Below are 71063 nucleotides of genomic sequence, written 5' to 3'. Positions count from 1 at the left end.
TTATCACTCAGGAATTTGCTTAAAGGGCTGAGGAGGCTTGCCAGCTAGCCCATCAAGGTTCATTTGTATTTGCATTTTAGCTGTCTGTGACAAGCTTTTTAGTAAACATGTTATATTTAGTCACTTTTAGGAAATCTATTTCTCTCTTTCCGTCCACCCGTGGTCTTTTGCTAGGGCTCAAACCCAGGCTATCTGCTCCCATGGATTTCATTTTCTTCTTCCTGGTATGAACTTCAGTTCTGAGTGTGAATCTGAATTCTCTCCATGGTTTTGCACTCCCCTTGCCAAAGAGGTATCACCACCATGTGGGCCCAGGAATGGATGTGGTGCCAACCCAGACTGGTATTCATTCCAGTTAACAAATTACAGCCCACAGTTAGGCTTTTAAACTTTCCTTTCTTTTCTCCTTCTACAGGGAGTCAGTTCTCTGTCTCCTTTATACACAAAACTGACCAAAAAAAAAAAAAAGTTAAAGTTTTCAAATGCTTATTGTTAATGTTTGCATCTCTGGATATCATTGGGCTATCAACTACATATATAATTGCTTTAAATAAAATTACTTTGTGTGTGTTTGCTAAACACATTAGATCAGGGCAAGTCAGTCACCAGAACAGATTCTAGAAACCCCCATTGGTAGAGGTCAAATTTTCCTGTTGATTGGCATTCTTTTGTGAAATATATTTGCATCTTCTCAAGAGAAAGTCAATCTAGCTCATACTGGCTCCCTTCCATAAGAAATACAAGCAATAAAAATGAAGCTTTATTTGGTGAAATTCCATGAAACATCTGACTTCATGGTTTTTTCTCTTCAGTGCCTTGTAGCCCTATTGTATTTACCTGTCTGCATGCAGAGTAGCCAGAATTGGTGTCCTATACGAAGAATTAAATGATTTCATGAGACTTCTCTTTTTGTTTTTAGGGAAATAGGACATAAAGAGTTAGAGGTGCAGTATTGCAGTTTGGTGAGTAACCAAACCATTTCCTCGCTCAACTAAATCCTAGAAATGAATTTTGTATCCAAACACCAACATCAATTTTTATCTATAGTTTATAAATTCTAAGTTTCACCAGCATAAAACGGTCTACCATTTAAGGAGTTCCATACTAGGCATGGCATGGTGGCAAACTGACTCACCTCTACCCTATCTCTCTATCTGTTGTGACTGTTGACTTTTCTTTGGATCGCCTGTCCTATGAACTATACTAGAATCTTGTTTCCTATAAATACGGGTATAGATACGCAAATCTTAACATTCTTTTTGTGAACACTCACAAATGTTAACATTCTTCTTCTAGGCCTCTAAACTGTGCATACATTTTATGTTAAATGCAAGATGTATATAGTATGTTCTAGACTATGAGAGTGTGTATTAGTCATCCAGTTGTACCTGACTCTTTGTGACCCCATGGACTGTAGCCTGCCAGGCTCCTCGGTCCATGGAATTCTCCAGGCGAGAATACTGGAGTGGGTAGCCATCTTCCCAATCCAGGGATTGAACCCAGGTCTCCTGCATTGCAGGCAGATTCTTTACCGTCTGAGTCACCCATTCTAGACTATATTGTTAGACAAAAATACTCACACCTGCATTTCAGTTCTGGCACTCATCTTTAATGTTACTGCAAGAAAATCACTTAATTTTTCACGATCTTAGGTTTTCAGCTTCTGAAAAAGGACATGAATAAAATTTAGACTCAAAATAACTTTTCTGAATGCCCATAGGAAAGCAATAATAAACATAAAGCTATCACAGCATGCTTAACCTTTCAGAATTGTAACATCTATTTTTTTCAGTCCCCTTATTCCTGAATGTGTATGTAGGAAAGTTACCTTTTTAAGTAGGCAAGCTAAATGAGAGAAAGTATATTATTTTATTATTTTCAAACAATATCTTTGAGATTGGTTTGCTCTTTTGTCAGTGTCTTCCCCCTGGTATCTTTTAAAGGATTTCAGTGAGTGTCTTAAATAGAGGTTAAACCCGCATCCAGATATTATTCCAGAAAAGTGCATTTCATCATGCTCTTTCCAAAAAGTCAATGGGAGGGTTCTGGCATCAAATGGCTGTTGAATACCTTCCAGTTCTCCTCCAAATTTCCTTGCAGACTGAGCGAGTGTGTGACCTCAATTTCTCCTTTATCTGTATTTTTCACTTAGCTCTTTAAATTCTGACACAGTCAGTAGTTAATCTACATCAAGGCCCAAAATTTTACTGTATGTCGGGACTGTACCTATGTTTACACACAGGCTGGTGACTAACAGCTTCTGTGTGTATACGTGGATGATAGAGAGCTTCTGTGATTTCCTAGACCTTGCACAGAGAGTTTATCTCCTCCATATGCAGAAGTCTCTTTAGTATCTGAATGTTTTCTGCACACAGGGAAGGTAGGCTATAGGGAGGTCAAACAGAGGGAAAGTATTTCTAAAATAGCATATTTGCAATTTGAAAACCAGTAGGATTGTCTCATAAAATGCTATTGCTTAGAAGGAAGGTGCTCATATCTATTACAGAAGGTTCTTTTATGTCATGACTCTCCATAGTATGTGTTGATGTGTCATATAAACAAATATGCTCAAATATGTATTTATAACTTTTTCAAAGTGGAAAGCCTTGAATATCACACATGCTCTTCCAGTCTTAGGAAACTTCTGGCCAAGTACAAGGAGCCTAGGATGATAGCCACAAATATTCAGATGCCATATGGCTGCTTTTTTTTTTTTTTTACCTTCAAATATGCCAGGGTCAGAGTTTAAGAAGCTTTAGTATGGTTGAAACATCATGCTATTAATAGAAGCTGCCCTCTGAAGAATGAAGGCTGTGATTCCATGCGTGGATACAGGGTGACATGAAGGAACTCAGCAGTCCCTAGAAATACCACCTCCTGGACAGCACCCACCCATTCCTGGGGACAGGGGGTCATCGCTCTTCCACAGCTGTGTGTCCTCCAGGCAGAGTTCCATCAGGGTCGTCTGGGGAGAATCATTTCTTTACAATGCCCTGTCACCTGCCAGTACAGGGCTGTGGTGTGTTATCAAGAGCATCTCAACTGGAGTGAGCTCCAGGGTTCAGATTCAGATTTTAGATGTTTAATGCTCATGCAGGGGAAATCTGTGCAGGGGCTGGATTTGTTCTACCCAACTGAGCTACTGCTTAGAACTGCTCTGTTTGGTTTACCTTTCAATCACTTCCCTTATGCCAGTTTTGGAGAGTAGCATACTGAATGGCTATCCTTTTGCTTCTAAACTGCAATTTTCTTTCCTTTTTTTTTTTTTTTTTTAAATGTTAGAAATTAGAGCTGGAAGACTGCTGCTCCATCTTGTCTCAGCAGGAGTGTTCCCCATAGAATATTCCTTAAGTTTTTAATACAAATTGCAGCATTTCAGCATTCTGCTAAAAAGCCAGCTTCAACCCACTGCCCCACCAACAGTTCACCTGGCATCAGCCTGTCTGGCCACATAGGAACAGCCAACCTGGTAACCTTGACTTGGAGTGGCAGAGATGATCAGAGTTCTCTTTTGAGAAGATCTGGAGCCTTTTAAGCAAGAGGGCAGCGTCTACGTGACTAAAACATACCAACTTCCTCTTTCATAAGTCATCACATGATGAACTGCAATTACAATTCCTGCCTTGTCTCTGCGAATTGCAGACGCATTGCCTCACCCTAGAAACCCTGCTCCTGTGTGTGGAGGAGGCGGCTCTAACTGCTGCAGCAGCCGCTTTGGAAGGGTTCCAACTCCAGTCTGTGCCGGGAGGGAGGGCGGTGGGTGGAAGACGAAAACAAAGCTCTGTTTACTTAGCATACATCGATAAAGCTGCTTCGGAGAGACATGAAAGGCCAGGCAGCATGAAAGACTTTAGATACAATATAAGGAATTGCTGCTCTGGACCCACGGCCAGCCTTAACCCCCTTGATTCCGGATCCTTTTATGGCAAGAGAAACCAGAACTAAAACAAACCTTTCCATCTTCCAGTGGGCATTTCGTTAGGGAAGTTACAACAACTTGAAGTTTCAACACTAAACTGGTAGTGTAAAATAAAAAGGAAATGCTCTTCATTTGGAGAAGAAAAGCTCTGTTCCATAAAAACCCTGACTTAGTACCCCTCAAGGCAGAATTTGGAGCTCAGTGTTTCTATTTTGGGATAGAGCGACAGGCTGTCCCACGAGGATATTACAGTGCCTGCCTGCTTGCAGGTAAATGAGTAAAATTAGGCCGTGGCTGTAACCCCGAGTTGTTTCCTTTTAATATTTCCACCCCAACCTACTGAGGCCACTTCTTGGGGGTATTGAGATGGCTCATCTCTCTACAGCACAGAGCCTGGGTCTTATTCCCTTTGGTTAGTGCCCTAGTGGCTTAAGTTACATGCTAGGAGAGGCTCTGGGTCTCCTAGGAGAGTGACAGGTCCTGAAAACGGTGCATGATAGCAGGGACCAGGTGTGGCCAAATCCACCAGTTGCTGGGGATCGGGGTCCTATCCTCCCAGTTAGAAAAGGGTGAGGCAGGATTGTAATTGCAGGGCAAGATCCGGGAGCAGTTGGGGAGACCTTTATGGAGGCGCACCTTCTCTGGAAATCCCCACAAGACATTCAGGCTTTGCCTGCAAAAACATTTAGCTCTGGCATTACATTTTCTGTGCCATTTTCGAACAGATTTTCTCATGTGCTTTAAGCAGCTCCCTCCACTGTTTCTCTAAGGGTGTTTTTCCTCTTCCCTGTGGTTAATTCTTTGAGGCAACCTGGCATTTTCAATAGCAACAACTAGAGAGAAACGTCAGCAGGATTTTTTTCTCTCTCCACCTACCAATCCAGTTGTAGGGAAGATAATATAATTAGTACCCTGTTCTTCCCACACTTAACCAGCTCATTCCAGTCTCAGGGAGAGAGGTGGGCCTGTTTTCCAACAAAGGAAGCTCGGGAGGCCGCCCTTCCAGAGCTGAAGTGTAAAGGTCCCAACTGAGAGTGACTAAGCCCGCGTCTATTAGTCAGAAAGACTAACGACCAGCCAAAAGTGATTTACCATAACACACGCCAGCTCCTCCTCCCGATAAAAGTGTGAAACTCAAGTGCTCAATTCAGTCTGGGCACAGCCTGTGGCTGCCAACGGTGGCAGAACGCGGCGAGACTGGCTGGCTCTGCACCCACATGTCGCCTTCGCGCCAGGCGGGTTTGCACCCACCTAACCCCATCCTGGGCGGTGTGGTGGGCTCGAGGTCGGCCCTGCCCACCCAGCGGGGCCGGGAATGGCTGAGATCTGCCGGGTCCGCGTGACCCGCAGGCCAGCCTGCCGCTCACCCCCAAGCGCGCGCGGACCCCACCGCCGCTCGTGCCCATGCCCCGCGCCACCTGGAGTCCAAGTTTGGCCCCGTGAACGGGGCCTGGAGGCCTAGAGTCGCCGGCGGGGGGGCGGAGCCTGCGCGGTGACGCGGCCTCTTTGGCCGCTGACCCCGGATCCCTGGAATGTGCATTCGTTCAATGGAGCCGCCAGTGCCAGCGGCGCCGAGTCACGTCTGCGCGGAGCGTGCGCACTCGGCGGCGGCGGCGCACGCGGCCCGCGGCCCCGCGCCCACGTCACGCGGCTGCCGCGCGAACCTGCGCCAGGTGGCCGGGACCCCCGCGCTGTAGCGAGGGCCGGCCGGGAGGGAGCGCGGGGTGCATTGCGCGGTGCTGCCGCTCCCTCCCGGAAGGGCTCCGAGAAGCGGCGGGTGGACTCGATCCTAGGCCTGAGAGCACGCCCTCTTTTAGTAAAACTTCAGGGGACCGGCGGCGCCTGTGTCCTCCCCAAGACCATGCGAGTGTAAAAGCGCTTGCCGAAGAGTTCAAATAAAGCTCCTTAAAAGATGTTTAAAAACGGACAGAACCAAGTTACAAAGTGGCCTTGCTTTTCAAAACACGAGTTTTACACGGTTTGCTCTAAACGGATCTGGAGGAGAGGGAACTCGGCTCGAGTGGTCGAGGCAGCGGAGCGGGTGCAGGGAAACAAGCTGCGCCAGCCACGCGTTCACGTCGGGGACACAGGGCGCGGCGCGGACGGGAGGGCGGGCACAGAGGAGCCGGCTCTCCCAGCAGCGCCCGTTCTGCGGCGGGGGGAGGGGGCGGGGGGGGGGGGGCGCGCGCGCGAGGGGAGGGGGCCCGCGCAGGCGCCTTGCGAGGCTGTCGAAGAATCAAGTCTGTAGAAGTGGAGCGGCCGCGGCGGCAGCAGCAGCAGCGACGGCGGCGGCGGAGCTGAGGCGGGCTGGGCGCTGACGCGGGCGCTGGAGAGCGGCGACGCCAGGAGCTGTGAGAGAGCAGCGGAGCGACCCGGGGTCCGCGCCGCGTCCGAGCTCCGCGCCGCCCGGCCGCCGCCGCCGCCGCCGCCGCCGCCCCGGCGCGGCATGCCCCGCCGCTCGGGCTGAGCCTGCCCCGGCGGCCGCCCCCCGCCCCCCGCCCCCCCAACCTCCCCGCCCCCCGCCCCGCACTCCGCGCCAGCTGCCGCCGCGACCTGCTGCGCTCCCCCGCGTCCGCGCGGCCCGTCTTCGCCCCGGTCTGGAGGCCAGCCGCGGCTCCAGCCGAGCCCCCGCCGCCGCCGCCGCGCCCGCCGCGCCGCGCCGCCCCGCCGCCCGCCCGAGCCCGCGCCGGCCGGGGGGACGTGCTGCCGCGGCTGCAGCCCCTCGCCCCGCGCCCGCCGCCCCTCGTGCATCGGGGGCGCTGCGCGGGCGCCGAGCCTTCGCGGGCTTTGCCGCCGCCGCCGCCGCCTCTGCGGCCGCCGCCGCCGCTGGTGGGGGAGACGCGGGGTTGGGGGGGGAGGAGGGCGCGCGTGGTGCCGGCGGGTAGCGGCGGCGCCCCCTCCTCCTCCGCCTCCTCCTCCTCCTCCTCCGGCGCCGCGGGCTCCTCGGACATGGCCGCGGCTGTGGCGGTGGCCGCCGCGTCTCGGCGGCAGTCGTGCTACCTGTGTGACCTGCCCCGCATGCCCTGGGCCATGATCTGGGACTTCACCGAGCCCGTGTGCCGCGGCTGCGTCAACTACGAGGGCGCCGACCGCGTCGAGTTCGTCATCGAGACGGCGCGGCAGCTCAAGCGGGCGCACGGCTGCTTCCCGGAGGGCCGCTCCCCGCCCGGCGCCGCGGCCCCGGCCGCCGCTAAGCCGCCGCCGCTCTCGGCCAAGGACCTTCTCCTGCAGCAGCAGCAGCAGCTCGGCCACGGCGGCCCTGAGGCCGCCCCGCGCGCTCCTCAGGCCTTGGAGCGCTACCCTCTGGCGGCCGCCGCAGCCGAGCGGCCCCCGCGCCTGGGCTCCGACTTCGGCGGCAGCCGCCCGGCCGCCGCCCTGGCCCAGCCGCCGACGCCGCAGCCGCCGCCTGTGAACGGCATCCTGGTGCCCAACGGTTTCTCCAAGCTGGAGGAGCCGCCGGAGCTGAACCGCCAGAGCCCGAACCCGCGGCGCGGCCACGCCGTGCCGCCCACCCTGGTGCCGCTCATGAACGGCTCGGCCACACCACTGCCCGCCGCGCTTGGCCTGGGCGGCCGTGCCGCCGCCTCGCTGGCCGCCGTGTCCGGGGCCGCGGCCGCCGGCCTGGGCTCGGCGCAGCCCGCCGAGATGGGCGCCCACAAGCGGCCGGCGTCCGTGTCGAGCAGCGCGGCCGCGGAGCACGAGCAGCGCGAGGCGGCGGCCAAGGAGAAGCAGCCGCCGGCGGCCTCGCACCGCGGCCCGGCCGACAGCTTGTCCACCGCGGCCGGGGCGGCCGAGCTGGGCAGCGAGGGCGCAGGCAAAGGCCGCGGGCCGGGCGAGCAGGACTGGGTCAACCGGCCCAAGACCGTGCGAGACACGCTGCTGGCGCTGCACCAGCACGGCCACTCGGCGCCCTTCGAGAGCAAGTTTAAGAAGGAGCCGGCCCTGACTGCAGGCAGGTTGTTGGGTTTCGAGGCCAACGGGGCCAACGGGTCTAAAGCAGGTAGGGGCGGCTGTGGAGTGAGGGGGTTTAGGGGCGAAGCGGGGCTTGAGAGCCGAGGAGGGGGTGCTCTTCCTATTGGCCGTTCTCCCCCGGCCCAGAAATAGCAAACATCCAACTTCCTGATCTGCTCGAGGCGGAACCAGTGCTTAGTGGCAACGTGTTCCTCTGCTGAAGCAGCATAACAGAGATGAGTCAGATGGACCGATAGGCAGCGACACAGGGCTTTCCTTTCCCAGCACATTCCTGGATGCGAGCATGAGGGCACCAGTCACCTTTTAACCTGAGGGTGGGTGGGGGGGGGGGGGGATTGGGGGGCGTTAACTCTCATGTGCACAGGGCAGCCTGGGTACTTGCAGGCCTGTGGAAGAACAGGCAGTGCTTTCCGTGCCTTTTTTTTTTTTTTTTTTTAACTGCTAGACTGCCTCAGAGCCTTCTCAGTCTAAGTGGTTTAAGTTGCACGTGCTCTTGAAACTTGGTTTTTCTGTACCAACTTTGGAGAATAGAAATTCTTCAGAGGGTTGTGTTGTGTGTTAGTGAAAGAAAGATCCTTTTTAGTGCACGTTCATTTATTCTTTTCCCCTTTTCTATCTTTGTTCTTCCAGTTGCAAGAACAGCAAGGAAAAGGAAGCCTTCTCCTGAGCCAGAAGGTGAAGTCGGGCCCCCTAAGATCAATGGAGAGGCCCAGCCGTGGCTGTCTACATCCACAGAAGGGCTCAAGATCCCCATCACTCCTGCATCCTCTTTTGTGTCGCCACCACCACCCACTGCCTCACCTCATTCCAACCGGACCACACCGCCTGAAGCGGCCCAGAACGGCCAGTCCCCCATGGCAGCCCTGATCTTGGTAGCAGACAATGCAGGGGGCAGTCATGCCTCGAAAGATGCCAACCAGGTGCACTCCACCACCAGACGGAACAGCAGCAGTCCACCCTCTCCGTCCTCTATGAACCAAAGAAGGCTGGGCCCCCGAGAGGTGGGGGGCCCAGGGGCAGGCGGCGCCGGAGGACTGGAGCCAGTGCACCCCGCCAGCCTCCCAGACTCCTCCCTGGCCGCCAGCGCCCCGCTGTGCTGCACCCTCTGCCATGAGCGGCTGGAGGACACCCACTTTGTGCAGTGCCCTTCTGTTCCTTCGCACAAGTTCTGCTTCCCCTGCTCCAGACAAAGCATCAAACAGCAGGGAGCTAGTGGAGAGGTCTATTGTCCCAGTGGGGAAAAATGCCCTCTTGTGGGCTCCAATGTCCCCTGGGCCTTCATGCAAGGGGAGATTGCAACCATCCTTGCTGGAGATGTGAAAGTGAAAAAGGAGAGAGACTCGTGACTTTCCGGTTTCAGAAAAACCCAATGATTAATCTTAACTAAAACTGCTTGAATTGTATATATATCTCCACATATATATATATCCAAGACAAGGGAAATGTAGACTTCATAAACATGGCTGTATAATTTTGATTTTTTTGAATACATGTGTTTCTATTTTTTTTTTTGACGACAAAAGGTATGTACTTATAAAAGCATTTTCTTCTTTTGTTAATGTTATTAGCATATCTCTGTGCTTTATTATCCTGGTGACAGTTACCGTTCAATGTAGGCTGTGACTTGCGCTGCTTTTTTAGAGCACTTGGCAAAGCAGAAACGCTTCTAGCTGTATTTGTATGCACTTATTTTAAAAAGAAAAAAAAAAGCCAAATACATTTTCTGACATTGTAAGATTGCCTTACTGTCTGTTGTTATTTACTGCTGGCCCGTTTCTCAGGCTGGAGGCCAATTGGTGGAGAAGGAAAGGAAATGAGGAAAGGGGCAGTGTTGTGAAGTGGGCATGCCACTGAGAAATGTCACCAAGTTCCCCCCAAACATTGCCCTTTCAGAGTAACAGGAAATCGATTGTGAATCTTTCTCGATTTTGTTCTTAAAGTTCAGTTGTTAGGTTATTGATGACTGCCTGAGAGTTGCTGCTGAGAGATTTTCAGGACTGTGGGGGGGGGTTTATTTGGGGGGGGGTGATTTTTTTTTTTTTTTTAAGGCAGAGTTGACCACTGTTCACTGCCCATGTGATCAGTTGTAAGATGACAATGCTGCATGCTAGTTGGTTACGTAATACACAATCCAGTGACTCAAGACAGTGATAACGGTTGTCGGTGGGGACAAGATGGCACTGCCATCTTTGCATGGAGCCTGCCTCTGCAGCGCCACTTTGAAACCCCCTGGAGCTCTGTCTGTCGTTGCTGTGGTCGTTTCCTTTGAAAAGAATTGAAAAGAAGTTACAGTCCAGGTGAACTGGAGATTGTGGGATTGGTTTCGTTTCCGTTTTGTGTTTTGTCGTCTTATCATTTACCTGTAGCGCTATTGCTGTCGGTGTGATCACCTGCACCCTGTTCCTAGTGAGTGCTAAATACAGTATGGTACAATGACAGTATCAGCGTAGGGTGCTGCCAGGACTGCCCGTGGGCATATCGGTGACAGCCCAGATGGGGGTGGAGGAAACCTGTAATTTCTTTCTCACATGTGTTTGAAATACCAAGTGAATAATACTGTTCTTCTGGACAAAAAATGATAAACTAGCGAAAATTAAAGAGTTTTACATGATAGACAGGCCCCACCTCTCAAACTATTTTTAGAAGCCTTTTGTAAACTAATTTCTTTCGATCACTATTTTGCATCAGTAAAATGATTTTTTTTAAACCAATAAATCATCAGTTATTAGAAATAGTTGTCTCACAGTGATACTGGTTTTTCTTTTGTGCTGTTATGATTTAACATTGACAGGAACACTACTTTAAATCCTTTTATGTTCAGGTGTTTGTAACTTGGCCCTATCATTAGGCTGAATCATGGCTTCGAGGTCTACAACTTCTGTGTATGGTTCACAACCCAGCTTTTAATTTGAAAATACAGATTGTTACCCACTTTGGATTAACTTTTTCAGTTGTGTTTTTGTCTTTCTTTTTTTAAATTGCTCAAATATTTTTTAATGGTCGAGTTATTAACACTTGAAAATCAGATACTGCACCAAATACAGTATTTTTTTCATGGTGTTTTTTTTTTTTTTTTTTTTTTTTTTTTGAAAGAATCACTGTTATAATAACTTTAATTTATCTTGCATTTTACAGAAGTCTATGAACGATTTTAAAAAAGCACCGCCTTACCCCATCATGTTTCTCTGACAGTTGTTAAAGTAGGCAATGAGTATGTCAACAGCTTCAGCAACGGCATCTTGCAAGAATTTCAGACCAACCAGCCACACGCCAAAGAACTTGGCAGCTTTTCTATCTTGTTTTTAATACAGTGGTTTATCCACTCTGATGGTAAACCTGTCCAGCCAAATCTCCACAACACTCTTTGCAAAATCAGTGGTGATTAGCAAATTAGTTAGCTTTGGCACGGAGCTGTGCTCGCTTGCCCGTGACAGCCTGGAAGCCAGTTTTGATGCTGGCAACAGAGCATCGAGAATGACAAGTTTCGCACTGTAAGAAATAGAGTCGGGTGTCCTTTTGCAGGATTGTGTCTGGTGATCGGCACGTGTGACAGGTGACGTATTCCTTGATATATCTTCTCAAAACATTTTCTATCTGTTTCTGTTGGAATCTTCCTTTAATTACAAGTTGATTATTACCATCTATAGAACCACTTGTACCCAATTCAGCCAATAAAAATGCAAGGAGATGTTTAGGCTGACGATGTAATAGTTTACAGATATCTGTAAAGTTGACAAAAGAAGTTTTCTTGGTTCCTACTCGGACGACCTGTGGTGGTTTCATGACAAATTTCCTTTTCTCTCCAGCTACCATATCTGGATTCTTTTCCCTCATGATGTTGAACACTCGATTCAGTAGCTCTTCATATGTGTAGTCTCTTTCTGAGCCTGCCCAAGCAGGGCCTGTCTGGTTACTGAATGAGATACCATCATCTTTTTTGCTGTCTTCATCTTCTAAAGCTTCATCTTTCTCTAGTATTTCATCCTCATCAGGGAACTTGACAACCTTCTTTTTCTTCTTTTTATTGCCAAGCATAATGTCAAGATCTTCCTCTGGTTCAGCTGGTTCCTGAACATCACTTTCAATCTTAAGGTCCTTTATACCTTCTTCAGCTTCATCAATATCAAATATCTTTTTTGATTTTTTCTTCTTTTTCTTCTGATTAAAGAAATTCAAATCATCTAGATCATCAGAAGCATCTTTTTTCCTACTGTCTTCTTCATCAGCTTCTACATCTTTGTCCTCAGTTGGCTCTGGCTCCACTTCTTTTGTTTCTGAGGGCTGGGTTTCTTCTGTCTGGGCATCCCCTTCCTCATCTAACATAAAAGGCTTCTTCTTCTTCTTTTTCTTCTTGCTCATAGTAGGATCAAAAATCATCTCGTCCCCGGACATGGCTGCGGCTCGAGTGGGCTCGGCACGGACGGAAAGTCTGACGGGTCAGCCCCAGGCCCCGGCTTCAGCGCTGCTCCTGCCGACACTTCTCCCACCACCGCACTCTCATGGTGTTTTTAATAAGTGCACCTATTATTAATGCTGTGCAAATTCATGTTACCGGTCATTGTTATATTACAAACAGACTTGCATGATTAACCAGTTTGTTGTTACACTTTTTTTAAAAAATTGGAATATCTATGACTCAGATCTGACTGGTTTCTCTTATGTAAATGCACACATGCAGAAACACAGTCGCTTTTACATGCCCATAAAGACATTTGTAAAGAATTCAGTTTATTATGGTCTGTTGTATAAATGTGTATCTAGGCACTTTACTATAAACTGGAGTTTGACCTCATAGACGTTACAAGTTGATCAGTCATTTGACCTAATTTGTGGTAGCTATCTGTATGTTTTTCGATCTTTATACAGATAAGCTTTCCAAAAGATTAATAAAGAACCATCCTGCTGTTTTGAATAAGTCTCTCCAGCTGTGGAAAAGACAACCTATGGTTTCTCTGCGCTGGTGTTCAAGAGGGAGAATTTAAACAGCTTTAAAGGGCTGCATGTTGAGTTTACTCCTATTAAAAAATAAGAGTCTGACTGGCCCTTGGGTGGCCTTATAGAAGGCTTGCAGCTGGGAAAGTGTTGGTCTGGGTTATTTCTCTGGCATTCTCTGAAGTTAAAAAGTTAGCACTGGGACATGGGTTTGATTCTTTGTTGTACTGATGACAGTGCAGAGATTCTCCACAGCTGGATAAAGATGTCAGAAAGCTACTTACTGTACGTGGGCAGTATCAGATTTCAAATCCTAATATTTCAGCTGTGCTTTTAATACTCAAAATATTAGGGGATGGGGTGTTGAAGCTTTCCCCTTTTTTGCTTTAACAATTTATAGAATTTAACATGTACTGTCTTTCATGTGGCCTCACATTAAAAGTTATAAGAACGTACACATGGTTTACAACTTTATTACTAGATACCTTTCCTTGGCCACCAAGTATTTTAAAAGTGTGCCACCTTTTAACCTTTACTTTTTTTTTAAGTTGAAGGTGATACTTTTTCTATATATGATGAAACTCATGTCAACTAAAGTGAGTGTAATCTCAGATATCAACATTATTTTAAAATCACGCTATGGAAATATCACCTGCATTCTGTCATTTGTCAGATTTACAGTACTTTTTTTTTTCTTTAACTTTTAGCATTAAATAAAAATAAAATTGGGAGCACTGAACATTTTCTGAGGCCTTTTTTAATTGTTTAAAGTAAGCTTAGAGTGGCTCTTGTTTTAATCACCAGTGGCAACGTGACCAGAGGATGTGTGGGTTTGGCGTTGGGGTTTGACTGAACCAGCAGGAGAAAGGGAGGAGATAAAAGACATGGAACAAAAAGGCAACTGATGGAAGGCGGAAGAAAGCGCTAGGGACTGGGGAAAGGGCAACTGGATAGGGGAAGCAGATAAAGAGAAGAGCTGAACAAAGTACAGCCAGAGAAGCACTTGTTTACTTTGCAGCTTGCAGTTCAGCCAGCCATTCTTCAGTAGTAGATTGGGAAGAGAAGATAGTGATGACATTGAAGAGATTGTCAAGACATGGAGTTGCTCGCTGGGAAGCAGTGGAAGAAAACAGCGATGTTGGGCCAGAGAAACTTCACTGCAGACGAAAGAAAAAAGCCTACCTTTTGGAAAGCTTTAGAATAAAGTCTCGAGCCCAAGCCATGTGTGAGCTTTGTTGATGCTCTGAAACCTAAATTTATAAATGGAGATAAAAGGTGGAAAGCACCGAGATAAAGATATTTTTAACAAACTCCTGTCTACTATCACATAGTAAGAAATTTCCTAGATGTTTGCAGCTTTTACTCTTCTTATTGATTAATGGCTTGGCAGACTTCTCTACAAAGGGAACTTGTGAAACTTACTACAGTGTTTAAGATCAGGTACACGTAGACTTACTATATGTTTTAAATTAAACAGCAACAGTTAATGCATAGTTAGAGGTGGCCCAGTAACTTCGGGAGTCCATGACTATATATGCATTTTAATGAATTTTTAATTAGCCTATTTAAGGGCATTTTTAAGAAACAGTATCCTTAATAAGTTATTTCTAGATTATAATACACAATGTGATATTCCATTTAATAAGCTTAAAAGAACTGCTAAACTATGAAGTCTTCTTAAAGGTGCTAAATTTTATTTTCAGTGAAACTGAAAATAGTGCCGCTTGCAGAAGTCATTTTTATAATCTGAAAAGCGCCTCCCAAAGTAAACGGTGATGATTGCATTGTTTCCAGTGTTTTTAAAAAAAACACCAATCTGACCCCTTGATGTGGCAGATATCTTTGTTTATTCCCCAAAGCTGGGAAAAAATTGAAGGGAAAACATGGAGCTCCTTTTAATTCCTAGGCTTTTTAAGTCCCCCCATTACTCAAAGTTGTTTTACATATGATTTATAGATGGTTTTATTTGGTTAGCGAAGAGTAGAATGTTTCTCTTCCTGATTCCAAAGTGTATACGTGGAATCATTCAGAAAAATGTTCAGTCGTGTGTAGCCACTGGAAGTACTGAGTCACCCTTATTTGCTTGCCTTTTCTTCCTAGGGAACAGTGAGAGGACACGCCTTTCCTCTGTCACAGACCAAGGGCAGAGGCACCAATGAATGGAATACAGATTTACCTACTTCATCATCTGGGGTTCTAGCAATGGGGGTGGGGGGGTGGTGAGGTGGGAGTGGGGATGTTGTTTAACTCCTTCAGTGCCACTGCTTAGGCCTCTGACAGCAATAGTATTGATTACAATACAACTGGTTACAATTCAATAAAAATTATGGGTGTAACTTCTCAGATTGTCAACTATCTAGATCTTTTGCTGCAGTTTCTGTTAATAGCCTGCATTTTCCTCAAATGTTAGGAACCCCACACAGGCATTTAAAATGCACAAAAATACACAAAAAATCAATTGGTAAATTACTTCAGGAGTTGAAGATAGACAATGACTGGATTTATGGATTATATGTGGCTTTCTCTTATTAATCCTCAGATAAGACCATAATTAGGGATAGCCACACTATCCCAGTTTACCATTAACAAAATCATTTATACTCAATTTAATGGTGAAGTTTAATTCATCAGTGTTACTTGTTCCTTCCCAATGGCAATACAACTTAAAGTGCTTGATTTAATTTGAGGTATAACTTTTTAAAAAAAATTATAGAATACAAAATCTACAGATGTAGATTTCACTGGTCTTTATCACAGGATATTGCGCACTTCTCTGAGGGGCTGAGCAGCACCAATCCATGCAAGTTACAATAAAGGTACTTTAGGGCAAAAGTATACTGTAGGCAAATCATCTGGACATTGGGTCTAAAAGCTGTTCTTTTAATCTGAAAATGGGAGTAAATTCTCCTCAATAGAACAATCCTATTAGAATGGCATGAACAGTTTCTACTATAATAAAAACTTAAACACTGCTTTAAAAAGAAAATGTAGAATAGCCCTTTAAAACTCAAAACCATAGTATAGGAACTCTTCAGTGCACGTAAAATTTATCACGAAAGTCATCCTTGAAAATCCTTTTAGGAGATGATTTTTCTCCTAGGTCAGACAAGGTCTGGAGACTAGACTACAGGATTCCTAGTTTCAATTGCAAGCATCAATGTACTGGTTGATCTCATCCTTTGAATAGACTTTAGAAGCAGGATCGCATAATCTAAAGAGTCTTCTCCAGCAATTAGACAGAAGCTCTTGATACTGAGATAATACATCCTGAATAGAGTAATATGTCACATTTCAATGTTTCTAAATATAGTTTATATTTGGGGGGAAATGAACTGTGTTATATAATCTGTAGATCTCACTACTTATCACTTTTACTTACCAATTGCTATTTCATTCTTTGTATCATTACCATCTGGTAAAGTTGAGATGCCCATGAAGGGACTGCGGCATCTTGTGCAACACAAGTCACATTTTGCTGTGTACTCAGGTAGCAACTTTAGCAGACAAATATTTGGGTCGTATATTTCTCTGCCATTTAGAAAAGTTTTCCTGTGACAGTGCAAGCAGAATATTTTGCACTGTAAATGTGGCGATCTCGCCAAGAAAAACAAAAATCCTGAAACATTTCCCCGGAGCGAAGGGCCTAAATTTATTTTAATGTATGGAAAGAGTTTTTGTAACTCAAATTACTTTTATTTTTAACTCAAATTATTTTTAAGCTCAAAAATCACTGAGCTTTATTTTCCTTTATCGTAGGATTTTAAAATATTAAACCGTACCAGTGAGAGTTGTGCAGAGAAGTGAAACGTAGGAGTAAGGATTGTCTAGGACTTGAATAAATCAGCATTTCTTTATACACAGCCTTGGCCTTGGGCCCTTCATGTTCTCTACAGCGTGAGAGAGCTGCAAAGTAGAAAGAGGCTGCTGCATGCCTTAACCCAAGTTGTTACTCCAGCCTCCAAACAGCAATTTGATTAGCTTTTTTTCAGTGATAAAAGATAAAGATTTATTGTAACTCACATACAATTGAAATCAGAATTTCACAGGAGGGTCACAGTCATTAGGGAAGTTTTGGAATACTATTGTCTTAACAAGCACCATATGGGCTGTCGCTGTTATTATTTAACACCTATTAAGGAGGCACATCACTCTAGGCTTTGAACAGCTGAGAGGCCATAGCCCCCACCGTCCTTGGAGCTTCGAGTCGATGCAGCAGGTAGGGTGCGTGTTTTCTGGATGAAGGGCACGTACCGACAAGACTTAACGGTGAGTTGGTTTCTTTCCAGGAGTTGGAAAGTATAGTCAGAGCTAAATTCTTCTATAGAGAACCGACTCTCTTCCGGAGCTTACATCCGGAACTTCGGTGGAATTCTGACATAGGAACACAAGCCTATATTCAAGGCGCTTTAATTAGGTCCAACGGGCAGCCATCACGCACGAAAGGGGCCACGGGACACCATTTTCTTCATATAAATCAAGAGGCCGGTTGAAAATATGGGAGCTAGGTCGTAACTGTCAAACTGTAGATCTTTTTTCACTTTTTATGGTTGCTCAGAATGGCGTTTTTTAAAAGGAAGAAAACAACCGCCGGTTCAGCCAAGCCCTGTTTACTCGAGGGGAAGGAAAGGGGCGGAGGCTCCCGGACTCTCCAGCCGCCTGCGTAAAGGCCTTCGCCCACGAGGAGACCTTGCTGTGGTTTCCAGTGCTGCACCCTGACTCACGCCGCGCCCGTATTTATTTATTCTAGAACTTTTTCCCGGGCAGCACAAACGGGCACAGCGCCTGCTCCCCGCGCCGCTATCTGCGCACGTGGATCCGCGCGACCCCGCGGCGGGACCCGGCGGCGGGCGGGGCCGGGGGCGGGGCCAGAGGGCCGGGGGCGGGCCCATGGCTGGGCGGGGCCGGGCCCGGACCCGGAAGCAGCGGCGGCGCACCCGCCCCGCAAGGCCTCCCTGGCCCATCCCGCACTGAGCGCCAGGCCCAAGGGCGAGCCAGCTGCAGCGGCTATAATTAGAGGGGAGCTGCGGCCCTGCTGAGCCTGAGCCCTCGCGCCCCCCGCCGGCGTTCCTAGGAGGAATGTGCGGGCGCGAGGCCGTACGTTGCCGCCAGCGCGCTCCCTGGACGGTCACCTCGTGGTGGACCAAATAAAGTAAAAGGTCTGGCTCCTGCTGAGCGAGGCCGAACAAGCGACCCGGGAGCCAGCCCAGGGGTGTGGCGAGCCCTCGGCTGCCCAGAAAAGATCAAACGCTCGTCGGCAACAGCCGTGCCTGCCGCCTGCGAGGGTCCTTACGCGGGCCAACCAGTACAGGGTGGATTTGTCTTAAGTTGGAGATGGCGCATGACAAGAGCGGCCCCAAATGTCACTCCCGTTTTGGAAATCATGATGCTGCCTTTTTTTTTTTTAAAGACTGCGGCTATAATAAGGCAAATGATCCATGCTGGTGGAGTAAGCACTCATGCCTAAGGGGCGACTGTATTAGCAAAAAACACTGATGCACGGTACACGTTAATACAAATGTATTTATTAAGTAAATCTCAGGGTGTGCTCCTGTGGGTACTACCAAGCCAGATTAAGTCTGTAACAACTGACTGCTAAAAGAGAGTCGTCTTTTTAGGGAAAAACTTATACCTTAGAAAAAATTTCTACTAGCGGGCCCTTGAGGTGCCACCAATTAATTAACTTCTAGTTTTTGTTAATTATTGAATTTAATACTCTGTAGCAGTATCTTCCAAAATAATAATAAGCATGAGCCCATCCTTTTAACAAAATGACTGTTCATTACTAGCCTTGGGGCAGGGGCCTGGGAACTTCACTGTGATCTAAGAGCTGTATAACATTTTCGGTCATTGTTTAAAAAAGAATTGCAGAAGATAGACAGGAATCTAAAAAAAAAATTAAATCTTTGCTCCAGGCTTAAGAATACCTAGACACAACCCTACTAAAAGACTTCCTTCATCAACATATTTTTCTTTCTAGATAGCAGGCACAAAAACGAGTTTAGAAGCTTGAGATGGAAATCATACAAAACAGTCCACTCCTTATATATTTTATCGAGGAACCTGGAAGCCTTTTCGGTGGAAATTTGATTCCTAGGAAGTTATTCTGGCTGGAGCCTGTTTTTATTGACACAGTAGCGCTGTACTCACAGCCTGCTCTGCTCCTTCACAAAGCTCTTTGAGGGGAAACTACGTTGAGAGATACAAATTCAAGTTTTTGTGAAAACTCACCTCAGCATTGTCCAGTTCTATTCCAGATACACAAAAACAGTGAATAAAGGTCAAAGAGTCTCCAGATACCTTGGGCTTTGTGTGGTCATTTCAAGTAATTCAGTTAATGTAGTGTTTCTATTTTGCAATTTTTAAAATGACCGTGTACTTACCTCAAAAGGGGTTAAGGAATTAAACTGGACAATCCTTATGATAGCATTTTTCATGTCAGCCAGATATGAGAAAGCACTGGGCATGTGTGGTAGGCATTAGGTGCTTGGGTGCAGTGAGTATGTACCACTAAAAATGGAACTCCCCTGGTGTCCAGTGGTTAAGATTTCCTTTTCCAAAGCAAGGGGTGCAAGTTTGATCCCTGGTTGGGGAGCTAAGAGTCCACAGGCCCCGAAGCCAAAAAACCAAAACATGAAACAAAAAATATCATAACGAATTCAATAAAGACTTTAAAAATGGTCCACACACACAAAAAATTTTTTTTTCAAAACTGTCGACTTCTGGTTATATCATGAAAGGGGGTCACAGCAAACAGTTTTGAAACACTGGTAATAGGAGGCTCCCCCTGCTGTCACATAGAAGATACATCTCTCCTAGGCCAATATCCCAGGAGTCCTGTACTTGGGACAGCCACTGGGTGTAAAGCTTAGCATCAGGCGGTTTGTGAAGTTATCAACACCATGGGGGATATATCATTCTATTGAAAATGAAATAAAATTATAGACCACAAATAAAGGGAATGAATATTTTCTTTAAAAGTTTCTCTGCTCAGATTTATTTACTGAAGGGTCAGCCTACCTAAAACCCACCAGAACGGTCTCCCTCCGTCGGTGTATGGCTTTGAAAGCAAAGACGATATTTGTGTGGCTGGTGGCAGGTGGGTGAGGGGAGACCTGAGGGAGTAAAGATGTGATGGAACCTATTGTATTCTTTTAAGATAATCAGTAAAATTGATGTATGATGGAAAATAAAAGAACACCTACCCTGAAATTTGACTTCAGTAAAATTGTTGGATTTATTTTTTAAAAATCATTTTATGTCCATGTATTATGAATTACACTTTTCTGCACAGGGACCTTTAGGTCCATAAGTAAGCCTTCAGTAACCATGAACTTTTTGTAGTCCCGAAAGGAACTCATTCAGGGTCTCTGGAACCAACAGTGCCTCAGTTGAGTGTCAGCCGGTACCAGACTGCACTGATGGTCTGCATGTTTGCTGAGGGTTTGAAGACTTCAGTGGAATTAGGCGGACAACTTGAATTGCAGTCAGTAAAGGGAAAGAGACGGTGAGTGCAAGAATGAGAGCTTGGAGAGGAAGAATCACAGGAGAAACATTAGTCAGAGTTATTCATTCATTCACTCGGTTCCCTTATTCCTTCTCTCCAGGAATCTATTGCGTGGAAAAGTATGTGGGCTCTGGAATCAGACTGCTTAAGCTAAAATTCCAGCTCCAACTGTTTTTAACCTTTAGGATTTAACCCTCCAATCTCCATTTAATTATCTGTGAAATGGGTTAAGGATATTACTTCCCTTGTGGAGTTTTGAGGGGATGAATTGACAGGAGTACATAAGGTGCATACTGTGATGTCTGGCACATAATAAATGTGTCATAGTGATGAGTGGCATATTGAACTCTCAGTAAATAGTTGTTAAAGGAATCCATTTAGTCTCTAATCTTAATGAGGAAAGTGTGGTGAAAAATAAGAAAAGAACCATAAAAATGTGTTTATAAGATACAGTGAAAACAGGGTTAGCCTACATGAGGAGAAATTACCCAGGAAGTTTGTACTGAGGAGGAAACTGAGCGGAGCCATTCACAGAGCTGGGGCCCCCAGCAGGCACTGGGGCAAAGGGCAAGCACGGGATCCTATAGACACTGTTGAGCCCAGTTAGGACTCTGCGCTTTCAATACAGAGGCTGCAGGTTCGATCCCTGGTCTGGAAACTAAGGTCCCATGTGCTGCAGGGTGAGGCCAAAAGATTGAAAAAAGGCAAAAGTGGGGGCTGGCTGCACTCACTCCAGCTTTCCACCTCCTCCTGACAGGAGAAGAGAGAGGAAGACAGACAGCCTGACTCACCTAACAGCTCCCAGGTGATCTTAGAAGCTGGTTAGCGGCAGTTGTAACAGCAATACTTTTGCTGAGAAGTGGTTAACGGGTCGAAGTGGTTAAAGACGTAACTGTCTTCATTCCAACCCTGGCTCCACCCCAGCTTGGTTATGTCCTCAGACAAGTTTCCAGATGTCACTAAACCTCAGCCTCCTCATCTGTAGAATGGCAAGAAAAGGGGTACCCATTTCATAAGTCTCTTGTGAGGGCTAAGGGATTTATAAAGTTTCCTTGGGATAGTCACATAATAATCATAGTGTCTAATTATTCCAAAACAGGGAGGATCAGAGGGTGGGGAGAGTGATCACTTCATCCCCTCATCCTTTGGCCAACACCTGAGACCTCACCCCTCAGGTCTTTCCCATGAGTCCTCTATGTCTGGAATCCCTCTGGTTGTCCTTAATTTTGGCTGTGCTGGCTTTTTGTTGCCGAGCGCGGGGGCTACTCTCTAGTTGTGCTGTGCGGGTCTCTCTCGTTGTGGCGCGTGGGCTCCAGGTGCGCGGGCTTCCGTAGTTGCAGCTTGGAGGCTCAGTAGCTGAGGCTCACGGGCCCCAGGGCGTGCAGGCTTTGGTAGTCGTGCCACGCTGGCTTAGTTGCTTCTCGGCGTGTGGACTCTTCACTGACTGGGGATGGAACGCAGGTTCCCTGCATTGGCAGGTGAATTTTTATCCACTGGGCCACCAGGGAAGTCCCTGGTAGTCCTTCTTTAAATGGCTATTGAAACCTTCCCAAACTCCCGAGTGTTCTATCCAAGCCCCTACTCCATGGACCCCTCCCCTGTCACTCTCAATGGGAATATGGATTTCCAACCTTTTGTCCATTCTTGTGCCTGCAAACTCTGCCCAGCAGGCTTCTGCTGCAAGTCTTCAGGGCCCTCCTCTGCCTGGCTTCTACTGGTCCCATGCATCTTTGGCCCTGAGGGAGAAAAGAAAGGAAGCCCACTGTATTCTAGCGGCCAGAGACAGGATGGCTTGGCGACATCTATAGATGCTTCAGTTCTGATTCTGCTTCTCCCTAGCAGCAAGGGTTAAGGCCAGTTTTATCCTAAATTAACTAACATAGAATTATGTACACAAGCATGTGCTGTAAGCTCCAAAATAGCATAAAAATGCTGACTTTTACCTAACTTGGGATCCCTCTACTCATAGAAGATTTACCTGAGTCATGAATTCAGGGACTTACTTCCCCTTATGTTTAATTTATAAAAATATCAAGACTGAGACTAGTTTCTGGACAGCATCACTGATTAACTTTTTTCTGACTGTCTGTGAAGTGTTTATCCAAGACTTTCCCCTAAATCTCACGCTCATCCTTGGGATGCAGCCTTGTCTAGAAACAGGTTCTCCTGGCTTTGGTGCAGTTACAAGTCACTGGGTCACATTTCTACCCTGCCTTGAAGAACTGCCACGGTCAGGTGTGTGCCTTGGGCTCCATGATCAGGGCCAAGAAGTCAAAGGTCCCAGGAGAAATGCAGAGTCCTTCCTGCAGGGCTGATAGGAGAGGGGGGGCTTGTGGGTGAGCCTCCCTTCCCTCTGGTTCCCATTGGAAGGCCACAGGAGTCAGAGAAGTCAGAGTTTATATGCCTAAGGGGGCTGACTACTTTGGGCAGATCTGACAAGACTGGAAGTACCCTTGGTACTACAACATGGAAGGTGCAGTGAAGGAGGCCTGTACACTGTCTTATTTCAGTGTGGACTAAAAATTCCACGTAGGATGATTCATATGGGAGCTGCTGCCTGGCTGCTTTTTCCTGAGCTATAATAAACGTATTTATAAGTCACCATGATGGCTGAGCCCTGCAGGCTGAAACTCAGGCAGAGTATCTTTGTTGTTGTCTTAGAATTCCTTCTTGGGGAAACCCCAGTCTTGGCTTTTAAAGCCTTCCCCTGATTGGACGAGGCCCACCCACATTATGGAGAGCAATCTGCTTTACCCATAGTCTACTGATTTCACTGCTAATCATATCCAAAAAGTACCTTCACAGCAACATCAGGACTGCCCTTCACTCGGCCAAATAACTGGGTGCCATGGTCTAGTCAAGTTGACATGTAAAATAATTATTACGGCCACTTTCCGAGTTTTCTTCACCTCCGCTGGCTGCCCCAGGTTGTGATGCTTCTATCAGTGATGATGCTTTCAAATGCAAAGTCACAAAAACAATCTATTCAAACAGGATTCAACTCTAAGGGGAACTTATTGGCTCTTATAACTGAAGAATCCATAGCAGACCAGCTTGAGGTCTGACTCACTTCAGGTTTGTACCTCATCTCTCCCTGGTTCTCTTGACTCCACCTTCCCTGTGTTGATTTTATCTTCAGGCAGGCTTCCCCCAAGATTATAAGATGATTGACATGCTTTCTTATTCACACCCAAGAGGAAAGAGAGCAGGCGCATCTCTCCCAGAACAGAGCAGAAGGAGCACCAAGCTTGTCTCTGCTTAGCTTGATCCTGACCTCATGTGGCCAAGGGAATAGCCCGCTCTGTTTGGCTTAGGTCTGCCCACACCCTGACCAATCCCAGAGCAAGAGGATGAGATTTCCCTGACTGGCATCTAGTTAGAGGTCTTCCCTGGAGCCAGGCCCAGCCAAACAAGTAGCTGCTACACAGTGGCCAAGGGGTGGTCTGGATGTGGACGATAACCTTAGATCTCTGCATCAGTCTCTGAAGCCTGGAGCTGCAGTGCCCCAGCCTAGGGCACATGTAGTGCTCCAGCCTACGGGACTTGTGCCCACTGGGGCTGAGTGGGCTCAGCCTGTGGGGTCATAAGCAACAGAGAGGATGTCTGCACAGAAAGAGAGGTGTGTTCCCTTGGATGTCAGGGCAGAGTGAGTCCAGCGTGGAGGGGTCGGTGGTGGCCAGCAGGCGGGCAGCTGTGTGCTCACTTTCAGCTTCCTTGTTTCTAAACTGCCTCCCTGCCACTAAGGGAGTGATCTCAGGACTGAACTCCTAGCAGCCAACTTTACCACTGTCAGCGTTCGAGCAGGGCTGTGACGCCGCCAAGAGGAGTGAGTCACGCTGTTCTGGTTGGGATGGTTTGGTGGGGACAGACAAAGAATGCAGGAAGAAGGTGACTGGAAAGCTTGTGGGGGCAGTCCCTGGGAGGGGGTTGTCTCTGAGATTCCCATCTGGAATTTAGTATTATTAAAAAAAAATTTTGGCAAAAAGAGGAAAAATAATAAAAATTCTGCAGGAATATATATATGTGTACACACACACACACACACACACACACACATAATGTATGTATACTAATTCACTTCAGTCATGCCTGACTCTTTGCAACCCCATGGACTGTAGACCACTAGGCTTCTCTGTCCATGGGATTCTCCAGGCAAGAATACTGGAGTGGGTTGCCACGCCCTCCTCCAGGGGATCTTCCAGACCCAGGGGTCGAACCCATGTCTCTTATGTCTCCCTGCATTGGCAGATGGGTCCTTTACCACTAGCGCCACCTGGAAAGCCCATATATAAATATTACGTGTGCATGTGTGCATGCTAAGTTGCTTCAGTCGTGTCCAGCTCTGTGCAACGCAGTGGACTGCAGCCTGACAGGCTCCTCTGTCCATGGGATTCTCCAGGCAAAAATACTGGAGTGGGTTGCCATGCCCTCCTCCACAGGATCTTCCTGACCCAAGACTCAACCATATATATACTGTATACATATATAAAACTGATGCACTTTGCTGTATACCTGACACTAACACATTGTAAACAACTATATGCCAATAAATTTTTTTTAAAGATTCTACTTTGGGCAAAAATAGAAATCATAAAGAAAGATTCTGATTTTGATGAAAAAAAGAAAGAACGAAAAAGAGGGGGGAAAAAAGTAAGTGAAGTATCAGGACTTACATCTTAACAAGCTGTAAACGTCTCTTCTGCCCCCCCTCTGTCTGTGCTGCTGCTTCAGCGACTTGCACTGGCCTGTCACCCAGGATGTCACAGGTGGGGAATGCTTCCCTTTGTTGAAAAGCTCGGGTTCTTTGCACAGAGCTGTCTCCATTCTGGGGTCGGGGAGTGCACTCAGGTCAGCTCAGCTCGACCATGGATCCTCAGCCTCCCTATCAACCACTGAACAGTGAGGATCTTCCACTGTCTGAGCCAACACGAATCAACATTGTGTTGAAGAGACCATCACGACGGACCTGGGATTACAGGACGAAAATCAGCAGAGTTTTTCTATTGCCTGAATACAGTTAGACAGAGAGGCACTTGGGGCCAAACACCGCTGGATTTAAACAAGGATGCTGTCATGTAAACAGGCACATTGTTCTAAATTGAGCAAGAAAAAAAAAATTATTCTGCTGAATACCAATACAATACCTCCTGACTGACAAAGGCTTTGGCTTCTCTCTTGTCACTAACTTCTCATAACAGCCCAGAAAACAAAAGCATCGGAAACCCTCAGAACAGAAAACTGAGGCAGAGAAGTCTAGAAATTGCTTCAAGTTACAGTAAGTCCTCCTGCACGGTGTAGTGGCTCAATCATGTCCGACTCCACAAACTCATGGGATTCTCCAGGCAAGAGTACCAGCGTGGGCTGCCATTTCTTTCTCCAGGGGATCTTTCTGACCTAGGGATCAAACTCAAGTCTCCTGCATTGCAGGTGGTCCTGAGCCACCAGGACCTTCAAGTTGCAAAATTCCAAAGATGCTAATGTGAGTGCCAGCCTCTGTATGCCAGCTGCTGTACTGTACTACCATACTTTTCTAGGTACTGTACTGTCAGATGAAAAATGTTTTCCTTACTTTGTGCATTGGGTTTTTTTAATATATTATTTGTGTGAAAAGTATTATAAACCTATTACAGTACAGTACTATACTAATTGTGTTAGTTGGGTACCTAGGCTAACTTTGTTGACTGACAAACAAGTTGGATTTATGAACACACTCTCAGAACGGAATTCATTCATATGTAGGGGACTTACGTATATAGTTACTAAGAGAAGCCTCTACTTAACTTTAGATCAGCTAACTCTAAATCCCCACCACTTTTTTTCCCAATATTTAAGAGTAACACTTTGGCAGTTGGGGGGCAGCTGTCAATATAGCAAATATTCAGTAAGGTGTGTGCCACAGAATGGATCATACAAGTCTCACTAGCCCCCTTTCACCCACTGGTTTCTTCTCATGCTTCACGGCTTAGCTTGCTAATGCAGGAGTCACATGTTTCTGTCGTCTTTATTCTCCTGGTTTAATCAGGAAAACGAGCCAGAAGAACTGCAATGATTAGCCTGGGATCATTAGAAGAGGAAAGAATTTATATTCACAGTGACTGTATTTCTAGTCCATTGATTAGGCAGTTTTGCTTTTATAAATCAATTGGGGTGATTGCTATGCTAAATAAAATGTAGCATTGCTATCACAAGGAAAACATAAATTATTAGCTTTAAAATACAGACTGTCTCTGCCTGCAGTTAGGTTTCCTATGGAATATTTCCTATTTTCTCATCCTGATTCCTGTCTTGGTTTTCTCAAGAGGTACCGTTAGAGGTTCCTTAGCTCTGCTGTGGATGTACCAGTGTAATCCAACAACATGGGGTATCCTGATGTGCGCGTATGCCTGCGCGTGTGTTCAGGCACTTCAGTCATGTCCAACTCTTTGTGACCCTATGGACTGTAGCCCGCCAAGCTTCTCTGTCCGTGGGACTCTCCAGGCAAGAATACTGGAGTGGATCGCCATGCCTTCCTCCAGGGGATCTTCCTTACCCAGGAATCGTACCCACGTCTCCTCCATCTTCTGCATCGCAAGCGGATTCTTTATGGCTGAGCCACTGGGGAAGCGCTAGGTATCCTGATATGTGACATTATTACTTAAGGTCCCTTGACAGCTCCGTGGTGGATGCAGGGTGGGGTTCAAAGTCAACACAAGGGACTTAAAGACAATACCACTGCCACACATACCTTCACTCTGCCGCTCCAATCCAGAAGGCATGATGATTTTTTTTGGAAAATATACACAATCACCTTTGGAGGTTCTAGTCATAACTACACCAACAACCTCATCTCTTATAAATGAGTTACATTTTTTTCTTAGGGTATACAGAGGTCATTTCATAAATTGCACATTTCACACTGATTAATCTCAGTGGATTGCCTCTTGCTACAGCAAATATGATAATGTCCAACAATTGTAATGAATAATCATGGAACTTTATGCCATAAGAGGATGCTTTAAAAGCTAAATAATCATTTTTAAGAGGACACTAGAAGATTGAAGAGGGCAGAATGGAGATGGAAGAAAGAGGAGAAAACAGAAAAACAGCAATGAAGGAAGTGCTCAGGGGATTAAAACGTTGAAAAGCCGGAGTTTAGGCTTTCAGAGCAAAGAAGGAGGCAATTGGCTTCAATAAGATGGGATCTTATGGATTCTAGAGACCAAAAGTTTTACGAATAAATTTATTCAGCAAATATTCATTGTATGCATCCTATATGTTAAGACTGTGAGGATTTTAGATTGTTATCATGTTTTTAAGATCTGGTAGCCTTGTAGCCTACAGAAAAAGGACTGGAGCACAATAGACATTTAATGAATAAAAAGAGAAAGGAGAAAGAAAAAGGAAGAAAAAGCAGAAATGGGGACTTTCCTGGTACTCCAGTGGTTTAAGACTCTGAGCTTCCAGTGCAGGTGGTGTGGATTGTATCCCTGGTCAGGGAACTAACCACATGCCACCTGGTTTTGCCAAGTGGCCAAATGATATGGCCAAAAACTTTAAAAAAAATTTTAATAAATAGAAAAAAAAGCAGAAATGGAAGAAAGTAGCAACAGCAATCAATGCAAACAAAACCCCCTTGCAAGCCCTGATTTTTCCCAGAAAAAATAGGTATAACGTTTTGTAAATGCTTTCCCAGTTTTCCTCAGCAAATTCAGGCAATCCTCAGTTCAGTTCAGTTCAGTTGCTCAGTTGTGTCCGGCTCTTTGAGACCCCATGAATCGCAGCACGCCAGGCCTCCCTGTCCATCACCAACTCCCGGAGTTTACCCAAACTCATGTCTGTCGAGTCGTTGATGCCATCCAACCATCTCATCCTCTGTCGTCCCCTTCTCCTCCCACCTTCAATCTTTCGCAGCATCAGGGTCTTTTCCAATGAGTCAACTCTTCACATGAGGTGGCCAAAGTACTGGAGTTTCAGCTTCAGCATCAGTCCTTCCAATGAACACCCAGGTCTGATCTCCTTCAGAATGGACTGGTTGGATCTCCTTGCAGTCCAAGGGACTCTCAAGAGTCTTCTCCAACACCACAGTTCAAAAGCATCAATTCTTCAGTGCTCAGCTTTCTTCACAGTCCAACTCTCACATCCATACATGACCACTGGAAAAACCATAGTCTTAACTAGGTGGACCTTTGTTGGCAAAGTAATGTCTCTGCTTTTCAATATGCTATCTAGGTTGGTCATAACTTTCCTTCTAAGCAGTAAGCGTCTTTTAATTTCATGGCTGCAGTCACCATCTGCAGTGATTTTGGAGCCCCTCAAAATAAAGTCTGAAACTGTTTCCACTGTTTCCCCATCTATTTCCCATGAAGTGATGGGACCAGATGCCATGATCTTTGTTTTCTGAATGTTGAGGTTTAAGCCCACTTTTTCACTCTCTTCTTTCACTTTCATTAAGAGGCTTTTGAGTTCCTCTTCACTTTCTGCCTTAAGGGTGGTGTCATCTCCATATCTGAGGTTATTGATATTTTTCCTGGCAATCTTGATTCCAGTTTGTGCTTCTCATGATGTACTCTGCATGGAAGTTAAATAAGCAGGGTGACAGGATACAGCCTTGACGTACTCCTTTTCCTATTTGGAACCAGTCTGTTTTTCCATGTCCAGTTCTAACTGTTGCTTCCTGAGCTGCATATAGGTTTCTCAAGAGGCAGGTCAGGTGGTCTGGTATTCCCATCTCTTTCAGAATTTTCCACAATTTATTGTGATCCACACAGTCAAAGGCTTTGTCATAGTCAATAAAGCAGAAATAGACGTTTTTCTGGAACTCTCTTGCTTTTTCGATGATCCAGCGGATGTTGGCAATTTGATCTCTGGTTCCCCTGCCTTTTCTAAAGCCTAGGCACAAGCATATGACACGGTTTTTGTAAGTCCTTCCCGGCAGCAGATGCTGATTATGAGGAACAAGACTCAGATCCTATTCTCAAAGAACTTAGAATCTACTTGAAAATTTTGAGCTAACATACATTAAATTATGGATCCCACTAAAATGACGTTCAAGCAAGTCAAGGGAGGCCTGATGCATACTTTGGCTGCAAGGTTCAAAGAAGGGAGCAAGTCAAGCTGGTGACAGAAGGGAAAGTAAGATTCATGGAAAGGATGGGTTCCAGGAGGTACCCTGGAGGTGGAGGGACCACTACATCAGATGGAGCAAAAATAAGTGTCTCATATTTGGGGACCAAGCAGAATCTGTGACTCCTAACGGAAAGATAATTACTGGGGAGTAATAGGACATGAAGTCAGGTGGAATTTCCAAAGGCCCTGAAACTCACATATGAGAAGACATCAGGGGTCCAAGGGTGTCTGTCCTGACAGCAGTGCTGTGGGAAGTCACCGGGGCAGAGGTTTTCACGAAGGATGAAACTGCAGCTCGGGCGTGTGGAGTTAAGGCCACTGACAGGCCACCAGATTCTGAGGAATCGGACCAGCGTGGCAACACAGAGCAGCTAGTAGATGAGCCGTTTCAACAAAGGAGTAGATCAGACGTGGAGACCAGTCTGATTTAGGGCATGGATGCGAAGAGGGCGTGGAAGATGCAAGTATTGTCCATTTCTGTGAAGGGGAGCAAGATTCACCTTGGGAGAAATGCCCAGATAAGTGAGTAAAAATGAACTGATGTTAAGCTGGGGGCACACTTCAGAACGAAAAGAACACACCCTCCCTCCCCAGCCCCCAGGTTTAGGCAAGGATGGTAATAGGCGATGCAAAGCACATCCAGCAGGAAATGGGCCAGGCTGCCTGGCAAGGGGCCAGGTGTGGTGGAACGGAATTGAACCGGGATGTTCTGGGCACTCAGGAGGTGTTTTCCGTCCTCTACCCCGAGAATCGTTGGTGGTATGTATGCTGCATGAGCATCAGTGTTCATTCCTGCCTCCACTGACTTGCTTATTCCATGTGTACTCTGTATGTACACAAGGCTCCGCACTGGGTGCCACAGCAGAAAGGGGTAAGATAGGGTTGGGCGTCTTCAGGAAGCTCTCAGTCTATGGGGAAGACACAGATAAACGTGTGTGTGTGTGTGTGTGTGCTAAGTCGCTTCAGTCATGTGATCCCATGGACTGTAGCCCACAGGCTCCTCTGTTCATGGGATTCTCCAGGCAAGAATACTGGAGTGGGTTGCCATGCCCTCCTCTAGGGGATCTTCCCAACTCAGGGAACGAACCTCCATCTCTTACGTCCCCTGCATTGGCAGGTGGGTTCTTTACCACTATTGTCACCTGGGAAGCCCACAGATAAGCACAGAATGGAGCAGTAAGCCTGAGGAAAGCATTTGAAATAGCCATTACAGGGAACTCATGGATACTATGTTGAATTAGGATTAAAGAGGGTAAAACTTCAGAGTTCCTTCGAAGATTTCAGGATTCTTTTTTTTTTTTTTTTTTTTTTTTTGCAGGAGCAGAGAGTGGCATGAGTCAGGGTTAGAAGTTTGTGTCTCAGGAATTCACTGGTAGTCCAGTGGTTAGGGCTCTGAGCTTTCACTCCCAAAGACGTGGGTATGCTGTCAGCCCCTTGGTGCGCCCAAAACTTTTTTAAAAAAGAAATAAGCAAAAAAAATGTGTGTCTCAAAGTTCAACATGTAAGAGGCAAGGGCTGTAGTCCTTCCAGAGTCCTAGAGAAGTTAAGCAGTGTAGCTCCCGGGAGGCTAAGATGCAGAGAATGTGCTTTTTTACATCAGAGGACCAAACTGAGCCTAAGAACACAGGCTCTTTTTTTTTTTTTTAATCTTTACCTATTAGGATATTTTTCAGTGCTATTTTCTGGGCGCATACAAAGTCGTGAAGTGCAGGTTTTCTTTTCATCAGTGTATGGCATCGGTAGGAAGTAAGCTCAGATCTTCCCTCCAAAGTCACAGCTATGGGCCAGGCAGCGTTCTTCTGTGCCCTGTGCGTGGAGGAGAGGCAGGCTGTGGTGGACACTTGGGCTCAGATCTGCCATTCAGATGTTCCTGATTTAGGTCCAGCAGGGCTGCCAGACACTCTCAGCAGGGAGAGGAGTCGGGAGCCGGGAGCCCTGGCCTCTGGGGCCGGTTCTCAGTCTGTAACACTGCGACCTTTCATCCCTGAACATCTCAGACATTCCCACCCCCACCCCTGCCTGGCCCTGGGAGAGCACTGATGCATTTGCACGAGGCTTAGGGTGTGTGTGTGTGTGTGTGTGTGTGTGTGTGTGTGTTAGTCAGTCAGTCATGTTGGACTCTTTGCAACCCCATGGACTGTAGTCCGCCAGGCTCCTCTGGGCATGGGATTCTCCAGGCAAGAGTACTGGAGTGGGTTGCCGTTCCCTTCTCAAAGGGATCTTTCTGATCCAGGGATTGAACCTGGGTCTACAGCTATGCAAAAAGGAAGTTTAGCTAAGTCAGTAGCTGCCTAGGTTTGGACATCCAATAGTCTGGGTTCAAATTCAGCCTCGCTATGAAGTCTGGACAAGTTATTTTCCAGGGCTCTATTTTCTCATGCAGACCGGGCATAAGGAAAGCCCTGGTCTCAGACGACATTTGTGGATATTGAATGAAATGATCTATTTAAAATGCTTCCTGCTGTAGCTCTACCTAGTACGTGCTCAACGTGTGATCCTCGGTATCTGAATATGCCTGTACCCGGGTTCCAGGCCAATGCTAGGGGTAAACAAGGCTGCCTGTACCCTTCTTTGCATCTCTCTCCTAGCAACCCAACTCAAATATCAGCTGCTGAAACTCTAAACCTCATTAACAGGCAGCTTCATCTCCGAGACACTTTCACCGTGTGGTATGGACCCCACTTTGACCCCCTACTGTTTTGTTTTCCTGCTAATTTTCTGGTTAGTCCAAGGACTTGATCAACAGTGTTACCCCTGACCCCACCCCCAACCTCCCACCCCCTACCCCCAACCCCCACCAGAAGATGAACAGCAGGCAATTGGGGAACTGGGGTCATGGCAGCCCAGAGGCAAATCCTGCCCAAGAAGCCCTGTAGGAGAGCCCACAAAAGAAAGAGACTCTTTGCCAGAGGAGATTTTATTTTGCAGTTTCCAAAAGGTAAGGGAACCCTTCCAACATTTTTTTTTTTTTTTTTTTTTTTTTTTGCTTACAGACTCAGAATTTAAACATAGGACACTGAATGGGCAGAACTTTGGCCCACCCCTGAGTGCCCGGGGCATGTTGCCAGCACCAAGAGTTCGAGTTTCTGCCCACTAGGCTTGTAACCTGAACTTTCTATTTCTAAAATCCCAGTTCTTAGTAGCCAGCACACATTTTGAGCCACAAAATTCTGAGAATTATTGCACTTGTCAGCTGCTAAGTCACATGCCCTTCAGCCTGGTCCCTTTCATTGGTATAATCATACTTCTGTTAGAGACTATGAATTTCACTGTCACATAAAAATTGGCATCTCTTTTAATACCACCCAGGGCTTGCCATAATCAGCCAGAAATATACCATTGGGCTTGTCATAATTCATCAATTTTCAGGATCCCTCAGGAACTCCAAATACAATGACTGATAGCAAATTAATGGATCCTCCCATTTAACTTCATTAAAGGACTGACCCCAAGATGAAAATTTAGTTTAATTAGGATAATATCTCATATTTAAAGTGCCTCAAAGCCAGGAAGCCCACAGATCTTCTCTCTTAATTTTTAGAACAACACTATGTGTCACCTAGAGCCAAGCTTAGTGAACAAATATGTTTGTTCCCATTTCATGGATGAGAAGAAGTTGCCTCATGTTTACAAGTAAAATAACAATTACAGAGTTAGGAGCCAGGGATGCGAGCCCAGACTCAGGATTTGCAGTTAAGATTGACTTTATCTTCGTGTATGTCTGTGAACTATTCAGCAGAACAAAAATACATACAGAATCTTTTTTTGGTTTTAATCCATGTTTAATGAATAGGGGATCCTGTGTACATGGCCAAGCTGTAAATAGATGGCAGTAGTGGAATGCAGGCATGGACAAATATAGAATGAAGCTTGTGCTCAGAAATGCTGCCCCCCTCTCTCGGCCCCAGTCCCCAGGCTGGTATGTTAACTGGTCTGTTTGGAAGCTTTTTCTTCTTCTTCTTCTTCTTCTTTTTTTTTAAGGTTCAGTTGCATGCTAGTACAAAGAGCCTTGTGTTACGACTCAACACTGCTATTTATACCCTGTGACCCATTAAGCACTGATTCCTTGGTTGGGGTTCTCCCAACATCTTGAGAAGAAGGAAAAAAAAAAGAGGAAAAAAATAGCCTGACTGGAAAAAAAAAATAGGAGTTCTCGTTTAACAATTCTCGAGTCAAGAATTTGGAAACATGACCCCAGCCAAAGCTTTCAGAGGCCTGGTATCAAATGTTGTTATTTTTGGTGGCTGGAAAATCAGGCTGCTTGAGGAAAGGACAAGGTGCCCAGTGGCTGCAGCAGGAAGCAGAGCAGGGTTGGGGCGGGGTGGGGGGCGGTGAGGCTGATCTCACAGGAGGAATCTGCAGGCAACTTGGGCAGAAGAGAACCTCACTGTCCTTCGGTCCACCTCCCCCCCCATCAGAGGGAGGCACAACGTGCACGTTCCCCTTTCCGGGTTTCCCAACGACAGCTCGGCACTCTTCCTTCCCGATACCCTGGGAACCAAACCTCAGTGATGGCTAAACCCCACCTCAGCCCCGCCAGGAGATTTATTTTTCCTTAAATGCAGTATTTCCCATGAAAGTGAAGGGCCTCCCCCTTTTGGGAAAGCTACCCGCTGAAGATATTTTTATGCTCTGTCTGCAGTGGGTGAAAGGGAATCCTGGCTTAAGATAGAGCCAGTAATGCCCTCCAGCCCAGTAGGGCTGGGCCAACGTCAGAGCGGAGGTGCCACCCATGTTTGGGAATACAACTCACTCTGTCTGTTCCCCGGGTCTCTCTTCCAGCTCAGTCTGTCTCAGCACATAGACGCACACAAGCATGAGAACACGTGCAAGCACACATTCGGTCATATGTGCACACACACACATGCGTGTGCATTCACACAGGCACACACATGCACACACGTCACCACACATATACCCATGCCCGCACGCATGCACACACAGACAAACATGTACAGTCAGCCTAGGTGCCTGCTGGCTATCGCTGCGTCATGGACATTTAGTTCAATTCAAAAATTGTTTTGAGAGAGTGTTAGGGAGCCATGTGTCATACTCCTCTGTGAAAACAGCTAAGAAAGACATCAGACGAACTTTCCTGAGCTTACACTGGAGTGAGGTGGAAAGGAGATCAAACCAGTCCATCCTAAAGGATATCAGTTCTGAATATTCATTGCAAGGACTGATGCTGAAGCTGAAACTCCAATACTTTGGCCACCTGATGCTTTTGAACTGTGGTGTTGAAGACTCTTGAGAGTCCCTTGGACTGCAAGGAGATCCAACCAGTCCATTCTGAAGATCAGCCCTGGGATTTCTTTGGAAGGAATAATGCTGAAGCTGAAACTCCAGTACTTTGGCCACCTCATGTGAAGAGTTGACTCATTGGAAAAGACCCTGATGCTGGTAAAGATTGAAGGTGGGAGAAGGGGATGAGAGAGGATGAGATGGTTGGATGGCATCACCGACTCGATGGACATGAGTTTGAGCAAGCTCCGGGAGTTGGTGATGGACAAGGAAGCCTGGCGTGCTGTGATTCATGGGGTCGCAGAGTCGGACGTGACTGAGCGACTGAACTGAACTGAGGTGGAAAGTCTAAACCCTATTCTTGGCATTATTCACATGCCCTCAAAGCTACCTTCCATGAAAAGGTCTTTAAAATACTTATACTCGATTCTTCTTTATAAGAAAATGAATGTTTAACTGCCTGTGTGTGTGCTAAGTCACTTCAGTCGTCCAACTCTTTGTGACCCCGTGGACTGTATCCTTCGAGGCCCTTCTGTCCATGGGATTTTCCAGACAAGAATACTGGAGTGGGTTGCCATGCCCTCCTCCAGGGGATCTTCCCAACCCAGCGATTGAACCAGCATCTCTTATGTCTCCTGCATTGGCAGATGGTTCTTTACCGCTAGTGCCACACGGGAAGCCCAAAGATTGATTGATACCGTATAAATCGTTTCTTCATATATTATAGGGGGAAAACTTACTATTTTTAACACCCATCTAGAATAAATGTACTTGAATGCTTTCTGCACATGCCAAAACAAAATATAAAGCATGTGAGATGCTCCACCCTCCGTGTCTGCGGGTTCCTCATCCGAGGATTCAACCAGAGGCAGATGGTGAGCAATCACTGGTTGAACCCTCGCCTATGGAGGACTGGCCACGGGACTGGAACATCCGCAGAAGCTGGAATCTGCCTCAGATGCTGGAACCAATCTCCCGGGAATAGCGAGTTATGGCTGTGACCTACAGAATAGGCTGTCGGTATCTGTGATTTCCTCCGAAGGGAAGACATAAATCTTCATCCAAGCCTCTCCCACCTGCTGATGTCGAATGCTAAGAGATGGTTTCCAGCCAATGCAACAGAAAGTCAGAGGGCTCAAAGGTAGGAAAGATTACAGGTACCCTCTATAACACCTGTGTTATGAGGAGATATGCTCAGGGCTGTGCCTTGGAGATACTATAGACTCAAGTGAGACTATATACCTTAAACTCTAACTCTCAGTTTAGACACTCCTGCTACTTCTTGATGCCGGCAGGATGTGAAGCCACATTCAAGAAGCATATAGCCTTGGTCAGAAATCCCAAATCCTTTTTATTCCTGAAGTATCCTTTCTGAAACAGGTGTATTGCCTCAAATTTACTTTGGTAGAGAGAAGGCCGATCCAAGCAAAAACAAAACTTCCCTCTCAAAACACAGCAACAACGATCATAACAACCCACCTCCCTGTAATCTCCAAGAATCCTTCCTTACAGGGAGTGGTGGAGGGCCTGGATTTCCAGTCCCTGGCGCCCCCTGGCTTATTCCTGCACCCTTGAATGCCTTCCTCTGCTGAGTGGCTGTGTGAGATACTTGCAGATTCAGGAGACAAAACACGGAAGATATTTGGTTTTCTGAGCCTCCGTGTGTGTGTGTGTGTGTGTGTGTGTGTGTGTGTGTGTGTGTGCGCGCGCGCGTGCTCAGTCATGTCTCACTCTTTGTGACTCCATGGACTATAGCCCACCATGCTCCTCTGTCCCTGGGATTCTCCAGGCAAGAATACTGGAGTGGGTTGCCACTTTCTCCTCCAGGGGATTTTCCCAACCTAGGGATCCAAACTCTAGTCTCCTGGATTGGTAGGTGGATGCTTTAACACTAAACCACCTGGGAAGCCCCTTTTCTGAGTCTGAGTAGAGGGTATATCCCATTCAGATGCTTCCTCCAGGAAGGCAGCCCTTCCAGACTTGTTTGCTTAGTCCCGGGATGTCCACTGTTACAGGGGACATTCCCACACCCCTCATCTCCTGACTGCTCCTTGGCAGAAGCCCACATCCACTTCCTCCCTTGTCCTCTCTCCTTCCCTTCTGCTCACTCCACAAAGCCTCCCAGAGGGGACTTTCCACTCCCACGGGCAATCACTGTCTCGTGACAGAGGCTCCTGCCAGTCATATATACTTCCAGTTGATACTGGTAAAATAAGATAAAATAGTTTGTGAAAGCTACGTAACAATACTCAATCCTCAGTCCTTTTTTTTTTTTTTTAAATTGTAGTTGTTTACAATGTCTGTTAGTTTCAGGTGTATAGCACAGAGATATATATTAAATATACATATATATATATATATATATACATATCTTTATCAGAGTCTTTTCCATTATAGGTTATTGCAAAATACTGAGTAGAATTGTCTGTGCTATACAGTAGGTCCTTGTTGGTTCCCTATTTTTTATATAGTAGTGTATATGTGTTAATCCCCAAATCCTGATTTATCCCTCTCCTACCTTTATATCCCCTTTGATAACCATGAGTTTCTTTTTATAATATGTCTTTGGGTCTGTTTCTATTTCTTAAATAAGCTCATTTTAACTGTTTTTTTTTTTAGTAGATTCCACATGTAAGTGATATCATATGATATTGGTCTTTCTCTGGCTTACTTCATTTATTATGATAATCTCTATGTACACCCATATTGCTGCAAATGGCATTATTTCATTCCTTTTCATGACTGAGTGATATTCCATTGTGTATATATGTACCACATCTGCTTTATCCATTCATCTGTTGATGGACATTTAGGTTGCTTCCATGTCTTGGCTGTTGTAAATAGTGCTTCTATGATCACTGGGATGCATATGTCTTTTCAAACTATGGTTTTCTCTGGATATATGCCCAGAAGAAGAACTGCCGAAGCATATAGGAATTATATTTTTAGTTTTTTCAGGAACCTCCATACTGTTCTCCATAGTGACTGTAACTCCTTAATCGTATTAAAACAACACTCCTAAAAAACTGGGCTTACCCTCCTAGAGGTTGCCTTCTCAACCTGCGGTGCCTGTGAATCACCCCGGGAACCTGCCAAAATCAACATTCTGAGTCAGTGGGTTTTCCTTGGGACCCAAGAGTCTGAATTTCAAACAGGATTCTAGGCAGTCCAACGGCCACCCTTTCAGTGGGAAGGGGTAGACCTCAAGCTCCTTGAAGGCCCATTCCTGTCTGATGTGACTGTGTCCTCACTGTGTAGCGGCGTAGCCAGCGCATGGTGGGTCTTCAGTTGGAAAGGAGGAAGAGGGGTGAGAAGAGAGACAGGAGGTTAGGAGTTTTCCACTGGGTAAGTCTTTCCTGTTTTTGACAACACTGGGCAAGTTTCGTGTCCTTGATATTAAACACCAAGACAGGCTCAGGTGAGGCAGATATGAACGAAGGCTGATGAGTCTTTCCACTCTTTTTTTTTTTTTTTATTAATGTATTTTTAGTTGGAGGCTAATTACCTTACAGTGTTGAGTTAGTTTCTGTTGCGCAATGTGAATCAGCTATATGTACACATATACCCCCTCCCTCCCCTCCCTGCCCCGCCACCACCATTCTATCCCTCTAGGTCGTCACAGGGCGCTGGGCTGAGTTCCCTGTGCTATAACGCAGCTTCCTGCTAGCCGTCCATTTCACACATGATCGTGTGTATGCATCAGCTCTCCAATTAATCTCAGACCTCATCCCATCCTCTCCCGAGAGTTCCCTTCTAGCTATTCACAGATGGTCTCCAGGTCCTCAAGGCTCCCCACCAGTTTGCCACATTACCAAGAGAATGCTGGAGTCCTCTCAAAGGCTTGGGAGCTGGGATGGTATGATGCGATGAGGCGTGGTCAGTGCAGAAAGGAAGCATTCTCATCATATGCGGCTTATATCTAGAGCTCACGGACCAAGGTGTGGGGCTCCATGACCCTGGGGAGCATTTGATGGACAGCATTTCCCTTAGAAAGTGATAGAACTTTTCTGTTTGCAGTTTGTATCAAAGCCTCAAAGTCTGTGATTTATTTCATCTCTTCTCCTCCTCATTTATCAGACAAAGCCTAAACTGCTTGATCTCTAAAATGCATCTTGCCAACAGCAAGCAGACTCATGGAGAGCCTCTGCAGCTGTGGCAGCTTTCATCTTAAAGAGGGTACAGTGCCAGGGAGACAGGCATGCTCTGCTGGTAATGAGGTGGCGGCCTTGTTCACCAATTCATTATTGTTTTTAGACAAAACGCATTCTAAGTCAGCATTTTAAAATATGAAATTAACCTAATCCTTCAATAAGTGGGAGGTTGGAGTTAAATGCAAGCATATACATAGAATGGATAAAAAACAAGGTCCTACTGTATAGTATGGGGAACTATACTCAATATCCTACAATAAACCATAATGGGAAAGAATACTAAAGAAAGAATGTGTATATACATATATATTACAATAATAATAATATAATAATATATTATATATACATATAATTATATATGTATATAACTAAATCACTTTGCTGTACAGCAAAAATTAACATTGTAATTCAACTATACTACAATAAAAATAAAATTAAAAATATAAAAAGCAAACAAAACATAGAAAAAAGAAAAAGAAAGATCACTCTAATACATTAATATTATGTATTATATCAATAACCTCAGATATGCAGATGACACCACCCTTATGGCAGAAAGTGAAGAAGAGCTAAAAAAGTCTATTGATGAAAGTGAAAGAGGAGAGTGAAAAAGTTGGCTTAAAGCTCCACATTCAGAAAACGAAGATCATGGCATCTGGTCCCATCACTCCATGGCAAATAGATGGGGAAACAGTGGAAAGAGTCGAGGACTTTATTTTGGGGGGCTCCAAAATCACTGCAGATGGTGATTGCAGCCATGAAATTAAAAGACGCTTACTCCTTGGAAGAAAAGTTATGACCAAGCTAGACAGCGTATTAAAAAGCAGAGACATTACTTTGCCAACAAAGGCCCATCTAGTCAAGGCTATGGTTTTCCAGTGGTCATGTATGGATGTGAGAGTTGGACTATAAAGAAAGCTGAGCACAGAAGAATTGATGGTTTTAAACTGCGGTGTTGGAGAAGACTCTTGAGAGTCCCTTGGACTGCAAGGAGATCCAACCAGTCCATCCTAAAGGAGATCAGTCCTGGGTGTTCATTTGGAAGGACTGATGTTGAAGCTGAAACTCCAATACTTTGGCCATCTGGTGTGAAGAGCTGACTCATTTGAGAAGACCCTGATGCTGGGAAAGATTGAAGGCGGGAGGAGAAGGGAATGGCAGATGATGAGATGGTTGGATGGAATCACCAACTCAATGGGCATGAATTTGGGTAAACTCCAGGAGTTGGTGATGGACAGGGAGGCCTGGTGTGCTGCAGTCCATAGGGTCGCAAAGAGTCAGACACGACTGAGCAACTGAACTGAACTGAACTGAATACATTAATGTTATCTAATACTAATAATATCTAATACTCTAATAAATTAATATTCACTATGTTAAACTATTATTAGCATTTAGTTGTGTTTTCTATTTTTTTCCTGTGAATGTGTCTGTTTTCATAACTATGGTAATTTTTATATTATTCTGACATATATGTAATTTTATATGCAACTTTTAAAATGTAACATTGCATGTAAATATTTCCCATGTTATTGTAGCTTTCATCACCACCTGCATGACATTTCCTTGAATGGCTATAACTGATGATATGTATAGTCTTCATATACTTATGCGCACTTGGTCATATCTGACTTTTTTCTACCCCATGGACTGTAGCCCACTAGGCTTCTCTGTCCATGGAATTTTCCAGGCAAGAATATTGGAGTGGGTTGCCATTTCCTTCTCCAGAGGATTTTCCCAACTCAGGGATCAAATCTGTGTCTCTTTTATCTCTTGCATTGTTAGGCAGATTCTTTACCAGTCAGTCAGTCAGTTACTAGTGCAATTAAATGTACTAGGCATTTCCGTTGTTTTGAAGGTTTTATAAATATAATTGGACTGCAAATACATGAATAGTTTAGCAAGTGTCTATTGGCACCTGGCATATATTGTATCTAGATTATCTAGTGAGCTTGAAATCCTTTATAGATGTATCGATCCAGGATTTTTAAAGAGGTATATAATGGGAGTGAGGGGTGCGACCACAATAAAATCATCCAACAAAGAGGCTTGGCCTGTCAGCCTCTACCATGGAAGAGCTTCTGGGGAAGCAACGGAGCTGGTCACAGAGGGAGCTGGAGCCCTGCCAGAATGAGAGGCCCCTCCCCTGGTCGTGGTCCTGTGACCACCAGTGTGTGCCTTGCATCCCTGCCTCCTCATCTAAATCTGGGAATGGTGGGTCTTCCCTGGTGGGCTAGTGGTTAAGAACCTGCCTTGTGATGCAGGGGACACAGGTCTGATACCTGGTCAGGAAACTAAAATCCCACATGCTGCAGAGTAACTAAGCCCATGCACCTCACCTACTGAGCCCACGCAGCTCACCTACTGAGCCCATGCGCCACAACTAGAGAGCCGTTGTGCCACAACTAAGACCCAACATAGCCAAATAAATATTTAAAAAATAAATGAATCTGAAATGATGTCTATCTCGGAAAGCTATGGTGAGGGATGAATGAAATACACAAAAGCACTTAGTAGGGTGCTTGTCTCAGTGTGAGCATGCAATAAAATTTAGAAAAGACTATGGTATCAGCAATCAGAGAGGTTGGGGAGCTGCCCACTCCTATCGCTTGCTAGGCCTGGGGCTCATTTGCCATGGTCTAAGTATTTGAAGCTATAAATCAAGTTAACAGATTGTCAAGGAAAAGTTTTATCCTTACATCTTAATAACCTTCACTCACAAAAATAGAGAAATATATGTAAAACTAGGGTATTTCTATGACTAAAAGTGAGTAAAGTATTAAAGACAGGGGAGGGACTTCCCTAGTGGTTTAGTGGTTAAGAATCTGCCTTTCAATATACAAGACAAGAGTTCCATCCCTGGTTGGGAAACTAAAATCCCACATGCCTCAGAGCTACTAAGTCTGCATGCCTCAGTGAAGACCCAGCGAAGCCAAAATATTTTAAAAATAAAATAAAAGGGAATCTGATCATGTGTAAGGCTGTCTGGGATGTTATTTGGATGAGTAGTAAGAATAAAAACATATAAATTCATAAACTATGATATATTTATTTAATAGCACTCATTTTCTTGCCTTTATTTCAGCACTATCATTAATTATATTTTCATAATCAAGATTTTCCAAAGTCTGTGTTTCATTAATAGCAGTAATCTAACAGATTAAAAATAAATGTAATTGTATTAAAATATACAAAATCTGAATATATTTTAATCAATATGTAAATTAATGTCAATATAGGAAGATAACAATTTAATTATTTTAGATGTTTCCAGAAAAGTTATTTTTCTTCCAAAATATTCAAAATTACCTATTTTAACAAAAATGCAAAAATATATTTTAATTAATAAATATCAAAATTTTAAATTATTTAAATCTGGAGATGTTTATAATTTTTAAAGATTTAATTACATTTTATGCATTTTTGTATAAAAATAAAACTACATGCAACTCTAGAAAAATCCATTTTTATTTTATATGTCACATATATTATATCTCAGTTCAGTTCAGTTCAGTCATTCAGTCATGTCCGACTCTTTGCAACCCCATGAATCACAGCACACCAGGCCTCCCTGTCCATCACCAACTCCCAGAGTTCACTCAGACTCAGGTCCATCGAGTCAGTGATGCCATCCAGCCATCTCATCCTCTGTCATCCCCTTCTCCTCCTGCCCCCAATCCCTCCCAGCATCAAAGTCTTTTCCAATGAGTCAACTCTTCACATGAGGTGGCCAAAGTACTGGAGTTTCAGTTTCAGCATCATTCCCTCCAAAGAAATCCCAGGGCTGATCTCCTTCAGAATGGACTGGTTGGATCTCCTTGCAGTCCAAGGGACTCTCAAGAGTCTTCTCCAACACCACAGTTTAAAATCATCAATTCTTCAGCACTCAGCTTTCTTCACAGTCCAACTCTCACATCCATACATGACCACTGGAAAAACCATAACCTTGACTAGATGGGCCTTTGTTGGCAAAGTAATGTCTCTGCTTTTTAATACGCTGTCTAGCTTGGTCATAACTTTTCTTCCAAGGAGTAAGCATCTTTTAATTTCATGGCTGCAATCACCATCTGCAGTGATTTTGGAGCCCCCCAAAATAAAGTCCTCGACTCTTTCCACTGTTTCCCCATCTATTTCTCATGAAGTGATGGGACCAGATGCCATGATCTTTGTTTTCTGAATGTTGAGCTTTAAGCCAACTTTTTCACTCTCCTCTTCCACTTTCATTAAGAGGCTTTTTAGTTCCTCTTCACTTTCTGCCATAAGGGTAATGTCATCTGCATATTTGAGGTGACTGATATTTCTCCCGGAAATCTTGATTCCAGCTTGTACTTCTTCCAGCCCAGCATTTCTCATGATGTACTCTGCATATAAGTTAAATAAGCAAGGTAACAATATACAGCCTTGATGTACTCCTTTTCCTATTTGGAACCAGTCTGTTGTTCCATGTCCAGTTCTAACTGTTGCTTCCTGACCTGCATATAGGTTTCTCAAGAGGCAGGTCAGGTGGTCTGGTATTTCTATCTCTTTCAGAATTTTCCACGGTTTATTGTGATCCACACAGTCAAAGGCTTTGGCATAGTCAATAAAGCAGAAATAGATGTTTTCTGGAACTCTCTAGCTTTTTCGACGATCCAGCGGATGAACTATGCTATTGTTGTTTAGCTTCTAGGTCATGTCCAGCTTTTTGGGACCCCATGACTGCAGCATGCCAGGCCTCCCTGTCCCTCACTGTCTCCTGGCATTTGAACTAGAACTATATTTATATACAAAAGTAAGGAAAATAGAAGTTATGTAATATTGCAAAATGTTGGCCAATATATATGCACAACTGTTGCACACATTGTATGTGGTTGTTTTAGTGCCACCCAGAACCCTGAGCTGGAATGTGAAAGGAAACAAGAAAATGGACTCCTGGCACTACTGGGAAATGATTCTTCATTATGCAAGAATTTATTACATCCTTGCTCTATGAGAGGAAGAACTTAACAAGGTAATGAATTTGTCTTTTCTCTTATCTCAGCACTTCTGCCGCTTGAATCCTGTCTACACTCCAAATAATGGTCATTTTTGAAGTCAGCAGTGGTGCACACACATCTTCTGGGGACTCAGATTCAGTACCTTTTATTTACCAGAGATATAAAACTGAGGACTGAGCAGTCCTGGTCACCAGAGTGGATGTTTAGGATTACAGGTTGTTCTGCCTGCCCTGAGCACTGACTTCAAGGGATTGGTTACCATGTGTATTTCAGTGTGTGTGTGTGTGTGTCTGTATCTGAGGAGCCCTTGAAACTGTGGGGCTGAGTCAGAGCCTCTCTTGACCATCTCTAAAGGCAAGCCAGCAATTTAAAAAAGAGCAATGTTACAGCCAAACATTTATTGGGATAAATTTTCTGCAGTATGCAAATCCTTCTTGCAAATACCATTATCCACATCACTTCCCGTGTTGGCGTTGAATCTATTCTAAAGCATCTCTCAATGCCTTACCCACCCTGGATGTCTTGATTTTCAAAGATTGGATTGTGTCCATTGGGACATCAGCTTGTTAGAGAAAGCAGATGAGAGAAGGCCCCTTGTTTCCCACCACCAGGACCAATTCCAGAATTGGACAACCTGAAACATAGCTGCCCATCTGGAGAGAAGGCCCCAGGACACAAAGAGGGGCCAAAGCTGATCCAGATGCCACTCAGAGTCACTGCTGTGTTCATTAAGAAACTCTTTGAATCTTACCCCTTTTTTCATTATCTCTGAAACTCAGTTGAGCTTTACTTTCTACCAGAAGCTTCCAGCCATTTGTTGGGGGAACATGACTTTAAGGAAATAAGACAGAAATGTGTTTGAATGTGAAGCAGTTATTTTTGCAGCTCAGCTGTGATATGATAATATCACTGTTTGCAGAGCTGGGACTCTGGGCTCTCAGGGGGCTAGTATAGAAAGCTGAACTGGCCAGTAAAGGTGGGCAAAACCACAGAGCTAGGAACTGAGCCCAACCCACCCCCCAGGAGAAGGGGCCAGCTGTCCATTGTCTAGGAAAGAGCAAAAGCTAACACACTCGGCTCTGAAATCTTTCCATAAAATATTTACCGTTTTCTTTAGAAGTAGTTTATACACTTACCACCTGCTTACCTTTGATTTCTAATGAGCCTACACTAGATTTTTAGAAGGCCCCTCTCTACCCTGGGTTTAGTCCATTGTTTAAATATAATACCATCATTTCAGGGATTTCCCTGGTTGTCCAGTGGTTAAGAATCTGCCTGCTAATACAGGGGACATGGGTTCGATCCCTGGTCTGGGAAGATTCCACATGCTGTGGGGCAGCAAAGCCCACGTGCCATAGCTACTGAGCCCACGCACTCTAGAGCCCTTGCTCTGCAACAAAAGAAGCCACCATAATAAGAAGCCCTTGCACCACAGCTAGAGAGCAGCCCCTGCTTGTGCAACTAGAGAAAAGCCCATAAATGCTGTGCAGCTCCCCAAAAACATCATTTCAAAATGATCACTTTTCTTGTTAAATTAAAGCAGTGACCTTATTTTCCTTCCATTCTACCTTAGGTTTTAAATCATCCTTCTTCTGAGATGTGTTTAGGGTAGTGTTTATGTTTATATTTATTTCAGGAATATTGAGGGTGGGGTCAAGGAGAACTGGAGGAGAATAAATCTATGGTCATGCTGGGAGACAGCAAATCACTTCCACAAATCTCTCCTGAGAGGCCATCTTGTGTCTCATACTGCTCTGGTGGCCCATAGTCTCCTGAGCTGGTTGTCATCTAGGAAGAAAGAGGAACCCAGTATATGAATGATTGTAAATCACAGGAGCCCCAGGTGAAGTTATAAGAGAAGAACAGGGTAAACTGTCTTCAGTTCTTCATATGGATCAGGAAGAGTTTCTTGCTGAGTGTTTTAAAACAAAAGAAAGAAAGGTTTCACCAAGGCCTGGAAAGGCTGGCTGCTTGGGACAGGATGAATGGGGCACTCTGATCTCAGCCTTGTTGGGTGGTTTGGATGAGACACATGGGCATCAGGGAACGTGAGGGTTTTAAGTAGGGAGGGTCCGCTGATTAAGATTCCCACTTAGTTTGATTTTGTTTTGAGTTTTGTTTTGGCCATACCACACAGTATGTGGGACCCTAGTTCCCCAACCAGCGATCAGACCCATGCCCCCTGCTTTGGAAGTTGGAAGCACAGAGTCTTAACCACTAGACCACCAGGGAAGTCATGAGAGCTTCATTTAGGAAGTAAATCAGACAACAGAGTGTCCAGCAGACTAAAGTTGAAAAGGTAGGTGATAAAGAAGCCTGCTGAATTATGATGGCATCTTGGCTTGGAAGGAGTAAGGATCTGAGCTTAGAGAAATAGTAGGACACTAGCCAAGGAGTTCTGGGTCTACTTGTAGGTATCTGCATTGCCTTCAAGACCCAAGGATCCTCTACTCCTGCCCACATGTTTTATTTTGTGTTCGATGCACATAAATTGCAAGCGCGTCTGTCACCCAAAGGTGTGGACTGAGTGGACGTGATCAGCAGAACAAACTTGGGTCCCAGGTTGGGACATTCAACATCATCAAGGGTTGGAGAGGTCGCAGAAAGAGCACAGCTCTGATGTGGGCTGGAGGCATTAGGTGAGACTCATAAACAAAGGAATGAACACCAGAAAATTCTAGCTGAGAGAAGAAAAGTCAGCATGCACGTGGCCGTGCCAAAGACTGGGTGACAGGACAACAGAAACACCAGACAGTTTTGCGAGCTCAGCTCGCGTGAGACTTTGCACTGGCACTTGGGGGCTGAGGCCCTGGGCAGAGATGTTTGGTCAGTCTGTTGCATTTCCTGGGCATCCAAGTCTGAGGCTGCAGTGTGTGTGCGTGCAGGATGATTATTGAAGAATGCTCTTGGGAAAAAAGAAGGAAATAGCAACTCACTTCAGTATTCTTGCCTGGGAAATCCCACGGACAGAGGAGTCTAGCAGGCTATAGTCCTTGCGGTTGCAAAGAGCTGGACATGACGTAGCGACTAAATACACACCGCACACAACTTGGGAACACCTTCTGTTGGGGAGTAAAGGAAGCAGAACTGGGGAAAGGAGTTGAACTGGGAAGCAGATGCAGCAGAGGCCTCATCCAACCTCATGGGAGCTCTGGAGCTGGGATGGCCCTTTGGACTTGGCTCCAGTGAGTCTAGACGCCTGGGTCTTTGTGTCCCACGTGTACAATCACTGGATGTGGTTGGGGGTGCTGGTTGTTCAATGACTCCCATAAGGCAGGGCAGTTCCTTGGGAGTCTCAGCCAACCTTTCCTGCAGCCAGGGGAATGAGAATGGGGTACCATGGTATCTACTGCTGGGGGTTAACCTTGTCTATTTGGAGATTCCTGGGGGAGACGCTGGCAGCTATCACTTAGAGCTGCGAGCTCATCAAAGCTGAGAGGTGGTGCAAAGCCAGCAGCTGAGGGGCCACCGGATGACAAGGTCAGTGAACCCGAGAGACAGTGGTCCAACCTGACTACTGTGAAGTAGTTGAAGGCAGTGGTAAGGGTGAGGGGTCTGGAGTCGGACAGGTTGGTCTTTCATCTGCCACTTACCAACAGTTTGACCTTGAATACATTACTTCATCTCTTTGCCCCTCATTGTGTTTGTCAATTAGGGACCAAAATAGTACTTACCTCATAGAGTCGTTGGGAGGCTAAATGAGATAATGCGTGCAGAGCACTTGGTGCTGGCCCATAATAAGCAGGACTCTTTAGCGAGTGACTGCTTGTGTCACTGTTGATGTTAACAATTTCACCAAACTAAGAGAAAGGCCTTAGACAAATATTGCTGGCCAAAGTCCCAGTGCAAGAGGTCGAAGAGTGAGGAAAATCAGATCAAACATGGAAGTGAGAAGGATGCATTCGTGAAGGATGGGAAGTCTCAACAAATACCCAAGAGAGGGTCCCTTGCCTTTTTGTGAGGAGAGATTGGTGTTAGTGATTTTATTAATTAATTTTTTGGAATATAGTTACTTTACAGTATTGTGTCAGTTTCTGCTGCCCAGCAAAGTGAATCAGCTATCTGTATACATATATCCCCTCTTTTCTGGACTTCCTTCCCATTTAGGTCACCAAAGAGCACTGAGTAGAGTTCCCTTTGCTACACAGTAGGTTCTCACTAGTCGGCTATTTTGTGCATGGTATATATGTCTGTCCCAATCTCCCAGTTCATACCATCCCCCCAGTTCATCCCACCTCACCTTTCTCTCCTTGGCATCCATGCGTTTGCTCTCTACGTCTGCATCTCTATTCCTGCCCTGCAAATAGGTTTATCTGTATCATTTTTCTGTATTTCACATATATGCCTTAATATGTGATATTTGTTTTTCTCTTTCTGACGTGCTTCACTCTGTATGACGGCCCCTTGTCTCTATGTGTTCTCAATTATAAGATGTATGGCCAAACCAACCCTATTAAAAAGCCAAGAGTAAAATTAAACACATTTCTGGGGAGAAAGTTGATATCATCTTCATTTCACACTATTCCTTTCAGTTCAGTTCAGTCGCTCAGGCGTGTCCGACTCTTTGCAACCGCATGGATCGCAGCACGCCAGGCCTCCCTGTCCATCACCAACTCCCGGAGTTCACTCAGACTCACGTCCATCAAGTTGGTGATGCCATCCAGCCATCTCATCCTCTATCGGCCCCTTCTCCTCCTGCCCCCAATCCCTCCCAGCATCAGAGTCTTTTCCAATGAGTCAACTCTTCGCATGAGGTGGCCAAAGTACTGGAGTTTCAGCTTCAGCATCATTCCCTCCAAAGAAATCCCAGGGCTGATCTCCTTCAGAATGGACTAGTTGGATCTCCTTGCAGTCCAAGGGGTTCTCAAGAGTCTTCTCCAGCACCACAGTTCAAAAGCATCAATTCTTTGGCACTCAGCCTTCTTCACAGTCCAACTCTCACATCCAGACATGACCACTGGAAACTAAGGCTTCCCACTGTGTTTCCTTTACCTGGAATCTCAAGTCCTGGCTTTGCCACCTCCTGCCTGTGTAGCCTTGCAAAACTCACACAACCTCTCTAACCTTCAGTTTCTTCATCTATGATATAAGATGAATAGTATCTGATTTTACTTGTTGTTGTGAGATTCAGGTGAGATATTATATTTGGTGTCATTTGCAAACTGTAAAACACAGTCTGCCTGTGTGTGTGCCAAGTTGCTTCAATCGTGTCCAACTGTTTGTGACCCTATGGACTGCAGCCCGCCAGGCTCCTCTGTCCATGGGATTCTCCAGGCAAGAATACGAGTGGGTTGCCATGCCCTCCTCCAGGGGATCGTCCCAATCCAGGGATCAAACCCACGTCTCTTACATCTCCTGCATTGGCAGGCAGATTCCACTAGTGCCACTCGGGAAGCGCAAAACACAATATTGCTGTCACTACTGGGGGAATTTATTTGTTCTGTGGACAACCTTTTTTTGTTGTTGTTTTGGGGGTTGATTTGTGTGTGGATTTTTTGGTTTGTTTGATATGATAGTTATAGGCCATAGAGGCTGGAGAGGACAGCCCCTGGTTGATGAATATGAAAGAGTGAGGAATCTCTGGTGAAAAGAGTGATCTAAGTAATAGCTTTCCTATCTGAGTGAGGATGATACTGTTTTCCACACCTCCATGTATTAGGAGCCTTTGTGTTTGTGCCAGTGTCCAGGTCTTTCGATCTAGGAAGATATAAGATCTGCTGCATTCCTTCAAGGTGTTCATGACATCTGTTTGGTCATGTGTATTACATTCTTTTTCCATTGGTAACAAAGGATTTGCACACTCCTCCCACACTCCATCCTCCAGTCCCTAAATCATCTAGATAAAGCCCTCATGGGAACATGAAGGTCCTGCCAGGTGGATGTCTTCCTGAATTACTGTCATGTTGGGTGAGGCAGCAAACTTTGGCTGAACACCCCATTCCTGGGGTGGTGATACCCAAGTGTGACACACACCAACATATGTTTAACATCTTAATTCAAACAGAGTTGGGGAATAGGGTCTTCTGATAAACGCGAATTTGAACATTTAATGAATTAATTTATCAATCTAGTTTCTAGTATACAGCAAGATGATTCAGTTATACATATGTATTTTCTTTATCATAGTCTTTTCCATTGTGGTTTATTACAGGAGATTGAATGTAGTTCCCAGTGATATACACTAGGACCTTGTTGTTTATCTATTTTATATATAATGGTGTGTATCTGCTAATCCCAAATTCCTAATTTAGCCCTTCCCCACCCCCTTTCTTTCTTGTTTTCTGTGTTTCTGAGTCTGTTTTGTAGAAAAGTGCATATTGTATTTGGATCATAATTAATATTCCACATGTGAGTGATATTGTATACTATATGTCTTTCTTTTTCTGACATGTATCAGTTAGTATGATAATTTCTAGGTCCACCCATGTTGCTGCAAATGGCATTATTTCCTGCTTCTGACGGCTGAGGACTATCCTATTGGATGTATGTACTGCATCTCCCTTATCCATTCATCTGTCAGTGGACACTTGCATGTTCCTTCCATGTCTTGGCTGTTGTGAATAGTGCGGCTATGAAGATTGAGGTGTATGTATCTTTTCAACTTAGAGTTTTCTGGTCTAATTTTTTAAAATCTTTCCCTGCTCTATGGTCAGAAATTTTGAAAAGTTTTCTTTTGACACTAAATCTGAACTGTAACTAGAGTTAATTTCTATGCATTGTGTGGCTTAAGGATCTAATGTCTTTTATCTTCATATACCTACTTTTTTTTCTAAAGCAGCGGACATTTTCAAGATAATGGGAAATGTGAATGTTAAGAAAAAGGAAAAAAACAAGCAAACAGGACTGGATTCCAGGAGGATAAGAAACAACTTGTCCTCAGAGTTTATTATGAAGCCCTTCAGTCCAAGTGGTAGTCATGGGCATTGACTGTGCTCCCCTGTCCCTTTGAAACGTATCACTTTTGGTTTAATTCAGCCTCTATACTTGAGAAAGGCTTGGGACCTGGGACCCTTTGCTGTAATGCTGCAAAGCTTGCAACCAGACACACCTCTCCTAGAGCAACAAAATACAAAGAAACTATATAGGACTAAAAATAACTGCATGCTAGCTCAGTAAGGGAGAATTTTAGACCTAAAAGATACAAAGAGACTAAAAACCCATCTGCCACTTTTGAGAAGCCTGGAGCAAAAACAGGGTATTGGGAGCAAAGCAGGGTACTGCACATGCCCCCTGCACAGAGCACCGCCTGAGGCGCGGGCAAACCACCTAAGCCTCCCCTTCTGCCTGATCACTGGACACACCCCCAGCTTCACCTCATATAAGGAACAGGTGTGTCCCTCCTCGGGGAGTGAGCAAGCACAGGCTTCTGTTGCTTGTTCTTGCTCCCCTCTTGCTGCAGCAGGGACCCCAGGAAAGCCTTGCCTGAATTTCTTGTCTAGCCTGTAGTCAATTTCTGTTGATTGGGGAAGGCCACGAACCCTGGTGGATAACATACTGCCTGGGTGAGTCCCTGAGCTCAGTTGGGTCATGGTGATAAGGAAGAGCACTTATATAAAAGCTATACTATTAATTTGTTCACTTACCTTAAAAATACCTTAAAATACCTTAAAAATACCTATTGATATACAAAAATGAAGAAGTATATTTCTCATCCTCAAGGAGCTCATCTGGATGAAAACCCAGTGCGGTCTTCAGTGTGGTTTCATGAATGAACGTGAATGCCTTACACTCATTAAACCTTAACAGTTAACAAAGCACAGTCGTCCTTTGGTATCCATGAAAGAATGGCTTCAGGACCTCTTGTGGGTACCCACATCAAGGGGGCTCAAGCTCCATTGTGGATCCGCCTGTAAGGACAGATCCCACATTTGCAGATACAGAGAATCAACTGTACTCTATACGTGCAGGTAGTAGTCCATGAGTATTTATGACTCCCTTTTATACATGTAATTGAGATTCACAGAGGCTCAGGGACTTGGAGAGAATATAGCTAGTTAGCCCAGGGCCTGAAGTAGAATCTAAAATTTTCTGTTAATCTGGTGTATTTCTTCTATCCATCTCTTAACCTCAATTTCCTAATGCCATTTATTACACATCTGCCAATCTGCTGATGATCTGGATAGGCAGAGTGGATGATGGGAAGAGTATTGGGGAAGATCTGAGGCTACCTGCCTTCAGCCAGTTCCCAAGCTCTTTTCCAGCCAATTGCCTAACATCAAGCAAGTTACTTCATCTATTTGCAATGCAGTTTCTACAACTGTAAAATGAGGGGTTTGGACTAAATGCTTTTTCAAGTGTGTCTTGATTCTAATATGATATCCTACTAACTTGATTTTCAAAGTATTGTCTCATTTACTAGTTTTATTTACTAAGAGGTAATTGACTTCACATGTGTGCAAGTTCTTTTGGGGCAAATTCCTCACTAAGCCTCAACCTTTCCTGAGACCTAAGTGGTCCAAGAAATGGGAATAATAAAACTAATTTTTCAGGACTGTTGTGATAATTAAATGGGCTACATGTGGACATCAGTGAGGAAATGTTTGAAATTTATTTTATTAAGTATAGCTGATATAGAATGTTGTGTTAATTTCTGCTCTATAGAAAACTGGTTCAGTATTACATATATACACACATATACATTCTTTTTCATTATGGTTTATTATAAGATATTGAATAATACAGTTCCCTGTGCTGTACAGTAGGACCTTGTTGTTTATCCATCCTGTATATAATAGTTTACATCTGTTAAGCCCAAACCCCAAATCCATCCCTTCCCCCACCCGCAACCCCCATGGCAACCACAAGTCTGTTCTCTGTGTCTGTTAAGTCTCCAGACATATGCCCAGGAGTTGTTACAAAGCAAAAGTGAGCATACATCTGCTGGAAACTTTTTCATTCTCATTTTTACAATCCAGGAATTTCAAAATACTTCGGGAGTGTTAGGTCATCCGCAGACCTGTTTCTCTGTTACTCACCCACTGTTCGTCTGCATTCGCTGGGTCTTTGCAGGGTGTCTCACCCATACCTGCAGTCCAACAGTGAGTGACTCAGCCTGTTGAATAACCCCCTTTTCCCCAGTATGACATGTCAACTTTATTTCATTGCTGTGGCATGTCTCTTGCCCTGTGGCTGATAAACAAGGCAACCCAGTTAGGAAACCAAAGCAAATTCCCTCCTCCTGAGTCAAGGCGGGAGGTCTGCCAATCTAGACCTAGGAGACAAGCTTTTACACCGTGCTCACTGTCTAAAGATGTTGTTCTTCTCTTTCTCAAGCTCACTCCACTCCCCTCACCCCTAGCCATCTCCCCAAAAGAGGCCATAACCTGGGAGCTATTTTTACCTACAGAATAAATCCAGGGGCACGACCTTTCGTGTTGCATTTATCAAAAAAGAGGGGGTTTATGTTATTGACTTATTTAAAATCAAGTATTGGTTTCTGCAAGGGTTTGATGCATTTGATGTTTGTAAAACTGGGTTACACTTTAGGATTCTCAGACTGCGGCACAGCTGGATTGTCTGCAGATGTGGACGTCTGTGGTCATGAAGACACCACAATACAATGAATGGGAAAGGCAGCGGTTTGATGTTTCTGGGCCCCATTTTCTTTATCTGGAAATAAAGATTAAAAATAACTCTTTTTTTGTGAGAATTAAGTGAGAATATGCATAAAGTGTTAGTTGCTCCGTTGTGTCCAACTCTTTACGACCCCATGAACTGTAGCCCACCAGGCTCCTCTGTCCATGGAATTCTCCAGGCAAAAACACTGGAGTGGGTAGCCATTCCCTTCTCCAGGGGATCTTCCTCACCCAGGGATCAAACCCAGGTGTCCTGCATTGCAGGCAAATTCTTTCATGTCTGAGCCACCAGGGAAGCCCAAGCATAAAGTGCATGCAAAAATATACCCTTGAGCTACGGGAAGGTGATTCTGCCAATGGACTTTCTGTGTAGCCCTCACAACAATACTGGTTTCTGCCTTAATTGTCCCAAATGACAACATAGAGATTATTATGCTTACCATAAAATCATGTTCTCGAAAGCTTGAACTAGTGAAATATGAACCAGTACCACTGTTCTAGAGGCAACTTAGCATTTCTATCAAAAATAAAAATTACAACTTACCAATCCCACAAAGTACACTGGGTAGGTAAATTATTATAAATCTATAAAGAGGAATACCATCTAGGCAGCCATTAAACATCACGTTGTAGAAAAACATTTATTCTTCTGGGAACTATTCATTCTGTATCACTCTGTGAAATATGCGGACAGTAAAAGAGGATACACTGTTTGATATTTTTTAATAAATAAGAAAAGCACATACACACATGGAAAAAATACTGGAAGGTACCCAGCAAAACATTAATCCTAGTTTTCTTTGGTTGGAATCCAAGTGATTTTTGCTGTCTTCCTTTGTGATTTTTCTCTGTTCCACAAGTTTTCGTTTCTGACGATACTTTATTTCTTTGATTAGAAAAAAATATGGCTATGAAACCAATCTGGTTTTCAAATGAGTGTTATAATTTAATCCACAATCCCCACCTTTAGAATGCTTTAGAATGACTTAGAAAAGAATTTATAAACGTGTGCACAGGAAGAAACCTGAGAAGAAACACATCAAAACATGAACAATATTATCTCTGTGTAATGGTTTATGAGTGATTTTGTTTTCCATCCTGCAATTTTCTATATTCTCAAAATATCTACAATCTGTATATATTACTTTTAGAAGTAGGAAAAATGCTATTAAAATATCTGTTGAATCATTATTATTTATTAAAAGTAATGTTTTCTTGCTGCCTCCTGTGAGAGCAGTGTGGTTGATGTAAGCTTTTTTCATAGCTGAATTTTCTTGCTGTGAATAAACCGGCTCAAAGGAAGCTCGTGATTCTCAGTTTCAGGATGTCTAATTTGAACAAAATCTATTTTTTCTTTTAAAAATCTTTCATTCATAGTTCAGGGTGATTTTAATTTGTATATATCAAGTTATTCAAAGCTCAAGTTATAAGACACCAGAGGGAAGACGGCTGAATAGGAGGAAAGCCTGAAAATCTTGTGGGCAACTCTGGCCTCACAGGATTGTCAGCCTGATTCCAGATCAAAGGGGCTCGGATAAATGCATTAACTTTAGATTTCTTTTCCCCGAGCCTCAGATCCACTGGATGCTTGCCCATCTGGGCTGAGCCCCATAGGCAGCTGCTTTTGGAGCAAGGGTGTCTTGAGGTCACATCTAAGCAGCTCTCCATGTCTGGTCAAACAACCAGAGTGTGTTTAAACATGAGTGATATTTTCAAGGTCAGTGCTGGGTTTCTAGCAAAAGAAAAAAATAACTGATATTCAGGATAGAAAACAGGGGCGGAGGGCAGGGAAACAAATGAAATTCTAGGTCTGTTACTGAAGCTCTCTGTCCAGCAAATATTTTAGGGATGTCTAGAAATGGGTGAATTTGGGACCAGATTAGTTTCTTCATCTGTGTTTTTCGCTTAAAGGATGAGTTATTTGTATGTTGGAAAACAGCTCTTATTGACAAAGGTGAACAATGTTGACTTCTTAGCATAAATACCATTGCAGAGGAGAAAACGAACAAGGAAACAAACAACATTTCTTTCCATTAGTGACATCCCAAGCAGGAGGAGAAGGGGGTGACAGAGGATGTAATGATTGGATGCCATCACTGACTCAATGGACATGAGTTTGAACAAACTCCGGGAGATGGTGAAGGATAGGGAAGCCTGACATGCTGCAGTCCACAGGGTCACAAAGAGTCTGACATGACTGAGTGACTGAACAACACCAAGCCATGCAGTGGCTCAGCTAGAAATCTGGGAATTATCCTTGCCTTTTATCTCTTTTACCCCCTTCTCCGATTCCAAACCCCCACCTCTTGTTTCTCCCAACCACCCCTTCTCCAGCTGCCTCTGGCATCCTGGCCTTATCCTGGTGGCCTTCTCAAGGCCCCTGGACCTGTGGGTAGACTCACCCAGGTCCCAGAGCGGTCATCGCAGCATGCAAACCTAACTACTTCATTCCCTCTTAAAATTTACTCCTTCTGGGTCAAAATCCAAGCTCTTTGACCTGGCATTTGGGGACCTTCTCTCTTTAGCCACCTCTACTCTTCCCAGCTCAGACCTGGGCTTCCTGCCATTTCCCGACCCCCCCCCCCCCATCCCAGGGCAAGGGTCCTTCCTTCAAACCACAAACTCAAAGATGAAATTGAGGATTTTAGGACTTCCCTGGTGGTCCAGTGGTTAAGAATCCTCCTGTCAATGCAGGGGACACAGGTTCAATCCCTGGTCTGGGAAGATCCCGCATGCCACAGAGCAACTAAGCCTGTGCAGCGCAACTACCCATGCCTGTGTGCCCTAGAGCCCATGTGCACAAGAGAAGCCTCCACAATGAGAAAACCACACACTGCAGCTAGACCCTCACTCACCACAACTAGAGGAAAGCCTGCGCGCAGCAACTAAGACCCAGCACAGCCAAAACTAAATACATAAATAAGCCATTTGTTTTAATTGAGGATTTTTAAAGTGCTATCAGCAGGGCCTTAAAACTCCAAGCACAGGGCCTGTGTGACTACAGTAAGTCATCTACGAACCTTCAAGTTGTGAACTTTCAAAGACGTGAACAAGTGTTCACACGTCCAATCGCATACGTTAGCTCACATGTCTGCCTTACATTGCCATGGGTGTGCACCCTTTACAAGTGGTCACGCTTTGGTGAACTTCACTGTAGAGTACTGTATAGGGCACAGTGGCACAGTGTCTTTGTGTGAAAAGTACTATAAATCCATTACAATATTGTGCTATAGTACATATACAGTATACTACACACAACCGATTATGTTAGTTGGGTACCTAGGCTAATGTTGTTGGACTTACGAACATATTGTGCTTACAAACGCGTTCTCGGAAAAAAACTCCTTTGAATGTCAGGGACTTACTGTGTTCAAGTCACCTGCCCATGAGGCCAGCCCTGCCCCATGGGGTGTTTACACCACAGTTCCCTCACTCCTGTGGCGCTTAGCCTGGAATATCCTGCTCGTTCTCCACTTTCATCATCCTCTTCTCCTCCTCGTTCTTTAAGATTCACTTGGCTTGGGTACCACGCCAAGAAATCCCTACAGACTTTCTTCCTACAACACAGGACTCCCAAGTTGTGGTGTGTCTTCGTCCTCTGAGCTCATTTTAGTCAGTAATTCCCCAAAGATGGGCTTCAACCATCTATGTATGAGCTCCTAGGGTGGTTTTGACAATGAATCTGAACCACTGGGACGAGGCCTGGGTACCTGCAAAGCTCATAAGCAGTTCTATGTGCCCTATACTGAGTTTTGAGGATGAATGCTCCTGGTCTGGTCTCCTTTTCGGGGTCTCTGCTTCCCTAATATCTGACACAGTGCCTGGCACCCCCATGTGTACCCTGGCCTCCAGAGGAGCTCCAGAAGTGGGGGAAGTCCCATTTTCTCTGGTTGGGGGCCTTCCTGGGAGGCGCCAGGCAGGCTGCAGGCCAAGGAGTGTGCAAGGCCCCCACCTGCCAGCATTTCCTTCTGGGTCTCCTTGTTCTTGAATCGAAAGGTGACATCCATCCAGAAAAAAAGCTAAAAACCCAGGACCCTGCCACTGGCTTACATCTGGCCCAGAGCAAAAGGCAGTAGTGAACTTGGCTATGGCTGAATTTACCCCATTTCTGGTACTGGCATAGGGTATATCGATCACAGAAGTCCAGGGACCTGCACCCAAGGCCTGATAGCCCTCTTCCCACACTCTCAGCCCTGGGCTCGCAGAGCAGCACCCAGGATGCTGTAAAGATGTAAAGATGCTCCAGCCTCAGGCCCCAAACAGGGCATTTCTTTGCAAGGAGGGGAAGATGCTACCTTGGGTGGTGGGTGTGCAGAAGAAGGGCTGTGCTGTGCTAAATCACTTCAGTCGTGTCCAACTCTTTGGGACCATATGGACTGTAGCCCGCCAGGCTACTGTGTCCATGGGATTCTCCAGGCAAGAGTACTGGAGTGGGTTGTCATTTCCTTCTCCAGGGGATCTTCCCAACCCAGGGATCAAACTGCATTGGCAGGTGGCTTCTTTACCACTAGAGCTACCTGGGAAGCCCCAGGGGAAGGGCAACCAGCCTGAAATCTACTGCTGTTCACTCCTGTCTTCTCTGCAAGATGGAGGAGCTGCAGGTACAGCCCAGGGGGCACCTATATCCCCCATGCTGGACACACCCTTGGCTCAGCTGGCCACATTCCCAAGACCAGCCCAGGGCCCACCCAGATCAACAAGCCCCCTCAACAAGCAGGCCATCTCCACTCTCAGGGTCTCCCCATTACCCTCACTCATGGAGTCTGGGCACCCCAAGCCCTAGGATCCCATGGTCCTATTTCAGGCGTATCTACTCCAAGCAGGAAGACTGCCTCACAAAAACTTGGCCCTCTCGCTCCTGTTTTGATTAGATACAGACTGTTTTTGCTTTGTTTAAAAAAATATTTTTGGTTTCTTTTATGGCTGTTGTTTTAAACAGTAGCTCTTTCTAATTAAGAGCATCATCAAATTTGGGTCCATTGCCAGCTAAACTAGGCAAAATTTCGAGGTCTTGAGGCTGTTACAGAAAGGGGAGCCCTGCAGTGTCCACAGCAGAAAGAGGCAAGGTCCCCCGACGGACCACTTAGTAATCGTCTATGATCCAGTTCTCCGGTGGCCTGCCTGTGGTTGCCTGAGTAAACAGAGGCCTCGTGAATCACAAGGTAACTGGGGCTACTTCTCTGTCAAGTTCTTCAGCCACATACAAATTTCTCACTATTCCTCTGAAATTTTCCTTTATCATCAACATCATCACCCAGTATCAACAGCTTAAATTCACCAAATGATTCATATGTGTGAGGCATGGTGTAAATGTTGTCCTTAAAGAGTCTCATTATGTCCCATATGAACCCTGAATATCGCCATTATTGGCCCCATTTATGGATGGGATGATGGAGGCTCATAGGTGCAGGTCACCTGTTCAAAGTCATACAGATATGAGGATTCAAATGTACATTGCACTGTGGCCAGAGTGAACCGTGCATATATAGTTCCCTCATGGATCACTTCCTCTATATGGCCTCCCTAGCCAGCAGGAAGGGATGCTCAGGATCACCTTTCCTTAGCCCTTCAGAGCAACCACCACATGCATTCACATTTCTGTCTACCTGTTGTTGTTCAGTTCCTCAGTCGTGTCCAACTCTTTGCAACCCCACAGACTGCAGCACACCAGGCTTCCTTGTGCTTCACCATCTCCCGGAGCTTGCTCAAAACCATGTCCATTGAGTCGGTGATGCCATCCAACTGTCTCATTCTCTGTCATCCCCTTCTCCTCCCGCCTTCAAGCTTTCCCAGCATCACGGTCTTTGCCAATGAGTCAGTCCTTTGAATCAGGTGGCCAAAGTATTGGGGCTTCAGCTTTAGCAACAGTCCTTCCAATGAATTTAGGGTTGATTTCTTGTCTACCTGTGGTATGATTTTAAAAACACATAGATATATTTGGCCTTTGTCCTCATTTCCTGGCACAGAGTTCTTAAAACCTTTGGAATTTCCTAGTGATAGGAGTGTTATTCATAACACTTTGACCACACCTGAGTTTATGCTGATGAGATGGCTCATGGGGGTTCCCAGGGAAACCAAACATATAGTGAGAGGGTTGGAGATTTCAGCCCCACCCCACCTCAGCATCACCTCCGTGGAGGTGAGAGGGGTTGGGGATTGAGTTCAATCTCCGATGGCCAATGCTTTCATCAATCATGGCTACTTAATGAAACCTCCACAAAAATCCCTAAAATCCAGGAGCTTCCGATCTGGAAACCACATTCACGTGCTGGGAGAGTGCTACACCCCAACCCAATAGAGGCTCCTGTGCTGGGGACCCTTCCAGACCTTGTCCAACGTAAATACTTCTTCATTTGACTGTTCATTTCTCTCCTTTACAATTAACAATAATCATAAATCTTGACTTTAGTGAGTCCTTGTAGTATATTATAGAACCTGAAGGCAGGTCATGGGAACCACTGAATTTGTAGCCAGCTGCCCAGAAGAGCAAGTGGGCTGGGGACCCCATTTGCAGCTGGTGCCTGAAGTGGGAGCAGTCTCATGGCACTGAGCCCTTGATCTTGGGTGGGTGTGTGTTGGGTGGGTGGGTGTGTGTTGGGTGGGTGGGGCGGGGGAGGTCCTGTGCTAACTCCAGGCAGTTAGTGTCAGAACTGGATTGAACTGTAGGACACCCTGTTGGTATCAGAGATTTGAAAAACTAGTTGATTGGTGTTGGAAAAACCACAGAACCACTGTGTTGACCCATGAGCTTCTAGACCTGGGGAGGGCCTAGACAGCACAGAGCCTGGCATGTCACAGGTACTCACCTCGTTTCACGCCTTTATCTGCAACTTCAGACTCAACCTCCAGGTGTAGCTCCTGAAACCTCTCTTTATCTTCAGTTAGTTAGTGAAACTGCTGTTCATTGGGTTGGGCTCAGTGAGCTTGGCCTTCAAATGAGAGGTGTTAGTTAAGTTTGAGGACTCAATGACTAAGGTCACATTGATGCTCAGTGACAGAGCAAGGACGGGACGTATCAGCCTCTTAAGTCAGACATCAACCCTTGGCCTCACTGTCTTTCAACTTCCCGAAGTTTGCTTCCTTATTCGCTGCCACAACAATTCTGTAGGACCAGTGATGGCACCCCACTCCAGTACTCTTGCCTGGAAAATTCCATGGATGGAGGAGCCTGGAGGGCTGCAGTCCATGGAGTCGCTAAGTCGGACATGACTGAGCAACTTCCCTTTCACTTTTCACTTTCATGCACTGGAGGACATGGCAACCCACTCCAGTGTTCTTGCCTGGAGAATCCCAGGGACGGGGGAGCCTGGTGGGCTGCCGTCTATGGGGTCACACAGAGTCAGACACAACTGAAGTGACTTAGCAATGCAAAAGTCAAGTCTCCGTGAAGGTTTAGGACACAATGAAAATGGTATCCCCTCTTTAAACTGGAATTTTTTCCATCAGGCAGGATAACTGAAGGCAGCATCTCAGCTTTTCGCCACCCACCAAATAGGCCTCTCTGTCTGGAAGCCCCGCTCCCTCTGAAGGCGAGAGAGCTGAGGGCAGTTGGGGAAAGAGATGACTCCAGAAAGGCTGCACTGCTGTCAGCAGCTTCCAATGCAGTGATTCACGGGGCCGGCCAGCTCTGCATCACGGAGGCCAACTGGGCATCTGTCATCGGCTCTCTCCTCTCTCGGAAACGGCTTCTTCAAAAGGGTCTGCAGCCGCCAGTGGCGAGGCCTGCTCGGAGCCGCTGAGGTGGCTGGAAGCTGGAGGGAGGCGGGGCAGGGGGCGGGGGGCCGGGGGGAGGAGGCCTGGAGAGCTGCCGCCCAGAGAGGCCGGTGACAGGAAGAATCCATCAATCTTGCATGCAGCGCCAAATATGGCGCTGGGCTCGAGAGGGAATAAACAAAATGGTCACACTGCGGGCTCCCAAGGAGAGGCATGACAGAGGAGAGCGAGGGGCCGGCCTGACGTCAGCGTGTGCGGTCCCGGCTGAGCTGCCCGGCTCACCCCGGGGAGCAGGAATCCCATATTTGTCCTTGCGGAGCCCCTGTGGGCTTTGTTCTTGATGGATGCGCCCGAAGCCGGAAGGGGGAAGCTAAGGCCGTGGATCATGTGGAAATGTGTTCTTGGCACTGCCCCCTGGGCCGGGAGGCTTTCCGAAGGCATGGTGTGGATTGAGCCCCTCTGTCACGGCCCCTGCTTGCTTTTGGCAGCACCATCCACTCACAGCTGGGCTCTTAGTGAGGAGGGAGCAGATGTCATTGTTGGAAATAGCCAGAACTGTTCCGCATGAATGGTGTGAGCACTTATTACACAAATTTGATTTTTATTTTATTTTTTACTGTAAACACTTGTTGCTGGGGCTTCCTGGGTGGTGCTAGTGATAAAGAACCCACCTGCCATTGTAGGTAGACCTAAGAGATTCGATCCCTGGGTTGGGAAGATTCTCTGGAGGAGGAAATGGCAACCCACTCCAGTATTCTTGCCTGGAAAATCCCATGGACAGAGTCTGCAGCCCATAGGGTCGCAAAGAGTCGGACACAACTGAAGCGACTTAGCACCTGTTGCTTAGCTATTTTATTTTATCTTGTTATTTTTTGCCCTTGGGGATGTGGGATCTTAGTTTTCCAACCAGGGATCGAAACTGTGCCCTCTGCATTGAAAGAACAGTCTTAACTACTTAGGCCACCAGGGAAGTCCCAGATTTTGAGTTTTAGAGATTTTAGGACAGCTGTTTGTAGGGGGCTGGAGAACCCACAGACACCTAAGGCTGGTCCAGATGACTAATTTCCCTGCATAGAAATCTGAGAGCAGAGCACAGTGTTTTCCCTCCAGGACCGGATGGTTGGCATGTCTCTAAGGGCCATGGGGCCGGGGCCACTTCTCATGGTGTCTTCGAGAATACCTGGCTCCTGCATTGGCTTCATGAAAAAAACGGAGACCTTGCCCTTTTGCTATGCCTGTGTGTGTTTGGCTTTTGTTTTTAATTTTTATTTTATATTGGCATACAGTTGATTTACAAGGTTGCGTTAGTTTCCAGTGTATAGCAAAATGAGGCAGTTACACATATATTTCGGTTTTCTTAACAATGAGATTTATCAGGGGCTTGTGTCTTATATGACTGCCTAGAGGAATAGCTGATGAGGGAGGTAAGATCACATGATGGTAAGAAGTATCCAGGATTTTGAGCCAGAAAGACCTGGTTTTGAATCCCAGCTGTGCCCATCAGCACCCATGAACCCTTTGAGCATCCAACAAACACACCAAGTTTCCATGTGTCCATAAAATGGGGTGATTGCTCCCTCTTCGCAGAGTTTTCATGAGAAATAGCCTTTCAGAAGGTAGTCAGCTCAGTCGCTCAGTTGTGTCCGACTCTTTGCAACTCCATGAACCGCAGCACACCAGGCCTCCCTGTCCACCACCAACTCCAGGAGTTTACCCTAACTCATGTCCATTGAGTCGGTGATGCCATCCAACCATCTCATCTTCTGTCGTCCCCTTCTCCTGCCCTCAAATCTTTCCCAACACCGGAGTCTTTTCAAGTTCTCAGTAAACTGTAGTTTCTATTGAAATGCATATGGGTTCTTGTAAATTACCTATAGATTGTTCATGGCTAGAAACTTTCCTTCTTCCTGTACATTTTTGTTGTTCAGAGCTCTTTCCAACAAGCTGTGGCTTTAAAAATGCAGATGCCTTCTGCAGAAGAGAAAAAGCTTTCCGAGGAAAGCCAAAGGGCAAACTGTTCTGATTAGCGCAACTCTGTCTGCACTCTAATGCCTGCTCTTGCCTGTCACAGAATGCTGAGCAGGGGTCTGGATCAGAACTGCACAGAAATGTGACTGCGATCCTGCCTGACCATGAGACTGGGGTGCACCACCGTTGTCCTCAATCTTTCCACCGGTCATCCTCAGTGAAAATGCACTGAAGCTTTCAGAAGCAGAAGCCTGAGGAGTGGGAGCCAGAGGTGGGGGATGGAGAAGATGCAGCTCCTGAGCTGTCCCAGAGGTGGCAAGCTTTCCATGCTGCTGATGGCAATGTGGCCAGCATGCTGGGTGCACTAAGAGATGGTCACCATATGCCTTTCGTGCCCTCATGTCGATTGGACCCATTCCTGTTGACTCTCCAAGATCACTGTCTAAATGGAGAAAATTAGGAGATCCACCGGAGAAGGAAATGGCAACCCACTCCAGTGCTCTTGCCTTGAGAATCCCAGGGACGGGGGAGCCTGATGGGCTGCCGTCTACGGGGTCGCACAGGGTTGGACACGACTGAAGCGACTTAGCAGCAGCAGCAGCAGCAGCAGGAGATCCACAGGCATTTGCTTCATATTGTCCAGGATGGAAAATTCTTATCCTTTGTCCCAGAAGAAAAATATCTGAGAGGACATCAGATATTAAGTCTTAAACGTCATGGAGAGATAATGTCCCAGAGCCATATGAGCTCTGATGGACCAAAACAGGGAGGTAAATGAGCTAAAAATGGGAAATGAATGAGGATGTCTAAACAGACAGGCAAGCCATTATTAACACAAGAATAGGATTAAACCTAAAGCACGACTTACTAGTTTTAGTTGTGTCTGCAATTCATATTTCTCCCACAGTGAAGCTACATTAAGAATAGTAGATTAAATAAATAAAGAAAGAATAATGGAAGAGGGTGACGATTGTCATTTGTCACCCATAAAGATCCACATTCCCACTCTGTGGCAACAAAATCGGGGATCTAAATATTAACAAGTAGAACACATTATAAACAGTTATATATTATTATCGCTGTAAAGTCATTACAGCAGAAATAAAAACTGTTTTTTATTTTAACTATTAATATTCATCAAATGTTAATGAAAATACCTAACAAATAATTATGAAAAACACATTGCTTAAGTAATAAAGATGAAAGAGATGATCATCGTGGTGAATATATAATCTGCAAAATAAAGAACATGCCTTTAATAAGACTTAATTATGTCATTAAATATTTAATTTTACTTTCACTACTAAATTTTGTTTGCATTTCGCATATTTTAAATGTAAAAAGCTCCTTAATAAGATTTGTCGTTTAGTGCAACATCAAATGCCCAAGTGTTGAAGTTTGACTTATTGTCTTCATCAAATTGGTCGAACATCTTTTTTTTATCATTAAATGAAATGAACGACCTTCTTTGAAATTTACTACATGTTATGCTTTATCCAAAAGGGGTTTAATAATTGATTCTAGGTTATACCCACAGAAATAATGTTTTCTAATGGTGACCAAAAAAAATCATTGCTTTCCTTTCAGTTTTTTTTAAGTGAATATCTCACAATGCCCCCCATTTCTCACTGTTTGTATAAGATAAAGTAGATCTGATTCTGCCTTAGCTTGCTATAGGATAGGTCCGATACCATTCATAATGAGATCATTTATTTCCTGAGAGTTGATCCCTTCACTTATAATTTCCTCCTTTAGATAAATCCTGTTTCACTGGTTTAAAGTCACAGCGAGTTAGTTGGTTTCCTGGTATTGGTGAATATTGCTCAAAACTCTTGGACTCCAAATATCTTACAGTATTGCTTATACATGTAATCTAAACAAAAAGGGTACAAATGAACTTATTTACAAAATAGAAGTAGAATCACAGGTGTAGAGAACAAACTGATGCTTGCCATGGGGGGAGGATGGGGAGGGATAAACTGGGAGACTGAGACTGACATACACACACTACTATATATAAAATAGGTATCTTACAAGGGCCCACTGCTTAGCACAGGGAACTCTACCCAATACTCTGTAATAACCTGTAGAGGAAAAGAATCTAAAGAGTGGGTATAGATAAATGTAAAACTGACTCACTTTGCCATACACTTGAAACTGTAAATCAACTATATGCCAATAAAAAACTTTTTCATAAAAATAAACACATACATAAATAAAAGCATTAAAAAAAGAACAAACAAACAAGTAAAAAACTCTCAGCCTCACCTTCGCACACAGTGAGAACCTCCTCTGTCTCAAGCGCCCTGTGCAAGGCCTGACTAGATCACTCAGTGGGCACAGCCAGAGAGGCACACACAGCACAGGGACGCGGGGACACGGTTTCCATGGCTCAGCAGAGCCAGGGGTGTGCATCTGTCCCCATTCACATCGGTAGCTGGAAATCAGCTATGAACCGTCTACACCAGACACACTGGTGTTTGAAACAAATGAAACAAATCAGAGCTCTGCCTGCCACCCCACCCTGCTCCCGGCCCCAGAGATCCCATTGTTAAACATTGAGCAGCACACCCCTGTGTATATGTACAGGGCTCAGGACATGACACCCCGCTTCTCTCCCACTGCCCCTTCACTACCTGACCCATAGCCCAGCAGGAGGAGCAGAGATGCCCTGTGGTTGTCAGCAGGTCAGGGTACCAAGTGCCCGCCTGGGCTTCAAACATCTCAGTAGGACAAATGTTGCTTTCTCCGCCTAGTGTCTCCATCTCCTGACCAGCTCCTACTCCCAGTCCTGCAGCTGAGGCAACAGGGTAGAGGCCCACACCCAGGTTTTCCTTTGCTGCCAGAAGATAAAGAGCTCTCTGTGGGGAGAGAGGAAGGTACCCTTCTCTCATGCACGTCTCCTGATGGAGTCACTGCCTAGGGAATCTCTCCACCTGGACTCCAGGGCTGAGAAGGAAGCTGGATGGCGGGGGGGGGGGGGGGGGGGGGTGTGTGCAAGCGACCAACTGTCCCACTTAGGACAGGATGAGAGTTTTCTGGGGTGGAGGGACATTCAGAGATAAAACCCAAGATGGTCCCAGGCAGCCCTGGATGGTGGGTCCCCATGGGGGCATCTTCTAGCCTCATTCTCTTACCCCATCTCCCCGGGGGTCCAGAAAGGCAGATCCACTAGAAGACAGATGTCTGTTTGGAAAGGCCTATTCCTTCTCTGACGGTGACTGGGAAGAAGAGGAACAACAGAGAAGAAACCAGAAGTCCCCAAGAGAATCCACTGTTTCCGTCCTCGGACATAAATGAGGGGTCTGGAGCTCCACCTCTGATCCATTTAGGAACTCAATTACCTAACCTTTGGAGCTTTGGGGAGGCCTAAGCCCCCAGCCCCTGGGAGAGGCCTGTGGAAATATGGACACAGCCCCCTCCCTCCTGACTGCCAGGCCTGTGCAGGCTCATCATTATTCATGCCTATCAGGGCTTTCCACATTTCCCAGGCACCAGAAACTTGCTCTTCTGGGGTTTTCCTTTCCTACTTGGCTGGAAGTGCCTGACTTGCATACGGATGGGGCAGGAGGTGGGGCTGGGGGCAGCCGGCTGGTGTGTCAGCCTGTGGATGCCAGACGAACAGGCCCATCCTTACCCCCTCGGCCACTCTGGTCTTAACTTCCTTCCCCAGGATGTCCTGGCTTTTTTTAGGTTTGCCACTTTCACAGAAGAAACAATGACCAGAATAGTAATGGGGCGAATCTCCCTGCCTCCTCTTGCCTACGCTTGTCTTAGAATGGAGCCACTTCACGTGATTGCCTCTTTTCTAGCCTCTGCAGGGAGGTGGGGAGTCAGACAGCCTGGGGATTGCTGGTTTAACAGTGGTGCCGGGGTTGCTGCTCACTTCCAAGGGGTTCTGCCCATGAAGAGGGGGCCCAGAATCTGTTTTTTGTCAGATTCTTTTCCATGATAGATTATTACAAGAAATTGAGTGTCGTTCCCTGTGCTGTGCAATATCTATTATTTATTTTATACATAGTCATGAGTATCTGTTCATCTCAAACTCCTAATTTATACCCCCCTTGCTTTCTCCTTTGGTAATCATAAGCTTTTTCTTCTATGGACCATCGAAAAAGCAAGAGAGTTCCAGAAAAACATCTATTTCTGCTTTGTTGACTATGCCAAAGCCTTTGACTGTGTGGATCACGATAAACTGTGGAAAATTCTGAAAGAGATGGGAATACCAGAGCACCTGACTTGCCTCTTGAGAAACCTGTATGCAGGTCAGGAAGCAACAGTTAGAACTGGACATGGAACAACATCCTGGTTCCAAATAGGAAAAGGAGTACATCAAGGCTGTATATTGTCACCCTGCTTATTTAACTTCTATGCAGAGTACATCATGAGAAACGCTGGGCTGGAAGAAGCACAAGCTGGAATCAAGATTGCCAGGAGAAATATCAATCACCTCAGATATGCAGATGACACCACCCTTATAGCAGAAAGTGAAGAGGAACTAAAAGCCTCTTGATGAAAGTGAAAGAGGAGAGTGAAAAAGTTGGCTTAAAGCTCAATATTCAGAAAACTGAGATCATGGCATCTGGTTCCATCACTTCATGGGAAATAGATGGGGAAACAGTGGAAACTGGTCAGCCACTGGAAACACTGGAAACACTGGAAACAGTGTCAGACTTTATTTGGGGGGGGGGCTCCAAAATCACGGCAGATGGTGACTGCAGCCATGAAATTAAAAGACGCTTACTCCTTGGAAGGAAAGTTATGACCAACCTAGACAGCATATTAAAAAGCAGAGACATCACTTTGTCAACAAAGGTCCATCTAGTCAAGGCTATGGTTTTTCCAGTAATCATGTATAGATGTGAAAGCTGGACTATAAAGAAAGCTGAGTGCAGAAGAATTGATGCTTTTGAACTGTGGTGTTGGAGAAGACTCTTGAGAGTCCCTTGGACTGCAAGGAGATCCAACCAGTCCATCCTAAAGGAGATAAGTCCTGGGTGTTCTTTGGAAGGACTGATGTTGAAGCTGAAACTCCAATACTTTGACTCATTTGAAAAGACTCTGATGCTGGGAAAGATTGAGGGCAGGAGGGACGACAGAGGATGAGATGGTTGGATGGCATCACTGACTCAATAGACACGAATTTGGGTAAACTCTAGGAGTTGGTGATGGACAGGAAGGCCTGGCATGCTGCTTTTCATAGGGTCGCAAAGAGTCAGACACGATTGAGCGACTGAACTGCACTGAATGAGCCTGTTTCTGCCTTGCAGATGAGCTCATATGTGTCATATTTTCGATTCCACGTATAAGTGATCGTATGGTATTTGTCTTTCTCTGTCTGGTTTACTTCACTTAGTATAATCTCTAGGTCCATCTATGTTGCTGAAAATGGCATTATTTCATTCCTTTTTGTAGCTGAATAATATTCCATTGTGTCCATGTAGCACATCTTCTTTATCCATTAATCCGTCCGTGTATATTCAGGTTGCTTCCATGTCTTAGCTATTGTGACAAAGGACACGTTTAAATTACCTTTTCTAAATGCCTCACTGTGTTGTCCACGACCATCAAACGAAGGGCTCTTCCTCATTCACTAAGTCTCAGTACTTTTCTGTGCTGGGAAAACACCCAGCTATTAGGTTGTATTTATCAGTGAAAGAAGGCAGATCCTTGCCGTGAAAGTCCTGTTTCTACTCCAGTGTTTTCCCACCACGTGAAGAAATGCACGATTCTAGTTTCTTCATTCACACAGGCCTTGAGAAGATGAGATACTCAAGGACAGACTGATAGACCAGAGCTGGGCAAGGAATAGGAAAGGAGATACCCCCATGGATATCTGTTCTATGTTAAACCTGCTGCTGGCTTTACTTTATTTAAGCCTAAAAGCGATTGTGTGACCTAACTACAGTAAGTCCCTTACATACTAATCTTCAAGTTGCAAAATTTCAAAAATTCGAATGTGCGTTCCGTTAATGTCAGATATGTGTGAAATTGCAGCTTGCCCTCCATCTCCTGTTGCTGACAATCCTTCACCTCTACCATCTCCCACCCCCCTCCCTCCCCCAGGCAGTTGCTCTCTTGCCTGTTTTCTCAATACCAGTCCCTAGTTCCTGATGCCAGGTGTCGTACTGTGCTACTGTGCTTTTCAAGAGACTATCCTGTAACATTTAAAATGTTCTCTATGTTTTTTTGGTTTGTTTTTTATGTATTATTTATGAAGGATATTGGAAATCTATTACAGTACTATATAGCTGATTGTGTGCATGCGTTGGGTGTCTAGGCTAACTTTGTTGGACTTACAAACACACCGGACTTGCAAGCTCACACTCGGAATGGAACTCATTCATGTATAGGGGACTTACTGTTCCAGCGTTCCCATTTCACAACTGAGGCAAACTCAGGAAGGTTAAGAAACTGTCTCAGAAAGGGACACTCAGGAAGGAATAGAGAGACAGGTCTTGAACTGGGTTTGTCTAATTTCACTGGCACAGAGGCTGAGGATGTTAGATGGAAATTCTCCTTCATCTTAACACAGGAGGGCCACCATTCAACAACAGAAAGAAGTGTTTGAGATTGACTCTCCATTCTTTGTGTGTGTGTGTGTGTGTGTGTGTGTGTGTGTGTGTGTGTGTAATTATTGCTCCTCTAGTAAGACAAGGCCAGTGGTTAGAATCAGTGTGAGTCAAACAGACCTATTTTACATTCTTCCTTGCGTTCTTTCTTTGTTTTCCTCCTATTTCTAATGGAAAATTCTAGAGCCTCTCTGTCTAATACAGTAGCCATCAGCCCCATGTGGCTACTGAGCCCTTGAGACACCAGATTTCCAAGACTTAATATGAAAAAAGGAATACAAAATACCCCATTAATAATTTCTAGATTGATTTTATTGAAATGATCATAGTTTGGATATACTGGGGAAAGTAAATTGGATTAACATTTATGTCATCTGTTTCTTTTTGCTTTTTTCATGGGGCTAGTAGAAAATGTAACGTTATGTTATATGGCTTGTGTCTTATCTCTACTGGAGAGCACTGATCTGCTGCACTGCATTTGTTAAGTCCTGATAAAAGACGGATGGCTTGTTAAAACTCTCCTTGGCCAGAGGAAATGCTTTTACCCCATTAATACTCACACTGAAACAAAATGAGGCTGATTGGGGATGAACACAGCTTGGGCCCCTGCCTCCCTGGCCCTCTGGAATATGCTCGGGGTACTGCCTGGGGCAGCCCATGCCTTGTCCCCTGAATCCACAGCTCTCGACATTCTGGAATGTTTCTGCCTTAAGCCTTTATCCTTTCTTCCCTGAGCAAAGTGCTTTGTCATTCCTCTTTGGGAGGAAGGTAGATGATGAAACCATGACCCAGAAAAATGATCTGATCTCACCAAGGTCATTACTGAAGGTCATGACCAAGCCAAGAAGAGCATGCGGTCCACTTTGGAGTTTGCCTCCCTGAGCAGCCTGCAGAGGCTTTTCTGGTTGATGATCTTAGTTGCAGGAAGGCAGGTTCAAAACCCAGGCGGTGGGAATAGGGATTACAGAGTCTGTGAGCCCTGACCCCTCCCCTGCTCCTGGCATTCAGCAGCCTCCGGGCTCAATGACTTTATTTTTCTCCTCTCAGAGATGGAAAGTGCTGTAGTATTCCCCTTTGATGATTTAAAAGTGTTATGTGCCTTTTCCTCTTTCCTCTTTATATCCAGCTCTCTCCTTTCTCTGGGCTACTTTTACACTCGTTTCCATAGTAACCACCTCTATTGTATCCCTGACTGTGAAGAGAAATCTTGCAGATGTTAGTAGGGATCCAACACCTTCCAGGAGGTATTTTGATGCACTGTCTCCTTATCTTCCCGCACTAATTTTCTTGCCTTTCTTCTTCTGACAGCTGCCCCTTCCTCCAAGTACCTACAAGCCCTTGGGGATGGCTCTCCTCCTCCATGTGAGCCTGGGGGTGAGCAGGGAGAAGGGTGATGCTGGAAGAGAAGGCAGAAATCTCTGGGTCTTATTACAAA

At 45.4% G+C, this 71063-nt stretch overlaps 2 protein-coding genes and 3 long non-coding RNA genes across 6 annotated transcripts in view; 2 read left to right on the top strand and 3 right to left on the bottom strand.

Moving 5' to 3' along the window:
• Positions 1-6066, bottom strand: part of LOC132658635 (uncharacterized) — an 8714-nt gene extending 2648 nt beyond the window's left edge. The window contains exons 1-2 of the long non-coding RNA XR_009598521.1: positions 3429-6066; positions 1-1663 (exon numbers count right to left, since the gene is read on the bottom strand). The exon at positions 1-1663 is cut by the window's left edge and continues 2648 nt beyond it. This is a non-coding gene — a long non-coding RNA (uncharacterized LOC132658635). The remainder of the gene's footprint in view (positions 1664-3428) is intronic.
• Positions 6067-6163: 97 nt separating this feature from the next.
• On the top strand, positions 6164-13562 carry IRF2BP2 (interferon regulatory factor 2 binding protein 2). 2 transcript variants are annotated; one of them, XM_027962392.3, is made up of 2 exons: positions 6164-7871; positions 8522-13562. In XM_027962392.3, exons 1-2 carry the CDS (start codon positions 6869-6871, stop codon positions 9235-9237), a joined length of 1719 nt encoding a protein of 572 aa, XP_027818193.1. In that variant the 5' UTR covers positions 6164-6868; the 3' UTR covers positions 9238-13562. The 2 variants fall into 2 exon arrangements, with proteins under 2 accessions (XP_027818193.1, XP_027818192.1); XM_027962391.3 differs by having other exon boundaries at positions 6164-7919.
• Positions 10987-12388, bottom strand: LOC101111733 (eukaryotic translation initiation factor 2 subunit 2). The gene has a single exon (XM_015096963.3). It carries the CDS (start codon positions 12281-12283, stop codon positions 11282-11284), a length of 1002 nt encoding a protein of 333 aa, XP_014952449.2. The 5' UTR covers positions 12284-12388; the 3' UTR covers positions 10987-11281.
• Positions 13563-34203: 20641 nt separating the features above from the next.
• LOC132658652 (uncharacterized) lies at positions 34204-54597 on the top strand. The gene is made up of 3 exons (XR_009598562.1): positions 34204-35814; positions 43684-43814; positions 50217-54597. It is a non-coding gene; the product is annotated as an uncharacterized LOC132658652 (long non-coding RNA).
• LOC132658653 (uncharacterized) lies at positions 52443-61121 on the bottom strand. Its single transcript, XR_009598563.1, has 2 exons — positions 60182-61121; positions 52443-59279 (listed from the first exon to the last, which is right to left on the bottom strand). It is a non-coding gene; the product is annotated as an uncharacterized LOC132658653 (long non-coding RNA).
• Between the last annotated feature and the right edge of the window lie 9942 nt (positions 61122-71063).

This window comes from Ovis aries, chromosome 25 (assembly GCF_016772045.2).
Source record: "Ovis aries strain OAR_USU_Benz2616 breed Rambouillet chromosome 25, ARS-UI_Ramb_v3.0, whole genome shotgun sequence".
NCBI lineage: Eukaryota > Metazoa > Chordata > Mammalia > Artiodactyla > Bovidae > Ovis > Ovis aries.
The sequence above is the reverse complement of the archived record's forward strand: the minus strand, read 5'-3'. Positions and strand labels throughout refer to the sequence as shown.

What these genes read in the sequence shown, in the direction of transcription:
- IRF2BP2 (XM_027962391.3), top strand. Translation starts at nt 6,869, where the DNA reads ATGGCCGCGGCTGTGGCGGTGGCCGCCGCGTCTCGGCGGCAGTCGTGC. An exon ending in GGCCAACGGGTCTAAAGCAG is followed by an intron (nt 7,920 to 8,521) that starts GTAGGGGCGGCT and finishes TTGTTCTTCCAG; the next exon opens with TTGCAAGAACAGCAAGGAAA.
- LOC101111733 (XM_015096963.3), bottom strand. Translation starts at nt 12,283, where the DNA reads ATGTCCGGGGACGAGATGATTTTTGATCCTACTATGAGCAAGAAGAAA.